This window comes from Zophobas morio, unplaced genomic scaffold (genome assembly GCF_036711695.1).
Source record: "Zophobas morio isolate AGI-343-1 ecotype UQ-CSIRO unplaced genomic scaffold, CSIRO_AGI_Zmor_V1 ptg000031l, whole genome shotgun sequence".
Taxonomy (NCBI): domain Eukaryota; kingdom Metazoa; phylum Arthropoda; class Insecta; order Coleoptera; family Tenebrionidae; genus Zophobas; species Zophobas morio.
The window spans coordinates 5,253,489-5,325,413 of record NW_026972136.1 but is presented as its reverse complement, the minus strand read 5'-3'; the positions used below and the strand labels follow the sequence as shown (position 1 = coordinate 5,325,413).

At 33.5% G+C, this 71,925-nt stretch overlaps 5 protein-coding genes across 5 annotated transcripts; all 5 read right to left on the bottom strand.

Annotated features, from left to right (window-relative positions):
• Window positions 1–3,670: 3,670 nt before the first annotated feature.
• LOC135139424 (odorant receptor Or1-like) lies at window positions 3,671–5,020 on the bottom strand. Its single transcript, XM_064069649.1, has 5 exons — window positions 4,287–5,020; window positions 4,139–4,238; window positions 3,977–4,081; window positions 3,774–3,929; window positions 3,671–3,724 (listed from the first exon to the last, which is right to left on the bottom strand). The coding sequence occupies exons 1-5, from the start codon at window positions 5,018–5,020 to the stop codon at window positions 3,671–3,673; spliced, it is 1,149 nt and encodes a 382-aa protein (XP_063925719.1).
• A 9,355-nt stretch (window positions 5,021–14,375) lies between these two features.
• Window positions 14,376–15,667, bottom strand: LOC135139611 (odorant receptor Or1-like). The gene is made up of 5 exons (XM_064069911.1): window positions 14,988–15,667; window positions 14,843–14,942; window positions 14,691–14,795; window positions 14,489–14,641; window positions 14,376–14,435 (listed from the first exon to the last, which is right to left on the bottom strand). Exons 1-5 carry the CDS (start codon window positions 15,665–15,667, stop codon window positions 14,376–14,378), a joined length of 1,098 nt encoding a protein of 365 aa, XP_063925981.1.
• Window positions 15,668–18,263: 2,596 nt separating this feature from the next.
• LOC135139610 (odorant receptor Or1-like) lies at window positions 18,264–24,184 on the bottom strand. The gene is made up of 7 exons (XM_064069909.1): window positions 23,505–24,184; window positions 23,356–23,455; window positions 23,204–23,308; window positions 23,002–23,154; window positions 18,715–18,766; window positions 18,418–18,635; window positions 18,264–18,275 (listed from the first exon to the last, which is right to left on the bottom strand). The coding sequence occupies exons 1-7, from the start codon at window positions 24,182–24,184 to the stop codon at window positions 18,264–18,266; spliced, it is 1,320 nt and encodes a 439-aa protein (XP_063925979.1).
• Window positions 24,185–31,339: 7,155 nt separating this feature from the next.
• Window positions 31,340–40,787, bottom strand: LOC135139609 (odorant receptor Or1-like). The gene is made up of 5 exons (XM_064069908.1): window positions 40,108–40,787; window positions 39,959–40,058; window positions 39,807–39,911; window positions 39,605–39,757; window positions 31,340–31,642 (listed from the first exon to the last, which is right to left on the bottom strand). The coding sequence occupies exons 1-5, from the start codon at window positions 40,785–40,787 to the stop codon at window positions 31,340–31,342; spliced, it is 1,341 nt and encodes a 446-aa protein (XP_063925978.1).
• A 20,192-nt stretch (window positions 40,788–60,979) lies between these two features.
• Window positions 60,980–70,274, bottom strand: LOC135139608 (odorant receptor Or1-like). The gene is made up of 5 exons (XM_064069907.1): window positions 69,595–70,274; window positions 69,446–69,545; window positions 69,294–69,398; window positions 69,092–69,244; window positions 60,980–61,129 (listed from the first exon to the last, which is right to left on the bottom strand). Exons 1-5 carry the CDS (start codon window positions 70,272–70,274, stop codon window positions 60,980–60,982), a joined length of 1,188 nt encoding a protein of 395 aa, XP_063925977.1.
• Window positions 70,275–71,925: the final 1,651 nt, after the last annotated feature.

Genomic DNA, 71,925 nt, shown 5'->3' with positions numbered 1-71,925 from the left:
CGTTGAGTTTCCTTCAGAAAATAAGACTAGAAAGACTCCCAAAATTCTTTCAAATTCCTTGATAAACTAAGACTCCAGGGGCTCCAAGACTCGTTAAGATTCCTTCAGAAAACAAGACATCAGGGGCGCACAAGATGTTTAAAATTTCTTCAAAAAAGACACTAGAGATTGCCAAAATTCTTTCAAATTTTTCCCAAAAAAAAAGATACCAGATGCTCATCAAACTTTGTTTAAAATTCTTATAAAGGAGAAAGATACAAAAAGACATGAAGGTACCCAAGACACCTTCACATTCCTTCTAAAAATAGGAAACTAGGGGCCATCAATTTTCTCAAAATAAGACACCAGAAGCACCTAAGCTTCTTCCAAATTTTTATTAAAAAAGACACCATAGGCTGCCGAAAATTTCTGAAAGGCTCTTAAGAAGAGAGAGAGATACCAAATTCTTCAAAATTCTCCAAAAAATTACACCAGGGGCCTCCAAAAATCTGTTAAGATTTCTTCAAAAAAAAAGACACCAAGGGCTCCAAGATTCGTCCAGATTCCTTCAGAACATAAGACAACAAAGACTCCCGAGGTTCTTTCAAATTCTTTCAAAAACTAAGACTCCAGGAGCTCCAAGACATGTTAATATTTCTACAGAAAACGAGACACCAGGGACTTCCAAGATTCTTCAAATTTACCACAAAAAGACGACAGATGCTCTTCAAGTTTTGTTTAAATTTCTTACAAAGAAGAAAGATATAAAAATATATGAAGGGGCTCAAGAGTTTTTCAAATTCTTTCAAAAAATAAGAGACTAAGAGCCACCAAGATTTAATTTAAATTTCCTCAAAATAGTACACCAGAAGTTCTGAAGATTTTTCCAAATTTTTATTAAGAAAGGACACCACAGGCTCCCGAAAATTTCTAAAAGTTTCTTAAAAAGAGAGAGTACAAATTCTTCAAAATGTTTCCGAAAATTACACCACGGGCTTCCAAAAATCTGTTAAAATTTCTTTAAAAAAAGACACTAAGGGCTCCAAGATTCGTTGAGATTCCTTCAGAACATAAGACAACAAAGACTCCTGAAATTCTTTCAGATTCCTGCAAAAACTAAGACTACAGGCTCTTCAAGACTAGTTAAGATTCTTACAGAAAATACGACACCAGGACCTTCCAATGTTATTTAAAATTTCTTCAAAAACAGACACCAAATGCTTTTCAAAATTTGATTAAATTTCTTATAAAGAAAAAAGATATGAAAAGGCGTGAAGGGGCCCAAGACTATTTCAAATTCCTTCAAAAAATAAGAGACTAGCAGCCACCAAGTTTAACTTATAATCTATAAAAAGATAATTAAAAGGTATTAAAGGAAAAACGTTTTCTATAGCTTTGATGAATTTTTTGAATATTGCTCTGTGTATGAATCTCTATGGTTATATATTTAAATTCATTATTTTAGTATATTATTTTTTTGGACGAATGTAAATTTTTTTGTAAATTTAAGCATAATATAGCATATTATTATTATTGTTATTATAAATTAAATTTCCCCAAAATAAGACACCAGAAGCCCCCAAGATTCTTCCAAATTTTTATTGCAAAGGGACACCACACTCTCCCAAAATTTTCTTAAGTTTCTTAAAAAAATTAAGATAGACCAAATTCTTCAAAATTTTCCTAAAAAAAGACACTGTGGGCTTCCAAGTATTTCTTAAAATTTCTTCAAAAAAAATAGACACTAAGGGGTCCAAGATTCGTTATGATTTCTTTAGAAAATAACACTACAAAGACCATCAAAAGTCTTTCAAATTCCTTCAAAAACTCCAAGGGCTCCAAGACTCGTTAAGATTCCTTCAGAAAATAACACACCAGATGTTTAAAATTTCTTCAAAAACGACACCAGGGACTCCCAAGATTCTTTCAAATTTTTCCCAAAAAATGACACCAGAAGCTATTCAAACATTGTTTAAAATGCTTATAAAAAGAAAGATATAGAAAGACATGAAGGGGCCCAAGACTCTTTGAAATTCCTTAAAAATATAAGGGACTAGACGCCACCAAGTTCCTCAGCATAAGACACCAGAAGCACTTAAGATTCTTCCAAATTTTATTAAAAAAGGACACCACAGGCTTCAGTAAATTTCTAAAAGTTTCTTAAAAAGACAGAGAGGCCAAATTCTTCAAAATTAAAAAAAAATGCACCACGAGCATCCAAAAATTTGTTAAAATTCCTCCAAAAAAAAAAAAGACACCAAAAACTCCAAAATTCGTTGACATGCCTTCAAAAAATAAGACAACAAAAACTCCCAAAATTCTTAAAAAATCCTTCAAAAACTAATACTCGAGAGGCTTCAAGACTTGTTCTACAGGAAATAAGACACCAAAGGCTCCAAGATTGTTTAAAATTTCTTCAAAAAAGACACCAGGCACTCTCAAAGTTTTTTCAAATTTTCCCCCAAAAAGATCACCATATGCTCTTCAAAATTTGTTTAAATTTGTTATAAAGAAGAAAGATATAAAAAACATGAAGGGATCCAAGATTTTTTCAAAATCTTTCAAAAAGTGACCACCAAGATTAATTTAAAACACGCCTGAAGACCCCAAGATTGTTCAAATTTTTTATTAAAAATGGATACTATATCCCCAAAGTTTCTTAGAAAATAGAGAGAGACCAAATTCTTCAAAATTTTCCCAAAAAAGGACACCACGGGCTTCCAAAAATCCCTTCAAAAACTAACAGTCCAGGGGCTCCCAAAATTAAGAATAATATAAAAACACTTGAAGGAGCTGAAGACTTTCAAATCCTTCAAAAAATTAGGAGCCACCAAGATTAATTCAAATTTTCTCAAAATAAGACACCAGTGATCTCCAAAATTTTTCAAAGTTCTTCAAAAGGTGACACCAAGGTCCCTCAAAATTCTTTCAAAAAAAGGGCACCAGAAGTGTTCCAAAGTTTGTTTAAATTTATTCAAAAAAACAAGGGAAAAACATCAGAGGCTGGTTGCAATTGTCCACGAAACTACAAAAATCATGAAATTAAGTAAACAAATACTAAATTTTTTTTTACTTAAGTATCTCCTTGTGATGCTCGATGCATCTGGTCACATTATGGTCAACACGACAAGCTTTCGAATCATCACCAATTTTTATTAGACTGTCCTTCAACAAATCAAACTGACACCCAGTATATACATTGAAAGTTAATACGATAATTTGAGTAAATTTTATTTCAGTCTTGTAAAAACATTAAAATATTTTATTGAGTTTTGTGAAATTTTATTTATTTAGTACACTTATATTGTTTTCAGGAATGCTTGAAATTGCATACTATCTTTTTGTTAATTTTTTTCTGCAATATGGACTCAAATATTTTGTTATGCCGCAACACCAAAAAATTCCAACACACTCTCGAAATGTCGGCTACTTCATTGTACGAAAAGGAACGAAAGTTTAAATTAAATTCCTATAAAAGTATATGTTTTCTTTTCGAATAAATTTCTAGATAAGTCAATAAAGTAAAAATTCGTTTGAGTTTAGTTCACTACTATTTATTTACTACTTCAGTTATTATTTTTCGCACAAAATACTCACACATTCAGCTACAAAAAACACAGATTACAACATCAAAGTGCTTTAAAGTTTTACGCTTAAACTTTTGCTAAACCCAACCTAATTACTCCACTAGTTACGAATTCATTTGATGCAAAAGCGTAAAATAAGACCACGCCGTTTTGAGAATCTGAAATAAACCCACATTTTACGTACCACTGAACTCAATAAAACCCTACCTTCATAAAAGTGTCCAAGGAAAGATAAAACAAATTTAAAGCCGACGGTCGCACAGGTTGCAGTAAATTCATGGTGAAAAATAAAAGTTTCCGTTTTATGTCTTGGGGTAAATCTGTCCAGTCGCACTCAAAAGCGGCGTAAGATAAAGTGTCACTCTAGATAAGGCAAAACTAAATTACGTCTAAAACAATGTATTTTATACCTTGACTTGGACTTCGTTTCCGAACCAACAATACATAAATATTTCAACTATGATGGCCACTCCGTACGACAAAAGCGAGTAAAATTCGTTGGAAAAGGGCACAACCTGAACAAATCAAAATAAAATAAATAGCGAGCACGTTTGTAAGTTAAAAGTACTTACCAGAGTTAGTTGAAACATGGTAATTCCAATAGATACTCCGCTTATAAAAAATTGCAGAAATAAAATCCAGTTGAAAAACTGGTTACAATTGTCTACGAAACTACAAAAATCATGAAATTAAGTAAACAAACACTCACATTTTTTTTACTTAAGTATCTCCTTGTGATGCTCGATGCACCTAGTCACATTATTGTCAACACGACAAGTTTTCGAATCATCACCAATTTTTATTAGACTGTCCTTCAACAAATCAAACTGACACCCAGTATATACATTGAAAGCAGAAACCAAAGTATCAACATTCACATGAACCAGGGTCAGGTAGCTTATACTTATAATTTGATAAACGTAAGTGATTTCGTAGTACGGAGACATTTGGGCATTGTATGGATACCATGCCAAAAATGGCAGTCGTCTATGTCCTGGTATTCTGTCCAAAAATGGAAAAACTGCCCAAAAAGCGTTAGATCCGAAACACATGACCAAAAATACGTTGTAAATCGTTCTCCAAAATCGAATACTTGGTTCTATTAAAATCCGTTGATGTTCGTTTCTTGGTTGAAATAAGTCGCTGTTGAGAAGAGTTAAAAGTCGCTTTAATAACGTCATGTTTCTCAGCAATAAGTAAGCTTTACAGGCTCCTAAAAGCTCTACTAAAAGTATGTATGACGTTCCAGCCAGTGCCTCCAAATTATCACGAATGAAATAAATGTTGACAACTTGAAAAGATATGTGACCTATGATAAACAAACTCACTAGAATGAAAGTGTAAAATATGTAGAAGTCGAATTTGTTGGAGGTGCCACTCGATGGCCACAAGCCCATAATTCGTAGCAACAAAATGTTTATTTTAATGTTGATCTTCCAGTCATATTTTTCCATTTATTATAGGTATTTGTGTGTAGGGTGTCAAGTGGTACTGACTGGACTGAGAAAGTTATTCCTAAAATGTGGTTATATACGATTTTCTGTGTTCTTTTTTTGTGTATATATATGACAAGGTTTTTTGGTTTTGTTGGGGTTGAAATGAAAGCAAGGACTCCAACTGCAACAAAATATAGAACTGTGAAACGTGGTCAAGGATGTAAAATAATTAATAATGCAATGTTCGGTTTTCAATAAAAACTGCGATATAAAATATTGAAAAGCCGTTCCTTCTTTTTCTCGAAACTATCAATTATAAATTTCATTATTTATACTTTATCAGTCGCCGTTCCTAAAAGAGAAATATTTGTTGTATTTACTTTAACCCTTTAATTACACACCTACCAATTATGCTCGTTTTTTAATACATTTTGGCTGTCTATAATTATCTCTAGGAAAGCATTTTTTAATCGGAAGATGCTATTAATAATGAAAACGGCCTAAGTAGGGTAATTATCTACACTTTTTTAAATTTTGGTTTGACCCGTTTTCGTGGACACAAGTAGATTCATTTTCACAGTTTTAATATAAGTTAGCTCGTGATGTTGGACAAGTAAGTTAGCAAAGAGATGTTAAAATACTTACAATTTTGTTGCTATTTCTTTATATCAACTGTATTTTCTTTTAACACTAGTTCGTTTTGTTCCACTGAACACTGCACTACTGGCAATTATTCCTTCGATTTTGATAGTAAAAAATGCATATGTTCGCTCTATTAATTAATCACACATGTCGAGGAGTTTAGTCGGAGGCAATTTAATTGCCAGGTCTTGTTAGCAATTATCTCTAGAAGGGTAATGGATCTGATTATTCCTTGCATAATTCAGTTGGTAATTGATGCTTGCACTTCGAAGGATTGCACGATCACGTGAGAGTGCTTGAATATCGAGTAAAATTTTACATTGTACACATACAAAACGCAATAATTTTAATAATTCTGTCATACACAGGACATGCTTTTCGAAAAACTTCGGCAACAGTTTTTTTGGATTTTAGTAATTATTTATAGAAGATTATAGTTGTAGTGCACAGTTTTTTTTTAGTGAATATAATTGCAGACGCGGTCCGAAAACTTAGGGTTCATAACTCTAAACGTTTATATGTTTCTGGTCTCGTTGATAATAACTCGTACAAGAGAATAAAACAAAAAGTATTTAGTTTTATTTAAAATCTTGCACGTCTACGTTATCACATCAGTAACAAACTTACAAAAAAAACTGAGAATTACAAATAGCACAATAAAGAAATCAGCACAAACTTTTTATTCAAGGCTTAGAAATCCTTTCTACCATTTGAAACGTAGGGAAAATTAAAAATATATTCATTTCCTTAGAATTCTAAAATTCAATAACACAATTATATTTTTATTATCTATGCAACAAATTTTTAAATTTTTACTTCCTGAGTACAAGCTAAAAAAGTATTGTAATACAGTCCATTAGACCAATGACTACTTTTATGTTTCTTCGATGTTTCGTAACCCCTAGAGTATGAAAATTAGACCCCTCGTGTTCGTCTATTTGCTACTTATCTGTTGTCTGTCTATGGTCTGTCAATATTTTATTACACAGGAGTTTTATTAAAAAAAATGTTTGATAATCACCCTGTACATTAAAATTTGATTTAAAAAAGTTGTCTAAACATGCTCAAAACATTCTGGATTGTAGATCTCGACGTGCTGATTCCATAAATATAGCGTGTTCAGGCCGAAAGTGACTCCTGTATAATTAGTTAAATTTCGAAAATAATCCAGTTTGGGTAGAAATTTGCATAAGAAAATTAATTGAAAAATGGCAGAAAATATCAAAATTGCCAAAATCACTCTTATCTTATCAAATGCTAATGCAATGCCGCCCACCCTCCATTTTCTTAAGGAGTATGTCATTTGCCAAAATCAGTCTTATCTTAGCAAGTAATAGCCCCACCCACCCACCCCTCTTCACATTCTAACGACTAATTTTATTTCTGTTCAGTATGAGATGATTCATTTCATTCAGTTTAGATAAAATCACTGAAAAGGAGGCAGGGTTGGTGGGCGGGGCCACTTCAGTTCTTCTGTCGGGTGGGAGTGGAAACTATTATGTAATAGCTTATAGAATCTTAAAAAAATAAAAAAAGCACTAATTGTAACTTTTTTGATATACTGTCTGCTATAAAATTTATTTCTTATTTTATGCACGTAACGTGATCAGACCTGTCCAGATTTCTCTATTGTCTCAAATTTCCGATGAAACGAAGCTGAAAATGACTTCTGGATATCGAAATCTACAAGAAAATGTTTGCAAATAACTTTCGAAAATAGTTGAAAAATGGTAGAATATGTCAAAAATGCCAAAACCACTCTATCTTATCAAATACTAGCCCCGCCCACCCACCCTCTATTTTCTTCGGGAGTATGTAATTTGCCAAAATCGATCTCATCTTAGCAAGTACTAGCCGCGCCCACCCCCCTCTTCTCATTCTAACGACTAATTTTATTTCTGTTCAGTACAAGATTATTGAGTTCATTCAGTTTGAATAAAATCTAAGGAGGTAGGGTGGGTGGGCGAGGCAAATTGTGTTCTTCCGTCGAGTGGGAGTGGAAACTAATATGTAATAGAATCTGGAATCTGAAAAAAGTATAAAAAGCACTAGTTGTAATTTGTTTGATATACTATTTGCTATAAAATTTATTTTATATTTTTTGAACCTGACTTAACTTGACGTAATGTGACCTGACCTGTGCTGACTTCTCTATTGTCCCAAATTTCCGAAGAAATAAAGCTGAAAATGGCTTCTGGATATAGAAATCTCCAAGAAAATGTCCTCAAGTAATTTTCGAAAATAGTTGAAAAATGCTAGAATATGTCAAAAGTGCCAAAATCACTCTTATCTTATCAAATACTAGCCTCGCCCACCCACCCTCTATTTTCTTCGGGAGTATGTCATTTGCCAAAATCAGTCTTATCTTAGCAAGTAGTAGCCCCAGCCACCCCCGCCTCGTCACATTCTAACGACTAATTTTAGTTCTGTTCCGTATAAGATGATTAATTTCATTCAGTTTGGATGAAATCAATCACTGAACAGGAGACAGGGTGTAGAATTTAGAATCTGAAAAAGTACAAAAAAAGCGCTAATTGTAACTTTTTGATATGCTGTTTGGTATAAAATTTATTTTTTATTTTATGCATGTGACCTAACTTGACGTAACGTGACCTGACGTGTCCTGACTTTTCTAAGTATTACCTCAAATTTCCGAAGAAACGAATCTGAAAATGACTTCTGGATATCGAAATTTACAAGAAAATTTCTTCAATTAATTTTCGAAAATACGTAGTTGAAAAATGGTGGAAATTGTCAAACGTGCCAAAATCACCCTTGTGTGATCAAATACATAGTGTAAAATTTGTTTTTTATAAAAGTTACCTAAAATTTTCAAACAATTCTGGGATGTGTATGTTTATAATAACGTAGAAATATATTCGAAATATTCAGTGTGAAATTCTAATTTTTTGAAATTTCTAAAATTTGGGATATTTCAATGGGCGTGATGGAAGAAATGTGGCCGGAAGTGATTTCGGCGGTCTAAAATCTAGAAAAAAATCTATTTAGTTAAATTCCGAAAATGGTCGAGGTTGAGTCGAAATTTGCATAAGAAAATTAGTTGAAAATGGTAGAAAATGTTAAAAATCACTCTTATCTTGTCATTATCAAATACATAGTGTAAAATTTCTATGTTAAAAAAGTTGGCTAAAAATTCTCAAAAATTTGTGTGATGTAGATCTCGACGAGCTAATTCCAAAGATATAACGTGGTATTGATCACGGAGCAATATTTTCGAAAAATTCGGTGTGAAATTCGAATATTTTGAAAGTTTTAAAAATTGTGATATTTCAATGGATGATTCTGGAAAACGTGAGTGATCAAAGAAATGAGGAGAAATTATTTAGTTAAATTTCGAAAAGAGTCGAGATTGCGTCGAAATTTCCATAAGAAACATAGTTGAAAAATGGTAGCAAATGTCAAAAGTGCCAAAATCACTCTTATCTTATCAAATACTAGCCCCGCCCACCCACCCTCAATTTTTTCGGGAAATATATCATTTGCCAAAATCAGTCCTATCTTAGCAAGTACTAGTCCCGCCCACCCGTCCTCTTCTCATTCTAACGACTAATTTTATTTCTGTTCAGTATAAGCTCATTCATTGCATTCAGTTTGGATAAAATGAATCACTGCAAAGGAGGCAGGGTGGGTGGGCGGTTCTAATTGTGTTCGTTTGTCGAGTGGAAGTGGAAATTAATGTGTAATAGAATTTAGAATCTAAAAAAAGTAAAAAAAGAGCGCTAATCGTAATTTTTTGATATACCATTTGGTATAAAATTTATTTTTTATTTTATGCACCTGACCTAACTTGACGTAACGTGACCTGACCTGTCCTGACTTCTCTATTAGCTCAAATTTCCGAAGAAACGAAGCTGAAAATGATTTCTGGATATCGAAATATACAAGAAAATGTCTTCAACTAATTTTCGAAAATAGTTGAAAATGGTGGAAAACAGTGGCGGCTCGTGACTATTTTGGTTGGGTCGGCCAGCAGTGAGTAACCCAAAGTTTTAAGACATAGAATACAAGAACCAGGGACCTCAAGTCAGTCATTATCTATAATTTGCTTCCTGTATGGTGTTAATTCATATAGTCCTAACAACTTGGTAAAACAAAATAAAAAATATTCTTCAAATAGGTATAAAGTAAAGCATATACTTATACAATATAAGCCATCTATAATAATAAAATAACGACAATAAACTCAAATAAAAATGAAAATAACATTCAAGTTATAAAGTAACACATTCTAACAAAAAATATAACATGAAACGTCAACAACTATTTATTAGTAAAAAACAAAATTAAAAAAGTAAATTAGAAATTTTTATAAACCAATTCAATGCGTCTTTGTTTTGTATTGGCAAAGTGGTCAATTACTTGATTATAGAACTTTTGATCTTCCGTTAAGTTTGTAAGCACTTCTTTTTCTATTGCTAAAACGAATAATTTGGATAATCGATTTTGACTAATGGAGTTTCTAGTAAAATTTGTAATTCGCTTTAAAGCTGAAAAACTGCGTTCAACATATGCTGATGTGGATGGTAGGTATATGATTAAAATTAAAGACAGAAATAATTTCGGAGGCTTCTACATTTTCGTAAGTAGCATCATCAGGAGCAGGGTTGAGAAATTAGGAAGATGGCAAAAGAGCACGGTAACTCAATATGTCAATCGTACCAGACGACCAGAGGCAAAACTCTTTTTCTGAAGTTTTTTTGAATTTATTGTCAACATCATATTCAAAAATTAAACAATATCAACAAAATAGTTTGTTTTTTGACTTGCTCCCCGTCAGCCATTCATAATTTTCATACCATGCTGTATTAATTATTAATTATTAATATGCTATTGCACCGGAGCTGACGTTATTATTGCTCCGTGCTTCGATTAAATGTTGCATGCGCGGCTCCGAACGGGTCATTTCTTTTATTATCACGCTTTTATTAGCTTGGGTTGTATGTATGTATGTAACGGAATCTTTGAGCTTAATTTTCATCGGTTTCTAAAAGTCTGATCATCTTGAAACTTTGCACACGTCTCAAGGATCGATGACAATGCAATAATGTGATAACAGTTTCCCATTATCCTTATTAGGACCGCCAGGATTTATAAATTCTTTTATGGATCCTGTGTAGTGGAGTAAAAGAGATAAAGCTAGCGCGCGATCTGCGCATGCTAATTAATTCCCCAATTTATGAATTTGTCGCAGACTAAAAAATGAAAAATAAATAATAGTTTAAAAAACTAAAAAAACACGCTTTTATTGCTAATCGAACTAAAAACTAGAAAATAATTTTTAATGACAGAGTTTAATATTACAGTAGTAGAAGATCAAACAATCAATCATAATAAATCACCTCAAATTAAAATTATAATAAAATTTAAGTTATTAACAGAATAATTCAATTCAGAGTAAAAAGCGTGGGGTGCATTTTACTGCGGTTCATAACTATCCTCTCATAGATAGTTGCCAATAGAATGATTGTAATATTTAAAATATCAAGCACCCCACGCTTTTTACTCTGAATTGAATTATTCTGTTAATAACTTAAATTTTATTATAATTTTAAATTGAGGTGATTTATTATGATTGATTGTTTGATCTTCTACTACTGTAATATTAAACTCTGTCATTAAAAATTATTTTCTAGTTTTTAGTTCGATTAGCAATAAAAGCGTGTTTTTTTAGTTTTTTAAACTATTATTTATATCCCAGGAATTGATCATCGTATGTTAAAAGTCGAAAGTCATTATTTAATAGATGTGCAACAGCATCAAAATTTAAATCAGTTACTAATTCTCTTACTAACTGTTGTCATTGTTACTGAAATTAGAAACAAACCTAAACCAATTTCATCCACGTGAAGACTGCAGAAATTCACAATATACAGACAGCGGCCGGCCGGTGCTGGTAGTGGGGAACCGCATGGAAAAGTGCACGGCAGAAGTGGAGTGATGAAACGTAATATTGTACGGTTTCATCGCTATTGCCTTCTAACTTATACAAACAGAAGGTGATAGCGCTATAACAACTTGATGTACTGCCAAAAGGCCGGCCGATTTTAGCAGACATTTGACCAATCACTGCTGCAGGCGCGTTAATCAGAGGGTATCAGACACGTATCAGTCTTTATAGCTATTTCTCTTTAATTCCGCTAAACAGAGAGCGATAGCAGATATGACATTATTCGACGTTTATTCTTGTAGTCGGCCGGCCTCAGCTGCTGCTCCTCGCGGTAAAAATATTTAAACTTCCCGGCACGATTTCTGCTTCCGAACGAAAGTGAATAAATTAGATAACGCTTTTTGTAATTAAAAAAATAATAACAACAGTAAAATCAGGTGATTTCAAAATAGCTTTAAATTATATTCTTGCGTTTAAAATAAAAATGAATATCGCAAATTGACAAGTTCGGTGACAGACTCGGCCTGGCCTAACTGGCCCCCCCTGACGAGCCGCCACTGGTGGAAAATGTCAAACGTGCCAAACTCAACCTAGTGTTATGAAATACATAGTGTAAAATTTGTTTTTTATAAAAGTTGCCCAAAATTTTCAAACAATTCTGGTATATGCGTATGTTATAATCACGTAGAAATATTTTCGAAATATTCGGTGTGAAATTTTAATTTTTTGTAATTTCTAAAATTTGGGATATTTCAATGGGCGATTCTGGAAAAACGGTTACAGTGATGGAAGAAATGCGGGCGGAAGTGATTTCGGCGGTCTAAAATCTAGAAAAAAATCTATTTAGTTAAATTTCGAAAATGGTGGAGGTTGAGTCGAAATTTGCATAAGAAAATTAGTTGAAAATGGTATAAAATGTTAAAAGTGCCAAAATCACTCTTATCTTATCAAATACTAGCCCCGCCCACCCACCCTAAATTTTTTTGGAAAATATTTCATTTGCCAAATGCAGTCTTAACTTATCAAGTACTAGTCCCGCCCACCCGTCCTCTTCTCATTCTAACGACTAATTTTATTTTTGTTCAGTATAAGGAAAAAGGAGGCAGGGTGGGTGGGCGGGGATAATTGTGTTCGTTTGTCGAGTGGGAGTGGAAATTAATGTGTAATGGAATCTAGAATCTGAAAAAAGTACAACAAAAAACGCTAATCGCACCTTTTTAGATATACTATTTGCTACAAAATTTATTTCTTATTCCATGCACCTGACTTGGCTAAAAAAAGCACTAATTTGATCTGCCCTGAGTTCTCTATTGTCCCAAATTTTTAAAGAAACGAACCCGAAAGTGACTTCTGGATATCGAAATCTCCAAGAAAATGTCCGCAATCAATTTTTGAAAATAGTTGAAAAATGGTACAAAATGTCAAACGTGCCAAAATCTTATCAAATACATAATGTAAAATTTCTTTGTTAAAAAAGTCGACTAAAAATCCTCAAAAATTTGTAGATCTCGACGTGTTGATTCCATAACTGTAGCGTGTTGCTGGTCAGGGAAGAAAATTAATTGAAAAATGGTAAAAACTGTCAAAAGTGCCAAAATCACACTTATCTTATCAAATACAAACCCCGCCCACCCACCCTCTATTTTCTTCGGGAGTATGTCATTTGCCAAAATCAGCCTTATCTTAGCAAGTACTAATACCGCCCACCCCCCCCCCTTCTCATTCAGTATAAGATCGTTAATTTCATTCATTTTGGATAAAATCAGTCACTGAAAAAAAGCAGGGTGGGTGAGCTGGGCTAATTGTGTTCTTCTGTCAAAAGTGCCAAAATCACTCTTATATTATCAAACACAGTGTGATATTCTGTTTTATAAAAGTTGTTCAAAAATTCTCAAAAAATTCTGGGATGTATGTGTTTATGATCACGGAGCATTATTTTGGATATATTCGGTGTAAAAGTCGATTTTTTTAAATTTCCAAAAATTGCCATATTTCAATGGGTTATTTTAGAAAAACGGTTAGACCCATCGAAGAAATGGGGTCGGAAGTGACTTCTGCTGCCCGAAATTAACAAGCAAATGTATTTAATGAAATTTGGAAAATATACATATTATAAAATTTCTTTTTTCAAAAGCTTGTCTAAAAATTCCCAAAAAATTCTGGAATATAGATCTCGACATGCTGATTCCACCAATATAACGTGTTTATTGTTTTGAAATTTCTAAAAATTGCGATATTTCAATAATTGTTTTGAAGTTCGTCGAACATGCGAGTACAAAGTAAACAAGAGATTTTACCATACAGTTACAAATGGCTTTTATGTTGGAGGATTAAATAAAATAAATATGAAGCATGGTCATAAATCCTATTCCTATGGAGATAAAGGATTTGATTACATAGGGTGAACATTGAAAAAATATTCTCAAGTAAAACTTTATAATTCATAAATCTAGAGGGAGTCGTTTTCAGGGATAGCACTAATTTTAACTTGACTCCTTGGGCAAGTTAAAATGATTTGATTAAGTAATTAAAATATAATTTGGAAGACTTATCAGTGAAGGATAAAAATAAAGAATAACAGTAACGTGAAAATTTAATTATCTTGTACACGAAATTTGGGGTATTTTTTCTAATAACTTTTACATCTGTTATGTTCCAAATTACGATGTCAGACACCATTTTTTTTTCTTAATTATAGCACTATTAGTAGTGGACTTTTCTGTATTACCCATCCATACTAGAGATTTAATTCAGAATAATTTTAGGTTATAGATCTAAGTGAATTTCTCTAGTGTATTTTAAAACATTGTATGCTTTATTTGTTTAACTTTGCGACGACACTTGATACAAAAGAGCAAAATATGACCAAGCAGTTTTTAGAATCTACAAAAAAAAAGTATAATTTGATGAAATAATGCACCATTAATTACAATTACCCTCATATATGTATCCAATGAAAGATAAAACAAATTCAAGGCAGATATTTGAACAGGTTTTAAATGCATGGTGAAAAAAAGCAACTTCTTTTTAATATCTTCAGATAGCTCAGTCCAATCGGATTCGAATACAGCATATGAAAGATTGCTACTCTGAAATAATGTTATTAATTTTTACGCTTATAAATATCTACAAGATTACCTTAGCTTGTACCTCGTTTCCAAACCAACAATACATAAATATCTGGATAGTTATAGCAAGACCATACGAAAGGAGAGAGTAAAACTCGTTCGAAAGAGGGACAACCTGTAACTAATACGTGGAAAAACATTCATAACTAAGCACAAATTTACCGCTGTTAGCTGAAACATAGTTATGCCAATGGACACACCACTAATCAAAAGGTGCCAAAATAAAATCCAGTTGAAAAATTTCGTCGAGCTTTCAATAAACCTGAAAATACAGATAAAACCACCATCAAACCATTGTTAAACTCACCTTAAGATATTTTTATGGTGTTCTACACACCTTAACATATTGTGATACACATCATTAGTAGATCGTTGATCCACAGTTGCCAGATTTCTGATGTTGTCAGTCAACATGTCAAACTGACAAGAAGTATACACATTGAATGCTGATACCAGTGTGTCGACATTCACATGAACTGTAGTCAGATAGCAAATACCTATCACTTGATAGATGTAAGTGATTTCGTAATAAGGCGACTTTTTATAATCGTATGGGTACCACCCCAGAAACGGTAATCTTTTCTCTTCCGATTTATCCATCATAGGATAAATCGCCCAGAAGGTGTTACACCCAAAACACATGCTCAAAAACACTTTATAAACCGTCTTCCAGAGATAAATGGTGGGCTCGATGAGATTTCGCTGTTGGGTGTTCCTTGGCTGAAACCAGTCGCTCTTAAAAATGATCATTCGTTCTTTGAGTATTTTCATATTTTTTATTAAATAATAGGCCTTCACTGCTCCCAGAATTCCGATAAGCAAGAGGTAAGAAGTTGCCACTATTGACTTCAAATCGTGAGCAATGAAATAGACATTTACCACTTGAAAGAATATGTGCCCGAAGATGAAAAGTGATACTGTGATTGAAGAGTATAGCATGTAGAATCCGGGTTCGTAGGTTTTGTCACCTTCGGGCCACAGACCCATGATTCGTAGCAGAATTATGTTCATTTTGATTTTTGATTGCCACTTGTATTTTTCCATAGAAGAAGGTGGACTTAAAATGTGTAAAAAGATTGTAATTTATGTGTGTCAACAATATTCACATGTTTTCTAGTTAGAAAAATGTTCGTCGTGATGATTTTAATCTGTTTATAGAATTTTCTCAGGGTGAAAACAAAACACTGGTATTAAAAGGTTTTTATAAATCGCCTAATTATGTACATTCTACCGTTTAAGATGACCGTAATTTTTAGGTAAGTATTAATTATTTTTCGTTAAACCTATCAATTAGTGCGCCCAAAGTAAAGCTGAACCGTATTATTTTGGAGGGTAATTGTATCATCTGTACTAATAATTTCGGAGAAAGTAAGTAAGCTGATTAATTAGTAAAAGTCGTACACGATAATTATCTCTGTAATTATTGTTCTGGTTAACTCCCCAGTTACTTTTTTATTTGGCTCGGGAGTATTTGTTGTAAGACTTTTAAAGGTTGAACAATTAAATTTTTTTGAAGAGTGACTACGTTATTTTGTATTACGTCGGCAATTGTTGTTTTTGTTTGTCGGAGAAATGGAAGCCTGGAAATGTCATAATTAATTTACAAAAAATTGGTACGTAAAAGTTTATGTTATGTGACAATATTGTGTGATTTTACGCTAGTTTCATGTTTCATGTTTTTGTATATTTTATTATAACATTATTTTCCGTTATTATTATTGGTATTATTTAAATATTTTTCTTGAAAGTCTTTCAAAATTACCTCAGTTTGACAAGAGTAAAAGTTCTAAATTTTTTAGAATTTGTCAGTAATATGGACACATTATAACTTTTTGATTGTTAATACAATTTGATAGAAATTACTTTCCGAACAAGAGTTCACTAAAGTCTATCAGGTAACTCGTCTCTTTTTGGTTGGAATCAGATACCTTTATTGATAATACTAACAAATATTAAGACAAAAATGTATTTTTGAAGTTGCAATGCTTTCCGATTTTATAAATTTCACAAAATTTCTAAAATAATTTCCTTTCTATTAATTTCCCTACTTCTTGTTAATTTTCATCGATTTTATTGTAGTTCCTTATTCAAAATTGTGCTACCAACTGCAAATTTTTCTTTTTGTCTCTTCTGAAAAAACGTATTTCACCGACTGTTATTTTAGTTAACTTCACGGATAAATTCGGAAAAAAATTATAAGTTGTCCAAATAATGTTATTAACAATTGAAATAGGCCAAGAGGTGTAGTTTTTTGCACTTTTGGGATTTTGATTTGGTCTATTTTTATAGCTACAAGTAAATTATTTTTCTTGATTTTCATTTGTTACCTCAGAGGATGAAAAATATTTAAAAATATGTAGAAAATAAATTTGCTCAGTTTGATTTTATTTTTACACAGTTCCAGTTCGGATATTGCGAGATCGAACTTTTTTCTTATATTGTAAATGGTTTTTCTATTTTTTACTTCCCGAGCGTAAGCAAAGGAAGTATTGTAATCGAGTCCGTCGGCCGACTCTCTACTTTTACGTTTTCTCGATCTTTCATGACCCCTAGAAGACGAAGAAATAGGTCTCCCATTTCCGTCTGTCTGTCCGTCTGTCCGTCTGTCCGTCTGTCTGCCGTCTCGGATTTTTATTAGACAGATAATCTCCGAAAGTACTGGACCGATTGTTGTGAAACTTTGTACTTATATTAGGAATATCATCTAGATGGTAAAACGCTAACCAAAATTTGTCTAATCATCCCCACCACTAATGCGATGACGTCACTTCAAAATTGTACATAGTAAATGGGTTTTAAATTGTATAAAATAACATAGTCCTACACATGTAGTTTACGACTCCGAATTGAGTTTTTACCCGAAACCTCCAGATTTTTTGAAAAAAAAAAATCAAAATTATGAAACAACATTTTTCAAATTAATTTTGAATCTGCTAACCGGAATGTTTTGAAATGCTGTGGATGTTTTAAGGCTATAAAGAGCATCATAAATCTTTAGTCAAAATATATTTACTTATCCCCTCCAAAAAAGTGATGACGTCAGCTCAAAAGTTTGCCGAATAAATCCTATCTAAAATGTGCAAAATATGATGAGTCTGTACTTGTGATTTATCATTCCATTCAAATTTTTTCGATTTCCATATACAGGGTGGCTGAAAAAATTAATGAATGCGTGAATTTATTTAATTGAGTTAATCAGGAACCACACAACCGAATGCTTTGAAATCTTGCAGATGTTTTAAGGTTATAACGAGCATAATAAATGTGTAGTCAAAATATATTTGCTTATCCCCTCCAAAAAATTGATGACGTCAGCTTGAAAGTTTGCCGAATAAATCCTATCAAAACTGTACAAAATATGATGAGTCTATATTTGTGATTTATCACTCCATTCATATTTTTTGGATTTGCATATACAGGGTGACTCAAAAAAATTAACGAATGCGTAAATTTAATTTATTGATTTACTCAGGAACTACAAAACCGAATACTTTGAAATCTACTGCGAGAAAAAACATTTTTTAGACCAATTTTTTAACATATGGGTGATATATAAAAATTAATAAAATTTCACACTTCTCCCTTATTTGAGATCCTACAAATTCAACAATATTCCGAACCAATATTCGGTTCGGATAGAGCCTCTTGCTCGAAAATTTGATAAACTTTTCAATTTAGTGACAAAATGGTGGAGGCGCCACATTAAAATTGAATTTTTCTCTTATTTGGAGACCTACTGGCAAAGTAAGGGAAAATTTGTGATCTCTAGAAAATTTCAGTTCGGGCACAACCTTTTCCGGGAGAATTGGAACAACTTTCAATTTTGGTAAAAAAATGGTGGAGGCGTTAAAATAAAATCTAATTTCTCTCTTTTTTGACGACGTAGAGGAAAAATCAGGGCAGATTTGTGATCCGGAGAAAATTTCGGTTCGGATAGATTGTTTTCTAGTAGAATCTGAAAAAATTTCAAATTTCATGAAAAATGGTGGAGGCGCCACAATAAAATTTAATTTCTCCATTATTTGAGGACTGACAGGAAAAATTAAGCAGATCCGTAATCCCGCGAAACTCTCGGTTCGGATTGATCTGCTTACGAGACAATTTGAGGAACTTAGTGACAAAATGGTGGAGGTGCCACAATAAAATTCAATTTGTCCCTTATTGGAGGACTTATATAAAAATAAGGGAAGATTTGTGATCCGGAGCGAATTTTGGTTCGGGTAGAACCTCTTCCGGGAGAATTTGAGAAACCTTCAATTTTGGTGAAAAAATGGTGGAGGCGCCAGAATAAAATGTAATTTCGCCCTTACTTGAGGACCTACAGAATAAATAAGGACAGATTCGCGATTCCGAGAAAAATTCGGTTTGGATAAAGCCTCTTGCGCGAAAATTTGATTAATTTTTCAATTTAGTGACAAAATGGTGGAGGCGCCACATTAAAATTGAATTTTTCTCTTATTTGGAGACCTACTGGCAGATAAAAGAAAATTTGTGATTCTTGGAAAATTTCGGTTCGGATAGAACCTTTTCTGAGACCGTTGGAACAACTTTTAATTTTGGTGGAATAATGGTGGAGGCGCTAGAATAAAATTTAATTTCTCCCTTTTTTGTCGACCTAGAGAAAAAATAAGGGTAGATTTGTTGTGTCGAGAAAATTTCGGTGCGGATAGATTGTTTTGCTAGAGAATTTGAGCAACACTCAACTTTGATGAAAAAATGGTGGAGGCGCTAGAATAAAATTTAATTTCTCCATTATCTGAGAACCTATAGGAAAAATTAGGGCGGATTCGTGATCCTTAATATAGATAACCTGTGCTGACTCTATTATCCCAAATTTCAGAAGAAACGAAACTGAGAATGACTTCCTGGATATAGAAATCTCCAAGAAAATGTTCTCAAGTAGTTTTCTAAAATAATTGAAAAATGTTAGAATATGTCAAAAGTGCCAAAATCACGCTTATCTTATCAAATACTAGCCCCGCCCACCCACCCTCTATTTTCTTCGGGAGTATGTCGTTTGCTAAAATCGATCTCTTCTTAGGAAGTACTAGCCGTGCCCACAATTGGGTCGAAATTTCCGTAAGAAAATTAGTTGAAAAATGGTAGCAAATGTCAAAAGTGCCAAAATCACTCTTATCTTATCAAATACTAGCCCCGCCCACCCACCCTCAATTTTTTCGATAAATATATCATTTGCCAAAATCAGTCTTATCTTAGCAAGTACTAGTCCCGCCCACCCGTCCTCTTCTCATTCTAACAACTAATTTTATTTCTGTTCGGTATAAGGTCATTCATTTCATTCAGTTTGGATTGCCCAATTGTGTTCGTTTGTCGAATGAGACTGGAAATTAATGTGTAATAGAATTTAGAGTCTGAAAAAATTACAAAAAAGCGGTAATCGTAACTTTTTGATATGCTGTTTGGGTTAAAATTAATTTTTTATTTTATGCATCTGACCTTACTTGACGTAACGTGACCTGACCTGTCCTGACTTCTCTATTACTTCAAATTTCCGAAGAAACGAAGCTGAAAATGACTTCTGGATATCGAAACCTACAGGAAAATGCCTTCAACTAATTTTCGAAAATACATATTTGAAAAATGGTGGAAAATGTCAAACGTGCCAAAATCTCCCTTGTGTTATGAAATACATTGTGTAAAATTTGTTTTTTATAAAAGTTGCCAAAATTTTTCAAAAAATTCTGGATGTGTATGTTTGTAGTCACGTAGAAATATTTTCGAAATATTCGGCGTGAAATTCTAATTTTTTGAAATTTCTAAAATTTGGGATATTTCAATGGGCGATTCTGGAAAAACGGTTAGAGTGATGGAAGAAATCCGACCGGAAGTGCTTTCGGCGGTCTACAATCTAGAAAAAATCTATTTAGTTAAATTTCGAAAATGGTCGAAGTTGAGTCGAAATTTGTATAAGAAAATTAGTTGAAAATGGTAGGAAATGTCAAAAGTATCAAAATCACTCTTATCTGGTCATTATGAAAAGTTGGTAAAAATTCTCAAAAAATTTTGGGATGTAGATCTCGACGAGCTAATTCCAAAGATGTAACGTGGTATTGATCACCAAGCAATATTTTCGAAAAATTCGGTGTGAAATTAGAATATTTTGAAAGTTCAAAAAATTGTGATATTTCAATGAATGATTCTGGAAACACGTGAGTGATCAAAGAAATGAGAAACTATTTAGTTAAATTTCGAAAAGGCTCAAGATTGGGTCGAAATTTCCATAAGTAAATTAGTTGAAAAATGGTAGAAAATGTCAAAAGTGCCAAAATCACTTTTATCTTATCAAATACTAGCCCCGCCCACCTATCCCCCATTTTTTTGGAAAATATGTCATTTGCCAAAATCAGTCTTATCTTAGCAAGTACTAGTCCCACCTACCCGTCCTCTTCTCATTCTAACGATTAATTTTATTTCTGTTCAGTATAAGGAAAAAGGAGGCAGGGTGGGTGGGCGGGGCTAATTGTGTTCGTTTGTCGAGTGGGAGTGGAAATTAATGTGTAATAGAATCTAGAATCTGAAAAAAGTACGCTAATCACACCTTTTTTGATATACTATTTTACAAAATTTATTTCTCATTCCATGCACCTGACCTGACTTGACGTAATGTGATCTGCCCTGACTTCTCTATTGTCCCAAATTTTTAAAGAAACGACCCTGAAAATGACTTCTGGATATCGAAATCTATAAAAAAATATCTTCAACTAATTTTTGGATATAGTTGAATAATGGTACAAAATGCCAAAAGTACCAAAATCTTATCAAATACATAATGTAAAATTTCTTTGTTGAAAAAGTTGGCTAAAAATTCTCAAAAATTTGTAGATCTCGACGTACTGATTCTATAAATGTAGCGTGTTGATGGTCAGAGAAGCAAATTAGTTGAAAAATGGTAGAAAATGTCAAAAGTGCCAAAATCACTTTTATCTTATCAAATACAAGCCCCGCCCACCCACCCTCTATTTTCTTCGGGAGTATGTCATTTACCAAAATCAGTCTTATCTTAGCAAGTACTAACCTCGCCCACTCCCTCTTCTCATTCTAACGTCTAATTTTATTTCTGTTCAAAATCATTAATGCCATTCATTTTGGATAAAATCAGTCAGTGAAAAAAGGCAGGGTGGGTGGGCGGGGCTAATTGTGTTCTTCTGTCAAAAGTGCCAAAATCACTCTTAATTACGTAGTGTAAAATTTCTGGGATGTTATCACGGAGCAATATTTTGGAAATATTCGGTGTAAAATTCGATTTTTTGAAATTTCTAAAAATTGCCATATTTCAGTGGGTTATTTTTGAAAAACGGTTAGACCGATTGAGGAAATGGGGTCTGAAGTGACTTCTGCAGTCCGAAATCTAAAAGAAAATTTCGAAAATAATCGACAATGGGTCAAAATTTGCATAAGGGGGGTATACATAGTATTAAATTTCTTTTTTAAAAAACTTGTTAAAAATTCCCAAAAAATTCTGGGATGTAGATCTCGACGTGCTGATTCCACCGAAATAGCGTGTTTATATATAGCTGAGCAATATTTTCGAAAAGTTAGGTGTGAAATTCGAATTTTTTGCAATTTCTAAAAACTGCGATATTTCAATAATAGTTTTGAATGTCGTCGAACATGCGAGTACAAAGTAAACAAGAGATTTTACCATATAGGTACAAATGGCTTTTATGTTGGAGGATTAAATTAAATAAAGATGAATCATAGTCATAAATCTTATTCCTATGGAGATAAAGGATTTGATTATATAGGGTGAGCATTGAAAAAATATTCTGAAGTAAAACTTTATAATTAGTAAATCTAGAGGGTGTCGTTTTCAGGAATAGCACCAATTTTAACTTGACTCCTTACACAAGTTAAAAATGATTTGATTAAGTAACTAAAACATAATTTGGAAGACATATCAGTCAAGGATAAAAATAAAAAATAACAGTAATGTGAAAATTTAATTATCTTATACACGGAATTTGGAATAGTTTTCCTAATAACTTTTCCATGTGTTCCAAATTATGATGAATACAATTTTTGTGTAACATGTCAGACACCAATTTTTTTGTCTTGATTATAGCACTGTTAGTAGTGGACTTTTGTGTGTTACCTAACCATACTAGACATATAATTCAGAATCATTTTAAATCATAGATCTAAGTGAATTCCTCTAGTGTATTCTAAAACATTGTACGTTTTATTTGTTCAATTTTACGACGACACTTGATACAAAAGAGCAAAATATGACCAAGCAGTTTTCAGAATCTACAAAAAAAATGTATAATTTGAAGAAATAATTCGCTATGAATTATAGTTACCCTCATATATGTATCCAATGAAAGATAAAACAAATTCAACGCAGATATTTGAACAGGTTTTAAATGCATGGTGAAAAAAAGCAACTTCTTTTTAATTTCTTCAGATAGATCAGTCCAGTCGGATTCGAATACAGCATATGGAAGATTGCTACTCTGAAATAATGTTATTAATTTTTACGCTTATAAATATCTACAAAATTACCTTAGCTTGTACCTCGTTTCCAAACCAACAATACATAAATATCTGGATAGTTATAGCAAGACCATACGAAAGGAGAGAGTAAAACTCGTTCGAAAGAGGGACAACCTGTAACTAATACGTGGAAAAACATTCATAACTAAGCAGAAATTTACCGCTGTTAGCTGAAACATAGTTAAGCCAATGGAGACACCACTAATCAAAAGGTGCCAAAATAAAATCCAGTTGAAAAATTTCGTCGAACTTTCAATAAACCTGAAAATACAAATAAAAATACCGTCAAACGATTATTGAACTCACTCACCTTAAGATATTTTTATGGTGGTCTACACACCTTAACATATTGTGATACACATCATTAGTAGCTCGTTGAGCCACATTTGCCAGATTTCTGATGTTGTCTGTCAACATATCGAACTGACAAGAAGTATACACATTGAATGCTGATATCAGTGTGTCGACATTCACATGAACTGTAGTCAGATAGCAAATACCTATCACTTGATAGACGTAAGTGATTTCATAATACGGCGACTTTTTATAATCGTATGGGTACCACCCCAGAAAGGGTAATCTTTTCTCTTCGGATTTATCCATCATTGGATAAATCGCCCAGAAGGTGTTACCTCCAAAACACATGCTCAAATACACTTTATAAACCGTCTTCCAGAGGTAAATGGTGGGCTCGATGAGATTTCGCTGTTGAGTGTTCCTTGGCTGAAACCAGTCGCTCTTAAAAATGATCATTCTTTCTTTGAGTATTTTCAAATTTTTGATTAAATAATACGCTTTCACTCCTCCCAGAATTTCAATAAGCAAGAGGTAAGAAGTTGCCACTATTGACTTCAAATCGTGAGCAATGAAATAGACATTTACCACTTGAAAGAATATGTGTCCGAAGATGAAAAGTGATACTGTGATTGAAGAATATACCATATAGAATCCAGGTTCGTAGGTTTTGTCACCTTCGGGCCACAGACCCATGATTCGTAGCAGAATTATGTTCATTTTGATTTTCGATTGCCACTTGTATTTTTCCATAGTGGAGGGTGGACTGTGCTTGAAAGCTTGTAATTTGTGATACTGTAGTAGTAATATCAACAATAATCACACGGTAAATTTCAATCTTTTCTAGTCGGAGCTCAGACGAAAAATGTTCGTCGTGATGATTTTTATGTTTAGAGAATTTTCTCAGGGTGAAAATAAAACACTGGTATTAAAACGTTTTTATAAATCGTCTAATTATATACATTCTAACGTTTAAGATGACCGTAATTTCTAGGTAAGTACTATTTATTTTTCGTTAAACCTATCAATTAGTGCGCCCGAAGTAAAACTGAACCGTATTATTTTGGAGGGTAATTGTAGAAAAGAATTTCGGAGAAAGTAAGTAAGCTCATTAATTATTAAAAGTCGTACACTATAATTATCTCTGTAATTATTGTTCTGGTTAACTCCCCAGGTAATTTTTTATTTGGCTCGAGAGTATTTGTTGTAAGACTTTTAAAGGTTGAACAATTAAATTTTTTTGAAGGGTGACTACGTTAGATTGCATTACGTCGGCAACTGTTGTTTTTGTTTGTCGGAGAAATGGATACTTGGAAATGTCAAAATTAATTTACAAAAATTTGGTACGTAAAAATTTATGTTGTGAACAATATTGTGTGATTTTACATTAGTTTCATATAAGTTTATTTGTATATTTTATTATAACATATATAATAATTTTACTTGAAAGACTTTCAAAATTACTTCCGTTTGAGAAAAAAAAAAATTAAAAATTTGTTGCTTTAGATACATATTAATAATTACGAAACTCGGAGATTTTTCAAAATTAGTCAATAAAATGGACATATTATAACTTTTTCATTGTTAATAAAATTTGATAAAAAATTACTTTCCTAACAAGAGTTAGCTAAAGTCTATGAGGTAATTCATATCTTTTTAGTTGGAATCATTAGAATTATTGATAATACTAGCAAATATTTTTGTAATGAAAAATTAAGACATTATTAAGTATTTTTGAAATGGCAATGCTATCCGATTTTATTAATTTCAGAAAATTTCTAAAATAGTTTCCCTATTTCTTGTCGAATTTGATTATTGTAATGCTTTTTACAAAATTCTAAAAACGTATTTCACCGACTGTTATTTTAGTTAACTTCACCGATGAATTCAGAAAAAAATAATTAGTTTTCCAAATAATGTTATTAACAATGAAAATGGGCTAAGAGGTGTAATTTTTTAAACTTTTGGAATTTTCGTTTGGCCTATTTTTATAGCCACAAGTAAATTATTTTTCCTGATTTTAATTTGTTAACTCTGGCGATGAAAGATATTAAAAAATAAGTAGACAATAAATTTGCTTAGCTTGATTTTAATTTTACACAGTTCTCTCTCTCATTATTCCTGATTTTTATAAATATGTACTTACCATTTTTGCAAGTCGTTGCTTAGAGCTTAGCGTTGAAATTTAGTGGAAGTTGCATCGAACAAATAGCGCGGATATTGCGAGATCGAACCGTTTTCTTATTTTGTAAATGGTATTATCTATTTTTTTAACATATGTGTGATTTCTAAAAAATAATCAAATTTCACACTTCTCCCTTATTTGAGATCCTACAGGAAAAATAAAGGCTGATTCGGGATCCCGAGAAATATTCGGTTACGATAGAGCCTCTTGCGCAAAAATTTGACGAACTTTTCAATTTAGTGACAAAATGGTGGAGGCGCCAATTTAAAATTTCTCCCTTATTTGGAGACCTACTGGCAAAATAAGGGAAAACTTGTGATCCCTAGAAAAGTTCGGTTCGGACACAACCTTTTCTGGGAGAGTTGGAACAACTTTCAATTTTGGTAAAAAAATGGTGGAGCAGCTAAAATAAAATCTAATTTCTCAATTATTGGAGGACCTATAGGAAAACAAAGGAAGATTTGTAATCCCCAGAAAATTTTGGTTCGGGTAGAACCTCTTCGGGCAGAATTTGATAAATTTTCAATTTTGGTGGAAAAATGGTGGAGGCGCCAGAATAAAATATAATTTCTCCCTTATTTGAGGACCTACAGAAAAAATAAGGGCAGATTCGCGATCCCGAGGAAAATTCGGTTGGGATAAAGCCTCTTGCGCAAAAATTTGATGAACTTTTCAATTTAGTAACAAAATGGTGGAGGCGCCACAATAAAATTTAATTTGTCCCTTATTTGCAGACCTACTGGCAAAATAAAGGAAAATTTGTGATCCCTAGAAAATTTCGGTTCGGACACAATCTTTTCCGGGAGAATTGGAACAACTTTCAATTTCGGTAAAAAAATGGTGGAGGCGCTAAAATAAACTTTAATTTCTCTTTTTTTGACGACCTAAAGGAAAAATCAGGCCAGATTTGTGATCCGGACAAAATTTCAGTTCGGATAGATTGTTTTTTGGTAGAATTGGAGAAAATATCAAATTTCATGAAAAATGGTGGAGGCGCCAAAATAAAATTCAATTTCTCCATTATTTGAGGACTGACAGGAAAACAAGGGAAGATTTGTGATCCCGAGCGAATTTTGGTTCGGGTAGAACCTCTTCCGGGAGAATTTGAGAAACTTTCAATTTTGGTGAAAAAATGGTGGAGGCGCCAGAATAAAATGTAATTTCGCCCTTAATTGAGGACCTACAGAAAAGATAAGGACAGATTCGTGATTCCGAGAAAAATTCGGTTTGGATAAAGCCTCTTACGCGAAAATTTGATTAACTTTTCAATTTAGTGACAAAATGGTGGAGGCGCCACATTAAAATTGAATTTTTCTCTTATTTTGAGACCTACTGGCAAATAAGGGAAAATTTATGAATCTTGGAAAATTTCGGTTCGGATAGAACCTTTTCAGAGACCGTTGGAACAACTTTTAATTTTGGTGGAAAAATGGTGGAGGCGCTAAAATAAAATTTAATTTCTCCCTTTCTTGACGATCTAGAGAAATGATAAGGGCAGATTTGTTATGTCGTGGAAAATTTCGGTACGGATAGATTGTCTTGCTGGAGAATTTGAGCAACACTGAACTTTGATGAAAAATGGTGGAGGCGCTAGAATAAAATTTAATTTCTCCATTATTTCAGAACATATAGGACAAATTAGGGCAGATTCGTGATCCTAAAAAAATTTCAGTTCGGATAGAACCTTTTCCGGTAGAATTTCAGCAGCTTTCTAGTTTGATGAAAAAATGGTGGAGGCGCCACAATAAAAATTAATTTCTTCCTTATTTGGAGACCTACTGGCAAAATAAGGGAGAATTTGTGATCCCTGAAAAATTTCGGTTCGGATAGAACCTTTTCCGGGAGGGTTGAACAACTTTCAATTTTGGTGGAAAAATGGTGGAGGCGCTAAAATAAAATTTAATTTCTCTCTTTTTTGACGACCTAGAAAAAAATAAGGGCATATTTGTTATGTCGGGAAAATTTCGGTACGGATAGATTGTTTTGCTGGAGAATTTGAGCAACACTCAACTTTGATGAAAAATGGTGGAGGCGCTAGAATAAAATTTAATTTCTCCATTATCTGAGAACCTATAGGAAAAGTTAGGGCAGATTCGTGATCCTGAAAAAATTTCAGTTCGGATAGAACCTTTTCCGGTAGAATTTCAGCAGCTTTCAAGTTTGATGCAAAAATGGTGGGGGCGCCGCAATAAAGATTAATTTCTTCCTTATTCGGAGACCTATTGGCAAAATAAGGGAAAATTTGTGATCCCTAGAAAATTTCGGTTCGGATAGAACCTTTTCCGGGACCGTTATTGGAACAACTTTCAATTTTGGTGGGAAAATGGTGGAGGCGCTCGAATGAAATTTAATTTCTCCATTGTCTGAGAACCTATAGGAAAAATTGGGGCAGATTTGTGATCCTGAAAAAATTTCAGTTCGGATAGAACCTTTTCCGGTAGAATTTCAGCAGCTTTCAAGTTTGATGCAAAAATGGTGAAGCTGCCAAAATAAAAATTAATTTCTTCCTTATTTGGAGACCTACTGGCAAAATAAGGGAAAATTTGTGATCCCTGGAAAATTTCGGTTCGGATGGAAACTTTTCCGGGCGCGTTGGAACAACTTTCAATTTTGGTGGAAAAATGGTGGAGGCGCTAGAATAAAATTTAATTTCTCCATTATCTGAGAACCTATCGGAAAAATTGGGGCGGATTCCTGATCCTGAAAAGATTTCAGTTCGGATAGAACCTTTTCCGGTAGAATTTCAGCAGCTTTCAAGTTTGATGCAAAAATGGTGGGGGCGCCACAATAAAAATTAATTTCTACCTTATTTGGAGACCAACTGGCAAAATAAGAGAAAATATGTGATTCCTCGAAAGTTTCGGTTCGGATAGATCCTTTCCCGGGACCGTTGGAACAACTTTCAATTTTGGTGGAAAAATGGTGGAGGCGCTAGAATAAAATTTAATTTCTCCATTATCTGAGAACCTATCGGAAAAATTGGGGCGGATTCCTGATCCTGAAAAGATTTCAGTTCGAATAGAACCTTTTCCGGTAGAATTTCAGCAGCTTTCAAGTTTGATGCAAAAATGGTGGGGGCGCCACAATAAAAATTAATTTCTTCCTTATTTGGAGACCTACTGGCAAAATAAGAGAAAATTTGTGATTCCTCGAAAGTTTCGGTTCGGATAGATCCTTTCCCGGGACCGTTGGAACAACTTTCAATTTTGGTGGAAAAATGGTGGAGGCGCTCGAATGAAATTTAATTTCTCCATTGTCTGAGAACCTATAGGAAAAATTGGGGCAGATTTGTGATCCTGAAAAAATTTCAGTTCGGATAGAACCTTTTCCGGTAGAATTTCAGCAGCTTTCAAGTTTGATGCAAAAATGGTGAAGCTGCCAAAATAAAAATTAATTTCTTCCTTATTTGGAGACCTACTGGCAAAATAAGGGAAAATTTGTGATCCCTGGAAAATTTCGGTTCGGATGGAAACTTTTCCGGGCGCGTTGGAACAACTTTCAATTTTGGTGGAAAAATGGTGGAGGCGCTAGAATAAAATTTAATTTCTCCATTATCTGAGAACCTATCGGAAAAATTGGGGCGGATTCCTGATCCTGAAAAGATTTCAGTTCGGATAGAACCTTTTCCGGTAGAATTTCAGCAGCTTTCAAGTTTGATGCAAAAATGGTGGGGGCGCCACAATAAAAATTAATTTCTTCCTTATTTGGAGACCTACTGGCAAAATAAGAGAAAATTTGTGATTCCTCGAAAGTTTCGGTTCGGATAGATCCTTTCCCGGGACCGTTGGAACAACTTTCAATTTTGGTGGAAAAATGGTGGAGTCGCTAAAATAAAATTTAATTTCTCTCTTTTTTGACGACCTAGAGAACAAATAAGGGCAGATTTGTGATGTCGAGAAAATTTCGGTTCGGATAGATTGTTTTGCTGGAGAGTTTGAGCAACACTCAACTTTGATGATAAATGGTGGAGGCGCTAGTATAAAATTTAATATCCCTCTTTTTTGACGACCTAGAGGAAAAATCAGGGCAGATTTGTGATCCCGAGAAAATTGTGGTTCGGGTAGATTTTTTTTGGTAGAATTTGAAAAAATTTCAAATTGCATGAAAAATGGTGGAGGCGCCACAATAAAACTTAATTTCTTCCTTATTTGATGATCTACAGAACAAATAAGGGCAGATTCGCGATCCCGAGGAAAATTTGGTTCGGATAGAGCCTCTTGCACGAAAATTTGGTGAACTCTTCAATTTAGTGACAAAATGGTGGACGCGCCATATTAAAATTTAATTTCTCCCTTATTTGGGGACCTACTGGCAAAATAAGGGAAAATTTGTTATCCCTAGAAAATTTTGGTTCGGACACAACCTTTTCCGGGAGAGTTGGAACAACTTTCAAGTTTGGTAAAAAAATGGTGGAGACGCTAAAATGAAATTTAATTTCTCTCTTTTTTGGACCACCTAGAGGAAAATTCAGGACAGATTTGTGATCCCGAGAAAATTTCGGTTCGGATAGATAGTTTTCTGGTAGAATTTGAGAAAATTTTAAATTTCATGAAAAATGGTGGAAGCGCCTCAATAAAATTTAATTTCTCCATTATTTGAGGACTGACAGGAAAAATTAAGCAGATTCGTAATCCCGAGAAACTCTCGGTTTGGGTTGAATTTCTTACTAGAGAATTTGAAGAACTTTTAAATTTGGTGAAAAAATGGTGGAGGTGTAAAAATAAATTTTAATTTCTCTCTTATTGGAGGTCCTATAGCAAAACAAGGGAAGATTTGTGATCCCGAGAAAATTTTGGTTCGGGTAGAACCTCTTCCTGGAGAATTTGAGAAACTTACAATTTTGGCGAAAAAATTGTGGAGGCGCCAGAATACAATGTAATTTCTCCCTTATTTGAGGACCTAGAGAAAAAATAAGAGCAGATTCGCGATCCCGAGGAAAATTGGGTTCGGATAGGGCCTCTTGCGCGAGAATTTGATGAACTTTTCAATTTAGTGACAAAATGGTGGAGGCGGCACTTTAAAATTTAATTTCTCCCTTACTTGGAGATCTACTGGCAAAATAAGGGAAAATTTGTGATCTCTAGAAAATTTCGGTTCGGACACAACCTCTTCCGGAAGAGTTGGAAGAACTTGCAATTTTGGTAAAAACATGGTGGAGGCGCTAAAATAAAATTTAATTTCTCTCTTTTTTGACGACCTAGAAAAAAAATAAGGGCAGATATGTGATCCGGAGAAAATTTCGGTTCGGATAGATTGTTTTCTGGTAGAATTTGAGAAAATTTCAAATTTTATGAAAAATGGTGGAGGCGCCAAAATAAAATTTAATTTCTCCATTATTTGAGGAATTACAGGAAAAATTAAGCAGAGTCGTAATCCAGAGAAACTCTCGGTTCGGGTTGAACTTCTTACGAGAGAATTTGAGGAACTTTTAAATTTGGTGAAAAAATGGTGAAGGCGCTACAATAAAAATTAATTTCTCCCTTATAGGAGGACCTATAGGAAAACAGGGGAAGATTTTTGATCCCGAGCAAATTTTGGTTCGGATAGAACCTTTTCCGGGAGCGTTAGAACAACTTTAAATTTTAGTTGAAAAATGGTGGAGGCACTAAAACAAAATTTAATTTCTCCCTTTTTGACGACCTAGAGAAATAATAAGGGCAGATTTGTTATGTCGAGAAAATTTCGGTACGGATAGATTGTTTTGCTGGAGAATTTGTGCAACATTCAACTTTGATAAAAAATGGTGGAGGCGCTAGAATAAAATTTAATTTCGCTATTATTTGAGAACCTATAGGAAAAATTAGGGCAGATTCGTCATCCTGAAAAAATTTCAGTTCGGATAGAACCTTTTCCGGTCGAATTTTAGCAGCTTTCAAGTTTGATGCAAAAATGGTGGAGGCGCCCCAATAAAAATTAATTTCTTCCTTATTTGGAGACCTACTGGCAAAATAAGCGGAAATGTGTGATCCCTAGAAAATTTCGGTTCGGTTAGAACCTTTTCCGGGAGCGTTAGAACAACTATCAATTTTGGTGGTAAAATGGTGGAGGCGCTTAAATAAAATTTAATTTCTCCCTTTTTTGACGACCTAGAAAAAAAATAAGAGCAGTTTTGTTATGTCGAGAAAATTTCGGTACGGATAGATTGTTTTGCTGGAGAATTTGAGCAACACTCAACTTTGATGAAAAATGTTGGAGGCGCTAAAATAACATTTAATTTCTCCATTATTTGCGAATCTACAAGAAAAATTAGGGCAGATTCGTGATCCTGAAGAAATTTCAGTTCAGGTAGAAACTTTTCCGGTTGAATTTCAGCAGCTTTCAAGTTTGATGAAAAAATGGTGGAGGCGCCACAATAAAAATTAATTTCTTCCTTATTTGGAGACCTACTGGCAAAACAAGCGCAAATGTGTGATCCCTAGAAAATTTCGGTTCGGGGAGAACCTTTTCCGGGAGCGTTAGAACAACTATCAATTTTGGTGGAAAAATGGTGGAGGCGCTTAAATAAAATTTAATTTCTCCCTTTTTTGACGACCTAGAAAAAAAATAAGAGCAGATTTGTTATGTCGAGAAAATTTCGGTACGGATACATTGTTTTGCTGGAGAATTTGAGCAACACTCAACTTTGATGAAAAATGGTGGAGGCGCTAGAATAAAATTTAATTTCGCCATTATCTGAGAACCTATAGGAAAAGTTAAGGCAGATTCGTGATCCTAAAAAAATTTCAGTTCGGATAGAACCTTTTCCGGTAGAATTTCAGCAGCTTTCAAGTTTGATGCAAAAATGGTGAAGCCGCTAAAATAAAATTTAATTTCTTCCTTATTTGGAGACCTACTGGCAAAATAAGGGAAAATTTGTGATCCCTAGAAAATTTCGATTCGGATAGAACCAGAGCTGTTCAGTACTTCAAGTAAAAGTACTTGAAGTAATACTTCAAGTACTTTAAGTACTTCAAGTACTTTACTTGAAGTACTTTTATATTTAGGTACTTGGTACTTGGTACTTGGAGTATTTCTAAAATGTACTTGAGTTTAGTACTTGATTTTGCCAAGTACTTTGCTCCAAGTACTTCACTCAGTATTTTAAATACTCTTGAATTACTTGAAGTATGAAAGTGGAAATTTCAAATACTTTAGTCTCTATTTTACGAAGTTTTCACATCTCAAAATAGGGTCTGTTAAATACTTGAAGTTATTAATTCAATTATTTGATTAGATGTATTTTTATAGTAAAATCGTGTTTTTTTCCTGTGAGGTTATATTTTGATCTGTGATTGTGGATATCTTATCCACAATATGACGTACATTTCATAGGTACTTGCATAATGCCGATAGATAGGTAGGTAAGAAAATTAATGTCATAAATATGTCATTTGAGAGTGGATGACGACAGCAGAAGTGTCGGAGATCTGTGTAAAATTTTCAGCGATGTAAAGTTGTGAATATATGAATTTTGTCTTTTTTGTATTTTGGTCTGGAACTTAACTTTGCGGGTAGTTTTTCAGTACCTTCCCGGTACCCCAAAGGGAATCGGGTTTGTTGACGTACCTGCTAAAGTGCAAGGTCGGATTTGAAAATATTTGAGAAATGATTCAGTACTCGTTCAAAAAGATATTTATTCTTTCATTAGTTTCTTAACCCCGCCATGTATTTGTCAGTAAGAAGCCTGGTCAGGGCGGAGAACTCGGCAGGGGATTATCCCTTTTATTATAATAGCAATAGCTGATGGCAGGTACAGACTTTCATATTCGCCTCTTCCTCGTAGAATTTAAACACAATTTTATGTTAAATATTTTGCAGTTTAATTTTCTTTATCATGTTAGACACTCGTTTTTTACCAAATTTTCTTTTTTTGTTTATACATGGTTCAGCCATATAAACTTAGTTGGTTATTACTACTTATATTTTCTCACATTAAAGTTTCAAATAATCTTTTAAATTGTATGAATTATTTGAACACCAACAATTTAAAAAGACGTAATGCAGAAAAACAATGATTTTAAAAGTCACACTAATTAGTGTCATTTGTCTTTCCTGTGCGGATTTTATTTATTACCGTACAACAACTTTACGTATTACATTGCATCGCTTATTACATAAACCCAATATTGTTCAAAATGAAATATGTTTTGTGAAACTCGGCTCGTAGTACCAATGTTTTTTGTAATCCAGTTGATACGACCATGATTGTATGGTTTTGATGAGTACCGAATTGTATTTTGATATTGCTCGAAGGACCTTTGTTTTGTTGTGTACGAAATAATAGACAGCGTTCGGCTTCGATGTTTAAATACAGGACGGTTACAGAAGTACTGAATTTACATTTGTATTTACAATATCAGGTAAAGAGACCCAAAAGGGTCAGTGGCGCTTCCGGAAATGGAACAAAATACATATTCACATTATAAAAAAAATACAAAGTTAATGAAATTCGCGATTAGTTAGTATAATTGCCTAGATAAATACACCCCTACGAAATATTTTAACAATAATGAATTTAGTACATATTTACCTGAATTTTCGCAAAAGCCGTTGTTAGGCATTCCCTGAAGTCATTGTAGTATTCAGTTACTAATGTCATCTTCTTTGGGTTCTCAGGTACAAATAAAAAATAAGCCAATCGAAAATGTAAAGAAAAATTCGGGAAAATATTGTGGCATTAGAGGAACAAAATTTTGTATAAATGGACGAAACAGCCCTCCGAACCCATTATTTGTGATTTGTCAGTGTAAAGTTACATAGACAAATATTGTAGTGATTAGTGTTTACTATTTAGTCACTGTAGTATTTAGGTTAATTTAATAATTTTTAGAATAGTAAATACGTAAGTGGTAGACAGATATATTCAGGAATATGGGGCATTCATTCCAAGAAAATTCTCAGCATTTTTGGTAACCGCAAAAGTAAAAAACGACTAATTACTTTGATCACTTTGATATATGAGTTATAGTTTTCGCTGAAAATGGACTCTCGTTTTAGGCATTTTATTTTTTATTTAAAAAATTCATACGTTTTTTTTGAAAATGCAACATAGTGTCTTAAACATTTTTATGTCACGAGCATGTATATGTATCGCACTGCTCTTAAAATTTTTTTCTGAAAAATTTCAGTTTCACAAATCCGGCCCTGTGCACTTTCACAATGGGTAATGATTAAGGGTGCTATATATAAACTACCCACAAACTTAAACACGGAACCGGTTCATAAAATTCATATATTTTTAACACAACTTTATTAAAAAATCAGAACGTTTTGGTGGTGAACCAGAATTCAAAATATTAAAAAAAGGCAACAGAAGCCTGAGAAAATACCATACAGTGCCGATGTTTTTGTTATAAATTAATAGTAAACATACATAGACAACGCCGTCATGTATTTTATTTTAAATTTTAAATTAGAAATAGACGTTAATTTTGTCGAAGGCATTGTGTCAACAGAAAGATGTAAAAGTATTTCAAAAGAATATTGTTTATAAATAACATAGTATTATTAATAAGTGAGCTACCATTCTGCATTTAAGTTGATGCTTATGCAATTTTTTATGTGGCGAAATATGTATTATTGTATACTTAAATTCTGAGTATTAAAAAATTCAGTTCTAAAATATATTAAGCTTTTTTAAAAAAACAGGAAAAGTTATTTAATTCTACAATATTTCAAATAATTAGAAAGTACTTGAAGCATTTTCAGTACTTCAAGTATTTGTAAGTACTTGAAGTATACCTCCAGTACTTCAAGTACTCGTAAGTACTTGAAGTAATGTACTTGGCTTGTACTTCAAGTACATCTGAAAAGTACTTGATACTTGAAATACTCTTGCTGAAAGTAAGTACTTGGTACTTTACTTGAACACTATTTCAAGTAGTACTTTGTACTTGGTACTGCAAGTACTTTTTTTGAGTACTTTGAACAGCTCTGGATAGAACCTTTCCCGGCACCGTTGGAACAACTTTCAATTTTGGTGTAAAAATGGTGGAGGCGCTAAAATAAAATTTAATTTCTCCCTTTTTTGACGACCTAGAGAAAAAATAAGGGCAGATTTGTTACGTCGAGAAAATTTCGGTACGGATAGATTGTTGACCTATAGGAAAAGTTAGGGCGGATTCGTGATCTTTAAAATTTTCAGTTCGGATAGAACCTTTATTTTATATTTTATGAACCTGACCTAACTTGACGTAACGTGACCTGACCTGTGCTGACTTCTCTATTATCCCAAATTTCCGAAGAAACGAAGATGAAAATGACTTCCTGGATATAGAAATCTCCAAGAAAATGTTCTCAAGTAGTTTTCGAAAATAGTTGAAAAATGTTAGAATATGTCAAAAGTGCCAAAATCACGTTTATCTTATCAAATACTAGCCCCGCCCACCCACCCTCTAATTTCTTCGGGAGTATGTCATTTGCTAAAATCGATCTCTTCTTAGGAAGTACTAGCCTCGCCCACCCCCCTCTACTCATTCTAACGACTAATTTTATTTTTGTTCCGTATAAGATGAATCACTTCATTCAGTTTGGATGAAATTAATCCCTGAAAAGGAGAGGTCGGGTGGGTGGGCGGGGCTAATTGTGTTCTTCTGACGAGTGGGAGTGGAAACTATATGTAACAGAATAGAATCTGAAAAAAGTAAAAAAAGCGCTAATTTTAACTTTTTGATATACTATTTGGTATAAAATTTATTTTTTATTTTATGCATCTGACCTAACTTGACGTAACGTGACCTGACCTGTCTTAAATTCTCTATTACCTCAAATTTCCGAAGAAACGAAGCTGAAAATGACTTTTGGATATCGAAATCTACAAGAAAATGTTTTCAACTAATTTTCGAAAATAGTTGAAAATGGTGGAAAATGTCAAACGTGCCAAACTCACCCTAGTGTTATCAAATACATAGTGTAAAATAAGTTTTTTTTTAAAGTTGCCCCAAAGTTTTCTGGGATGTATATGTTTTTAATCACGTAGAAATATTTTCGAAATATTCGGTGTAAAATTCTAATTTTTTGAAATTTCTAAAATTTGGGATATTTCAATGAGCGATTCTTGAAAAACGGTTAGAGTGATCGAAGAAATGCGAGCAGAAGTGGTTTCGGCGGTCCAAAATCTAGAAAAAAATCTAAAAATGGTCGAGGTTGGATCGAAATTTGCATAAGAAAATTGGTTGAAAATGGTAGGAAATGTTAAAAGTGCCAAAATCACTCTTATCTTGTCAAATACTAGCCCCGCCCACCCACCCTCCATTTTCTTAGGGAGTATATCATTTGACAAAATCAATCTTATCTTAGCAAGCGCTAGCCTCGCCCACCTCATTCTAAGGATTAATTTTATTTCTGTTCAGTATAAGATCATTTATTTCATTCAGATTAGTCAATCACTGAAAAGGAGGCAGGGAGGGTGGGCGGAGCTAATTGTGTTCGATTGTCGAGTGGGTGTGGAAACTAATATGTAATAGAATCTAGAATATGAAAAAAGTAAAAAAAGCACTCTTCGTAACTTTCTGATATATTATTTGCTGTAAAATTTATTTTTTATTTCATGCACCTGACCTGACTTGTCCTGACTTCTCTATTGTCCCAAATTTTCAAAGAAACGTAGCCGAAAATGACTTCTGGGTTTCGAAATCTCCAAGAAAATGTCTTCAACTAATTTTCGAAAATAGTTGAAAAATGGTAGAAAATGGCAAAAGTGCCAAAATCACTCTTATCTTATGATCATCAAATACATAGGTAGTGTAAAATTTCTCTGTTAAAAAAGTTGGCTAAAAATTCTCAAAAAATTCTGGGATGTAGATCTCGACGAGCTAATTCCAAAGTTATAACGTGCTTATGATCACGGAGCAATATTTTCGAAAAATTGTGTGTGAAATTCGAATTTTTTTAAAGTTCTAAAAATTGTGATATTTCAATGGATGATTCTGGAAAACGTGAGTGGTCAATGAAATGAGGAGAAATTATTTAGTTAAATTTCGAAAAGGGTCGAGATTGGGTCGCAATTTTAATAAGAAAATTAGTTGAAAAATGGTAGAAAATGTCAAAAGTGCCAAAATCACTCTTATGTTATCAAATACTAGCACCACCCACCCACCCTCAATTTTTTTGGGAAATATGTCATTTGCCAAAATCAGTCTTATCTTAGCAAGTACTAGTCCCGCCTACCCGTCCTCTTCTCATTGTAACGACTAATTCTATTTCTGTTCAGTATAAGATCATTCATTTCATTCAGTTTGGATAAAATGAATCACTGAAAAGGAGGCAGGTTGGGTGGGCGGGGCTAATTGTGTTCCTTTGTCGAGTGGGAGTGGAAATTAATGTGTAATAGAATTTAGAATCTCAAAAAAGTACAAAAAAAGCGATAATCGTAGCTTTTTGATATGCTGTTTGGTATAAAATTTATTTTTTATTTTATGCATCTGACCGAACTTGACGTAACGTGACCTGACCTGTCCTGACTTTTCTATTACCTCAAATTTCCGAAGAAACGAAGCTGAAAATGACTTCTGGATATCGAAATCTACAAGAAAATGCCTTCAACTAATTTTCGAAAATACATAGATGAAAAATGGTGGAAAATGTCAAACGTGCCAAAATCACCCTTGTGTTTTCAAGTACATGGTGTAAAATTTGTTTTTTATAAAAGTTGCCCAAAATTTTCAAAAAATTCTGGGATGTGTATGTTTATAATTACATAGAAAGAAGATCATTAATTTCATTCATTTTGGATAAAATCAGTCACTGAAAAAAAGGCAGGGCTAATTGTATTATCAAATACATAGTGTGAAATTTCTGTGTTATAAAAGTTGTCCAAAAATTCTTAAAAAATTCTGGGATGTAGGTGTTTATGATCACGGAGCAATATTTTGGAAATATTCGGTGTAAAATTCGATTTTTTGAAATTTCTAAAAATTGCCATATTTCAATGGGTTATTTTTGAAAAACGGTTAGACCGATTGAAGAAATGGGACCTGAAGTGACTTCTGCAGCCCGAAATCTACAAGAAAATTTCGAAAATAATCGACAATGGGTCAAAATTTGCATAAGGTAGGTATACATAATATAAAATTTCTTTTTTAAAAAACTTGTTAAAAATTCCCAAAAAATTCTGGGATGTAGATCTCGACGTGCTGATTCCACCAAAATTGCGTGTTTATACATTGCTGAGCAATATTTTCGAAAAGTTAGGTGTGAAATTCGAATTTTTTGCAATTTCTAAAAACTACGATATTTACATAATAGTTTTGAATGTCGTCGAACATGCGAGTACAAAGTAAACAAGAGATTTTACCATATAGGTACAAATGGCTTTTATGTTGGAGAATTAAATTAAATAAAGATGAATCATAGTCATAAATCTTATTCCTATGGAGATAAAGGATTTGATTATATAGGGTGAACATTGAAAAAATATTCTGAAGTAAAACTTTATAATTAGTAAATCTAGAGGGTGTCGTTTTCAGGAATAGCACCAATTTTAACTTGACTCCTTACACAAGTTAAAAATGATTTGATTAAGTAACTAAAACATAATTTGGAAGACATATCAGTCAAGGATAAAAATAAAAAATAACAGTAATGTGAAAATTTAATTATCTTATACACGGAATTTGGAATAGTTTTCCTAATAACTTTTCCATGTGTTCCAAATTATGATGAATACAATTTTTGTGTAACATGTCAGACACCAATTTTTTTGTCTTGATTATAGCACTGTTAGTAGTGGACTTTTGTGTGTTACCTAACCATACTAGACATATAATTCAGAATAATTTTAAATCATAGATCTAAGTGAATTCCTCTAGTGTATTCTAAAACATTGTACGTTTTATTTGTTCAATTTTACGACGACACTTGATACAAAAGAGCAAAATATGACCAAGCAGTTTTCAGAATCTACAAAAAAAATGTATAATTTGAAGAAATAATTCGCTATGAATTATAGTTACCCTCATATATGTATCCAATGAAAGATAAAACAAATTCAACGCAGATATTTGAACAGGTTTTAAATGCATGGTGAAAAAAAGCAACTTCTTTTTAATTTCTTCAGATAGATCAGTCCAGTCGGATTCGAATACAGCATATGGAAGATTGCTACTCTGAAATAATGTTATTAATTTTTACGCTTATAAATATCTACAAAATTACCTTAGCTTGTACCTCGTTTCCAAACCAACAATACATAAATATCTGGATAGTTATAGCAAGACCATACGAAAGGAGAGAGTAAAACTCGTTCGAAAGAGGGACAACCTGTAACTAATACGTGGAAAAACATTCATAACTAAGCAGAAATTTACCGCTGTTAGCTGAAACATAGTTAAGCCAATGGAGACACCACTAATCAAAAGGTGCCAAAATAAAATCCAGTTGAAAAATTTCGTCGAACTTTCAATAAACCTGAAAATACAAATAAAAATACCGTCAAACGATTATTGAACTCACTCACCTTAAGATATTTTTATGGTGGTCTACACACCTTAACATATTGTGATACACATCATTAGTAGCTCGTTGAGCCACATTTGCCAGATTTCTGATGTTGTCTGTCAACATATCGAACTGACAAGAAGTATACACATTGAATGCTGATATCAGTGTGTCGACATTCACATGAACTGTAGTCAGATAGCAAATACCTATCACTTGATAGACGTAAGTGATTTCATAATACGGCGACTTTTTATAATCGTATGGGTACCACCCCAGAAAGGGTAATCTTTTCTCTTCGGATTTATCCATCATTGGATAAATCGCCCAGAAGGTGTTACCTCCAAAACACATGCTCAAATACACTTTATAAACCGTCTTCCAGAGGTAAATGGTGGGCTCGATGAGATTTCGCTGTTGAGTGTTCCTTGGCTGAAACCAGTCGCTCTTAAAAATGATCATTCTTTCTTTGAGTATTTTCAAATTTTTGATTAAATAATACGCTTTCACTCCTCCCAGAATTTCAATAAGCAAGAGGTAAGAAGTTGCCACTATTGACTTCAAATCGTGAGCAATGAAATAGACATTTACCACTTGAAAGAATATGTGTCCGAAGATGAAAAGTGATACTGTGATTGAAGAATATACCATATAGAATCCAGGTTCGTAGGTTTTGTCACCTTCGGGCCACAGACCCATGATTCGTAGCAGAATTATGTTCATTTTGATTTTCGATTGCCACTTGTATTTTTCCATAGTGGAGGGTGGACTGTGCTTAAAAGCTTGTAATTTGTGATACTGTAGTAGTAATATCAACAATAATCACACGGTAAATTTCAATCTTTTCTAGTCGGAGCTCAGACGAAAAATGTTCGTCGTGATGATTTTTATGTTTATAGAATTTTCTCAGGGTGAAAATAAAACACTGGTATTAAAACGTTTTTATAAATCGTCTAATTATATACATTCTAACGTTTAAGATGACCGTAATTTCTAGGTAAGTACTATTTATTTTTCGTTAAACCTATCAATTAGTGCGCCCGAAGTAAAACTGAACCGTATTATTTTGGAGGGTAATTGTAGAAAAGAATTTCGGAGAAAGTAAGTAAGCTCATTAATTATTAAAGGTCGTACACTATAATTGTCTCTGTAATTATTGTTCTGGTTAACTCCCCAGGTAATTTTTTATTTGGCTCGAGAGTATTTGTTGTAAGACTTTTAAAGGTTGAACAATTAAATTTTTTTGAAGGGTGACTACGTTAGATTGCATTACGTCGGCAACTGTTGTTTTTGTTTGTCGGAGAAATGGATACTTGGAAATGTCAAAATTAATTTACAAAAATTTGGTACGTAAAAATTTATGTTGTGAACAATATTGTGTGATTTTACATTAGTTTCATATAAGTTTATTTGTATATTTTATTATAACATATATAATAATTTTACTTGAAAGACTTTCAAAATTACTTCCGTTTGAGAAAAAAAAAAATAAAAAATTTGTTGCTTTAGATACATATTAATAATTACGAAACTCGGAGATTTTTCAAAATTAGTCAATAAAATGGACATATTATAACTTTTTCATTGTTAATAAAATTTGATAAAAAATTACTTTCCTAACAAGAGTTAGCTAAAGTCTATGAGGTAATTCATATCTTTTTAGTTGGAATCATTAGAATTATTGATAATACTAGCAAATATTTTTGTAATGAAAAATTAAGACATTATTAAGTATTTTTGAAATTGCAATGCTATCCGATTTTATTAATTTCAGAAAATTTCTAAAATAGTTTCCCTATTTCTTGTCGAATTTGATTATTGTAATGCTTTTTACAAAATTCTAAAAACGTATTTCACCGACTGTTATTTTAGTTAACTTCACCGATGAATTCAGAAAAAAATAATTAGTTTTCCAAATAATGTTATTAACAATGAAAATGGGCTAAGAGGCGGATATTACGAGATCGAACCGTTTTCTTATTTTGTAAATGGTATTATCTATTTTTTTAACATATGTGTGATATCTAAAAATTAATCAAATTTCACACTTCTCCCTTATTTGAGATCCTACAGGAAAAATAAAGGCTGATTCGCGATCCCGAAAAATATTCGGTTACGATAGAGCCTCTTGTGCAAAAATTTCACGAACTTTTCAATTTAGTGACAAAATGGTGGAGGCGCCAATTTAAAATTTCTCCCTTATTTGGAGACCTACTGGCAAAATAAGGGAAAACTTGTGATCCCTAGAAAAGTTCGGTTCGGACACAACCTTTTCTGGGATTCAATTTTGGTAAAAAAATGGTGGAGGCGCTAAAATAAAATTTAATTTCTCTCTTTTTTGACGACCAAGAGGCAAAATCAGGGCAGATTTGTGATCCGGAGAAAATTTTGGTTTGGATAGATTTTTTCTGGTAGAATTTGAGAAAATTTCAAATTTCATGAAAAATGGTGGAGGCACACAATAAAATCTAATTTCTCTATTGTTTTAAGACTCACAGAAAAAATTAAACAGATTCGTAATCCCGAGAAACTCTCAGTTCGGGTTGAACTTCTTACGAGATAATTTGAGGAACTTTTAAATTTGGTGACAAAATGGTGGAGCAGCTAAAATAAAATCTAATTTCTCAATTATTGGAGGACCTATAGGAAAACAAAGGAAGATTTGTAATCCCCAGAAAATTTTGGTTCGGGTAGAACCTCTTCCGGCAGAATTTGATAAACTTTCAATTTTGGTGGAAAAATGGTGGAGGCGCCAGAATAAAATATAATTTCTCCCTTATTTGAGGACCTACAGAAAAAATAAGGGCAGATTCGCGATCCCGAGGAAAATTCGGTTCGGATAAAGCCTCTTGCGCAAAAATTTGATGAACTTTTCAATTTAGTAACAAAATGGTGGAGGCGCCACAATAAAATTTAATTTGTCCCTTATTTGCAGACCTACTGGCAAAATAAAGGAAAATTTGTGATCCCTAGAAAATTTCGGTTCGGACACAACCTTTTCCGGGAGAATTGGAACAACTTTCAATTTCGGTAAAAAAATGGTGGAGGCGCTAAAATAACTTTAATTTCTGTTTTTTTGACGACCTAGAGGAAAAATCAGGCCAGATTTGTGATCCGGAGAAAATTTCAGTTCGGATAGATGGTTTTTTGGTAGAATTCAACGTTTCGTCCTCTTGCAAAATTTTAAAATTCTGGGCAACGAAGAAAAAACGGTCTACGTACCAGGCTCTACTGCAAGTAGATAAAAAATCTTACGACAGATTAATGGCAGCTGGCGGACTCTTTATCGGGTACGATTACTGTATAGTTTTTGACGGACTAGATGCTAACCGCTGTTTCAATTGCAACAATTTCGGCCATTCGTTCCGCGTGTGCAAGGAGAAACTTTCCTGTCCAAAATGCAGTTCTGAGCATGAATTAAGTGCCTGCGTAGCCGAAAACCTGAAATGTATAAACTGCATTCGAATGTCTATCAAAGAAGGCAAACAATTTGACACAAATCACGCGGTCTGGGATAATTCCTGTCCCGTTTACAAATCAGCTCTTGAGAAACTTAAAGCTGATATTTTTTCAACATAGCAACCAGTACGCAGGTCTTCTGGCCATGTCGAAACATCGTATCACGATCGAAACAAAATCGCGCAATATTCGGTGATGTACACAAACATTGCATCTTTATTAGCCAAACTTGACCCTCTTACTCTATATATACAAGAAAAAAATCCTGCCTGTATTCTGCTAACTGAAACATGGCTGTCTCCCGTTGTCCCAGACTCTTTGATTGGTTTAAACGACTACATCTTCTATCGTACGGATCGTTCCTCACGTGGAGGAGGAGTCTGTATCTTGTTAAATAGAACACTTTTCAAACAGTTTTCAGTTACGAGCTGCAGTAAAAACTACGGCAAAATAGAACTGATACGCGTCACCTGTGTATCCAGCTGCCAAAGCTTTTCATTGGTATGTATCTACCGACCACCTGGATCCTCTGTAGTCGAAGATGAACTCCTCTTCGAGGACATTAAATTGTTTTGCAGCCATTACTCTAACCTGTTAATATTCGGTGATTTTAATTTTCCCAAGATCTCCTGGCCGCACCTACAGCTGCTCGACAACGATAATTCCGCCATCTTATTTGCTGACCTTCTTTTGGAAACTAACCTAATGCAACTGGTATCATTCCCTACTCGCTCCCGTTTTGGCCAAACTCCTTCCTTAATAGACTTAATTCTTACGAACGATCCCAATCTTTTATGCGAAATCAGTCAACAGCCTCCAATTGGTATTTCTGACCACTGCGTCATTGAAACTTTCTTACAGTATCACATTCCACCAACAGAAAGATACGAACGACGTGAATACAACAGGATCGACTTTGACGGTCTAAATTCTGACCTGGCCAAAATAAACTGGGATTCTCTTTACCACACTGCCAACTCCATCGAAGCCTGGGATATTTTTACTAATATCTTATCTGATCTCACCTCTCAAAACGCTACTACCTTCCATATTAAGTATATTCGTACCAAGCCCTGGATATCTTCTCATTTTCTAAAACAAGCTAAAATAAAAAAAATGTTGTGGAACAAATTTAAGGTTTCTGGCTCTCAATATGACTACGATCAACATCGAGTTTTTTCTAATAAGTTAAAAAGTGATATACGGTCTGCAAAATATAGGTATGAACTAAACGTTACAAAAAGAGGTCCTAAAGCGGTATACAAATATGTTCGTGGAAAGATGTTATCCAAAGTCTCAGTTCCAATTATGTGCAAAAACGACAACACACTTGCGGCTAATGAACATCAATCGGCCAATCTCTTGGCTGACTTCTTCCAAAGTGTGTTCACCTCCGAACCTCATACCAATCTACCTCCTTGTTTATCACCCCATAAAGAACTGTTTCTTTCTAATATTGATTTTACTGAAGAACTGGTTCTTGCAGAGTTAATCAAAATTTCTGAAAAAAGTTCGCCAGGACCTGATGGTTTATCTCCTCTTATACTCAAAAAATGTGCTAGTTGGATTGCTGGTCGTTTATCCCACATTATGACTCTTTCGTTTCAGAACTCAGTTCTTCCCCCTATATGGCTCCAAGCACTAATCACACCCATATATAAGAAAGGCGATAAAACGAAAGCTGAAAATTATAGACCTATCAGCCTTACTTCCATATGCAGCAAAGTTATGGAGAGAATCATATGGAATCAAATGTTTCGATTTTTAAACGATCAAAGCATACTTTCTGCTAACCAACATGGGTTCCTACCTGGAAGATCTACCGTTACTTGCTTGCTTCAGTGCCTTAACACGTGGACGATATCTTTGGATCAAAATAAACCGGTCGATATTATTTACTTAGATTTTGAAAAGGCTTTTGATCGCGTTCCTCATCGTCGGCTGTTACGAAAGTTAGATAATGTCGGAATCAGAGGTCTCTTACTCCAGTGGATTCAAGCTTTTCTGAGAGGACGTAGCTTTAGAGTAAGAGTGCGTTCTTGTTATTCATCCAACCGGGAAGTGCTTTCAGGTGTCCCTCAAGGATCGGTGTTGGGCCCGATACTGTTTCTTGTGTACATATCCGACCTTCTGTCTTTGTAAAAATCACCTCATGCTTTTTACGCCGATGACGGCAGACTGTTTAACAACCCATTAACATCCTCCCAAATAATTCAAAGCGATTTGCTTACAGCTCAGAACTGGACGTCCACTTGGTTAATGCCCTTGAACAACAAAAAATGTGTCGTTTTCCGTCTGGGCAAAGATAACCCAAACATACCGTACACTCTTGATAACCATGTCTTACAACCCGTTAATCAGATCAAGGACCTAGGCGTACTATTAGACAACAATTTATCCTTCTCCGAACATGTCAACCTTGTAGTTAAAAAAGCCAATACAGTCAAGTATCTAATACAAAAAGCATTTGTAAGTCCAACGGAAGAATTATCCAAAACTTTACTTGTCTCCTACATACGTCCCATTTTAGAGTATGCAAGTGTAGTCTGGTCACCGAGCTTAATTGGAAACAAAGAATTACTAGAAAAAGTGCAACGTCGTTATTTAAAAACTGTGCAAACTTTAAAGGATAAACCTTACGATGTTAGACTTTCTTTACTTAAACTTCCTTCTTTGGAAAAGCGTCGTATCATTAATGATCTTGTGTGCACCTACAACATTCTTACGCACCAATTTGGTATTGATCTTTCAAATATTTTTGAATTATCTGCTGCCTCTCATCTTCGCGGCCACTCAATGAAGTTGCATCACCAAAAATACAAGACCAGGTGGCGTCAAAATTTCTTATCGAACAGAGTTTTCAACGTATGGAACAGTTTGGATTCAGATCTCATCGAATCAAGTAGAACTGCCTCCTTTAAAAATAAACTTTATAACCACCTGACTGATCTTTAAAAAAAAAAAAAGTATATATAAATATATTGATGTTCCAGTTGTCGTTCGAGCACCCCCTTAATAGAGATGGTAGTGAATTTCAGCTCCCAGTACAGGGTTCCTCGAGTCGAGCATAATAGGCTCTTGCCTCTGCTCTATGACATCAATAATAATAATAATAATAATAATAATAATTTGAGAAAATTTCAAATTTCATGAAAAATGGTGGAGGCGCCAAAATAAAATTCAATTTCTCCATTATTTGAGGACTGACAGGAAAACAAGGGAAGATTTGTGATCCCGAGCGAATTTTGGTTCGGGTAGAACCTCTTCCGGGAGAATTTGAGAAACATTCAATTTTGGTGAAAAAATGGTGGAGGCGCCAGAATAAAATGTTATTTCGCCCTTAATTGAGGACCTACAGAAAAGATAAGGACAGATTCGCGATTCCGAGAAAAATTCGGTTTGGATAAAGCCTCTTGCGCGAAAATTTGATTAACTTTTCAATTTAGTGACAAAATGGTGGAGGCGCCACATTAAAATTGAATTTTTCTCTTATTTTGAGACCTACTGGCAAATAAGGGAAAATTTGTGATTTTTGGAAAATTTCGGTTCGGATAGAACCTTTTCTGAGACCGTTGGAACAACTTTTAATTTTGGTGGAAAAATGGTGGAGGCGCTAAAATAAAATTTAATTTCTCCCTTTCTTGACGATCTAGAGAAATGATAAGGGCAGATTTGTTATGTCGTGGAAAATTTCGGTACGGATAGATTGTCTTGCTGGAGAATTTGAGCAACACTGAACTTTGATGAAAAATGGTGGAGGCGCTAGAATAAAATTTAATTTCTCCATTATTTCAGAACATATAGGACAAATTAGAGCAGATTCGTGATCCTAAAAAATTTTCAGATCGGATAGAACCTTTTCCGGTAGAATTTCAGCAGCTTTCAAGTTTGATGAAAAAATGGTGGTGGCGCCACAATAAAAATTAATTTCTTCCTTATTTCGAGACCTACTGGCAAAATAAGGGAGAATTTGTGATCCCTGGAAAATTTCGGTTCGGATAGAACCTTTTCCGGGAGGGTTGAACAACTTTCAATTTTGGTGGAAAAATGGTGGAGGCGCTAAAATAAAATTTAATTTCTCTCTTTTTTGACGACCTAGAGAAAAAATAGGGGCATATTTGTTATGTCGGGAAAATTTCGGTACGGATAGATTGTTTTGCTGGAGAATTTGAGCAACACTCAACTTTGATGAAAAATGGTGGAGGAGCTAGAATAAAATTTAATTTCTCCATTATCTGAGAACTTATAGGAAAAATTGGAGTAGTCTCGTGATCCTGAAAAAACTTCAGTTCGGATAGAACCTTTTCCGGTTGAATTTCAGCAGCTTTCAAGTTTGATGCAAAAATGGTGGGGGCGCCACAATAAAAATTAATTTCTTCCTTATTTGCAGACCTACTGGCAAAATAAGGAAAAATTTGTGATCCCTAGAAAATTTCGGTTCGGATAGAACCTTTTCCGGGACCGTTATTGGAACAACTTTCAATTTTGGTGGGAAAATGGTGGAGGCGCTAAAATAAAATTTAATTTCTCCCTTTTTTAACGACCTAGAGAAAAAATAAGGGCAGATTTGTTATGTCGAGAAAATTTCGGTACGGAGAGATTGTTTTGCTGGAAAATTTGAGCAACACTCAACTTTGATGAAAAATATAATAATATAATATATAATATGTATTTAATGTCGAAAAAGATACAAAATCCATAAGACGACATATCGAAAATAGAACTAAACATGTGCAAACTAATTACAAAAAAAAGAAATACATAAAAACTAAAAATAATTAATCCATACAACTTAAAGATTTTTCAGGTAGCTGTTTAAAGAAGATAAAGTTATATTAAAAAAGTCCAGATTATTTGAAATTTTGTTTATAGATCTAACTATATTATCCATAGGTGCATGAAACGTAAAATTAGTACGATGAAATCTAGGTATAAAAGTTTCAGAGCAACGAGAACCTAATCTAGGTACTCTAATATCAAACAACATAACTAGGCCAGGGCAGTCAATGCAATTCTGGAACAACTTATAACCCAAACGAATTTCAGCTTTTTGTTTTCTACTCTCCAGTAGTTCCAGGTTTACAAGTACAAGCCTTTGGTCATAGCTATAATTATCCTTATTTATTCCCATTTTAAAAAGTAGGTAATTGACAAACTTACGTTGTACTCTTTCAAGACGATCAACGTGGGTTTTATAAAATGGGAACCAAATAACAAAACAGTATTCAAGAATCGGTCTAACTAGAGTTACAAACAATTTGTGTAGACAACTAATATCCCAAAAATCAATAGACTGACGTTTGATAAAGCCACAAGTTCGAAATGACTTATTCAGAACAAAATCAAAATGACTAGCAAATCGTAGCTCTGAATCTAAGATTACACCCAAGTCGTTGATTTCAGAAACGCGTTCGAGAGTAACATTATTCAAAGTATATGGAAACACAATACAGTTAGATCTACGGGTAAATGTTATAACCTTACATTTATCAGTGTTTACTCCCATAGAGTTGTTAACGCACCAAGAACTAATGATTTCAAGTTTATTTTGAAGTAAATGACAGTCGTTAATACTAGAAATTCTACCAAAAATTTTTAAGTCATCTGCAAACAATAAGCAATCATCGAGTAGACAAGCCAAATCGTTAACAAATAAGGAAAACAAAACAGGTCCAAGATGGCTGCCCTGTGGAACACCTGACGTCACAATAATTGGATCAGAATAATGGTTCCCTAACTGAACTATTTGAGACCTCTGTTTTAAGTAAGATTCGATCCACTGGTAAAGATTACCGGCCAAGCCGTATTGTTTTAATTTGTAAAGTAGAATATCATGGTCAACTCGATCGAAAGCCTTGCTAAAATCAGTGTATATTGTATCGACTTGGTAACTCTCCTCTAATGCTGTGTAAGTAAAGTTAGTAAAAGAACTTAAATTAGTTACAGTACTACGTCCAGGATAGAAACCGTGTTGCTGAGATGAAATAATTGTTTTAAATGAAACGAAAATGTTCTCAGTTATTATAGTTTCAAGTAGCTTACATAGGGCTGGTATAACACAAATTGGGCGGTAATTAGTTACGTCCGATCTAGAACCCTTTTTATGTAAAGGGATGACGTACGATAGCTTCCAGATTTCAGGACAAAGACCAGATTTTAAGCACTTGGAGTAAACTATACTTAGTGGCCATGATAGACTATAGCTGCAGTGCTTTAAGATATGAGCAGGAATCCCATCTGGTCCTGGGTTGAAGCTGTCCTTTAAGCGTGTCAGTTTAGTAGCAACAATTTCAGAAGTAATTTCAATATTACACATTGTTCCAGAATTATTAATAAACTGTTGTGAATCAAAGTTGACGGGAGAAAACGGTGCATTACTTGTATTATAGACGGAGCTAAAAAACTGCGCAAACATATTACATATAGAAGTCATATCATTGGAAGAATTTTCATTATAATACATAGATGTCGGAATGCCAGAATTACGATTTTTCGAGTTAATAAATTTAAAAAAGGATTTAGAGTTGAAATTGATATTGGACTGAATGTGAGACACATGATTCTTATAGTCTTGTTGGATAGAAGATTTCGTTTGTGCGCGGAGATTTTTATATTTAACATAACATTGCAAATTATCTGATCTCTTGAGTTTATTGTAAACTGCACGTTTATGTTTTATTAGTTTCTTTGTTTTTAACGAATACCAATAGGGATTGTTATTATGAGTCCTAACACGTTTGGGAATATACAAATCGAAAGTGCAGAATAAGATGTTATAAAATGTGGTCAAGAAATCATCATTATCCAGAATCATATGCCAATTTAAGCTAGATAGATAATCATTTATTAAGTGGTAAGGAGCATTTCGGAAGTCGTAATACCAAGTATGATCATTTCTTATATCGAGAAAATTCGGCGCATCTTCAGTATAAGTGATTTCAATACAGAGTGGCGGATGATGCAAATCGATTGGAACTAAGCTATAATCAGATCTAGTAACACAAGTATTATCAGGAACAGTCGATAGAACTAAGTCTAATATAACATTGTTGTTGTTTGTTACAGTATTTAGCTGAAAAAGTTCTAAATAATTAAACGAGTCACATATTATTTTCCCTGAAGTAGAATTACATGAAATACTATGTTCAACAAAGTTATGTAATAAATGAGGCAAATTATAATCTCCCACGACACAGACCTGAGAATAAGGATGTAAATCACGAATAATTTCAATCGTTTTTATATTATCTAAATAAGATGTAATGTACGACTTTGGCGGAATATAAACGGTACCGAAAATAATGGTTTTATTCGACAACTTGACAGAAACAAACAATTCTTCGTGTGTTGATGGAGATTGTAATTTACATCTGAAAGAATTAAGATTAGAAGAAACCGCAATAAGCACACCACCACCCCGGCATTTATTGGTGGCTTCATTATTTCGATCTTGACGATACACAACATAGTTAGGTCCAAAAATTTCATTAGAAGAAATATCAGTACTGAGCCATGTCTCAGTGAGGACGATAACATCGTAATCCAAAGCAAGTGATTCCATTAAGACAGTAGGTATTTTGGTGCGGAGTCCACGAGCATTTTGGTAAAATAGGGACAACGAGTGACGAACTAGTTTTTTTTCTTAGTGGAGGCGCAAGAATAAAATTTAATTTCTCCATTATCTGAGAACCTATAGGAAAAGTTAGGGCAGATTCGTGATCCTGAAAAAATTTCAGTTCGGATAGAACCTTTTCCGGTAGAATTTCAGCAGCTTTCAAGTTTGATGCAAAAATGGTGAAGCTGCCAAAATAAAAATTAATTTCTTCCTTATTTGGAGACCTACTGGCAAAATAAGGGAAAATTTGTGATCCCTGGAAAATTTCGGTTCGGATGGAAACTTTTCCGGGCGCGTTGGAACAACTTTCAATTTTGGTGGAAAAATGGTGGAGGCGCTAGAATAAAATTTAATTTCTCCATTATCTGAGAACCTATCGGAAAAATTGGGGCGGATTGATGATCCTGAAAAGATTTCAGTTCGGATAGAACCTTTTCCGGTAGAATTTCAGCAGCTTTCAAGTTTGATGCAAAAATGGTGGGGGCGCCACAATAAAAATTAATTTCTTCCTTATTTGGAGACCAACTGGCAAAATAAGAGAAAATTTGTGATTCCTCGAAAGTTTCGGTTCGGATAGATCCTTTCCCGGGACCGTTGGAACAACTTTCAATTTTGGTGGAAAAATGGTGGAGGCGCTAGAATAAAATTTAATTTCTCCATTATCTGAGAACCTATCGGAAAAATTGGGGCGGATTCCTGATCCTGAAAAGATTTCAGTTCGGATAGAACCTTTTCCGGTAGAATTTCAGCAGCTTTCAAGTTTGATGCAAAAATGGTGGGGGCGCCACAATAAAAGTTAATTTCTTCCTTATTTGGAGACCTACTGGCAAAATAAGAGAAAATTTGTGATTCCTCGAAAGTTTCGGTTCGGATAGATCCTTTCCCGGGACCGTTGGAACAACTTTCAATTTTGGTGGAAAAATGGTGGAGTCGCTAAAATAAAATTTAATTTCTCTCTTTTTTGACGACCTAGAGAACAAATAAGGGCAGATTTGTGATGTCGAGAAAATTTCGGTTCGGATAGATTGTTTTGCTGGAGAGTTTGAGCAACACTCAACTTTGATGATAAATGGTGGAGGCGCTAGTATAAAATTTAATATCTCCATTATTTGCGAATCTACAGGAAAAAATTTCAGTTCGGGTAGAACCTTTCCCGGTTGAATTTCAGCAGCTTTCAAGCTTGATGAAAAAATGGTGGAGGCGCCACAATAAAATTTAATTTCTCCCTAATTTGGAGCTTTACTGGAAATATAACGACAGATTTGTGATTCCGAGAAAACTTCGGTTCCTCTTCCAGGTGAATTTGAAAACTTTCAAATTTGGTGAAGAAATGGTGGAGGCGGCAGATTAAAATTTTATTACTCCCTTATTTGATGACCTATAGAAAAAATGAAGGCAGATTTGTGATAACGAGAAGAATTCGGTTCGGATAGAGACTATTGCAGGAGAATTTGAGCAACTTTTAAATTTGATGAAAAAATGGTGGAGGCGCCAAAGAAAAATTTAATTTCTCCCTTAATTGAGGTCCTACAGAAAAAATCAAGTCAGATTCGCAATCCCGAAAAAATTTCGGTTCGGACAGATACTTTTCTGGAGAATTTGAGCAATTTTCAAATTTGACGGAACAATGGTGGTTGCGCCAGATTAAAATTTAATTTCTCTATTATTTGACGACCTACAAGAAAAATAAGGCCCGTGATCTTGACAAAATTTCTGTTCGGATAGAACTTTTTACGGGAGGATTGAAGAAAATTTCAAATGTAGTGAAAAATGGTGGAGGTGCCACAATTGAATTAAATTTTTCCCTTATTTGAGGTCCCACAGGAAAAATGAAAAAAATTCATAATGGAAAGACCCTTTTCCGGCACAATTTCAGGAAGTTTCAAATTTAATAAAGAAATGGTGGATGCGCCACAATAAAATTTAATTTCTTTATTACTTGGGAACTTACAGGAGAAATAAGGGCAGATTTGTGATCCCGACAACATTTCGGTTCGGATAACACCTCTTCCTGGAGAATTTTAACCATTTTCAACTTTGGTGAAAAAATGGTGGAGGCGCCATAATAACCTTACACAATTTTTTTGTATCGACTTTTTGGATTATAAATTACATTTTTAACAACTACATGAAAAATGAAAAAAACCTATAGGGTACAAAAATATAACATAGGTGTTTAGTAGAAATTAATACAAATTTACATCCTTATGAAATAAAATAAACTCACAGAACATATATTAGGATCATACATAATGTTGAGAACGTGATATTTATAGCTTATGAACCAATAACAAAATTTATTCAAAACGTTGAAATGTCAAAGTTGCTGTGGTCGGTAATTACAAGTACTTACCCCATATATAATAAATAAAGACACGCACAAAATAAGAGAAAAATATCAGTAAGTAAATTTGAAGTGGAAATTCTTGGTTTTTAAGAGTGAGTAATGCCACTGAAGTTTGCACAGGTTTGTAATTTTTATTTTTTCAGAATACTTTTTTCATTAGTATGCAGATTTTTATAAACTAAACAAAAGTTTAAAACAAAGTTTATTGAAAAATTATATATCTGATCAAAGTCTAGATCTAACAAAAAAATCTATACATATGAAAGTGTTTGTCCTGAATGACTGATTCTGCAATGCAGAGCCTAAACTACTGAAGTTATAAACATAAAATTTCGACAGGGCGTTCCTTTTGTAATGCAGGTAGATAGTAAGAAAGAATAATAAAAAAAAACATAATGTGTCCTGACTGCGAAATTCAAATAATAAATAAATTCAAATAACAGATTGAAATAGCTTTTAGTGTGGAAAGTTAATCAGTGTAAAGATATAATAAGTAAGTAAATAAGAACATGAATTTGCATTTTTATATGAATGTGCAACTACAAGGGGATCTGTAGTAATAACTGAATCACTCTGTTTTTTATTGACTTAAGCTAGAGACGACACTTGATAGAAAAGGGCAAAATAAGACCAAGCAGTTCTCATAATCTACAAAAAAAAATATACAGTTAATTGAAATAAAATTAGTAAAATCTACCCTCATATATGTATCCAGTGAATGATAAAACACATTCAGAGCAGATATTCGAACAGGCTTCAAATGCATTCCAAAAAACAGCAAGTTCTTTTTAGTCTCTTCAGGAGGTCCGTCCAGTCAGATTCAAAAACAGCATACGAAAGATTTTCGCTCTGAAATAATGTCATCGATACCAATTTATAAACGTTTCAAAATTACCTTAGTCTGCACCTCCTCACCAAACCAACAGTACATAAATATTTGCAGGGTTATGGCATTAATAAACGAAACCAATGAATAAAATTCGCTGGACAGAGGGACAACCTATGGTCAAACCAGTAAAACATATTACTAATTAATTAGTTAACCGTTGTTAGTTGAAACAATGATATTCCAATGGAAACACCACTAACTAGAAGATGCCATAACAAAATCCAACTAAAAAATTTCGTCGAACCTTCGATAAAACTAAAAAAAAATTGACAACAATTTATTGTTACGATTAGAGATTTACCTTAGACTATTTTTATGGTGTTCTACACACTTTAGCATATTGTGGTGCACACTATCAGTGAAACTATCATCCACATTTGCTAGATTTCTGATATTATCTGCCAACATATCAAACTGACAAGAGGTATACACACAGAATGCATATATTAGCGTGTCAACATTCAAATGAATTGTGGTCAGATACCCAATACAAATCACTTGATAGATGTACGTGATTTCATAATATGCAGATTTGTTATATTCATATGGATACCAGGCCAGAAATGGCAACCGTTTTTCTTCTGATTTTTCTATCGACGGATAAATCGCCCAGAAGGCGTTACATCTAAAAGCCATGCACACACATACTTTAAAAACCATCGGCCAAAAATAAATCGTGGGTTCGATGAGCTTTCGTTGATGAGGACTTCCTGGCTGGAACCAGTTGCTCTTAAAAGTGATAATTCGGTCGTTCAGTATTGATATGTTTTTCATTATGTAGTAGGCCTTCACTGCTGCCAGAAACTCTCTCTCTAATAATTTTTCCATGTGTTCCAAATTATAACATGGTAACATGTCAGACACCAATTTTTTTTTCTTGATTATAGCACTGTTAGTGGTGGACTTTTGTGTGTTACCCAGCCATACTAGACATATAATTCAGAATTTTAAATCATAGATCTAAGTGAACTTCTTTAGTGTATTCTAAAACACTGTATGCTTTATTTGTTTAACTTTGCGACGACACTTGATACAAAAGAGCAAAATATGACCAAGCAGTTTTCAGAATCTACAAAAAAAAATGTATAATTTGAAGAAATAATTCGCTATTAATTATAATTACCCTCATGTATGTATCCAATGAAAGATAAAACAAATTCAACGCAGATATTTGAACAGGTTTTAAATGCATGGTGAAAAAAAGCAACTTCTTTTTAATATCTTCAGGTAGATCAGTCCAGTCGGATTCGAATACAGCATATGAAAGATTACTGCTCTGAAATAAAATTATCAATTTTTACAGGTATAAATATCCAGAGGACTACCTTAGCTTGTACCTCGTTTCCAAACCAACAATACATAAATATCTGAATAGTAATAGCTAGACCATACGAAAGGAGAGAGTAAAATTCGTTGGAGAGATAGACAACCTGTAACTACCACACTAAGAAACATTCATAACTAAGCACAAATTTACCGCTGTTAGCTGAAACATAGTTATGCCAATGGAAACACCACTAATCAAAAGATGCCAAAATAAAATCCAGTTGAAAATATTTGTCGAGCTTTCAATAAAACTGAAAATACAGATAAAACTACCATTAAACCATTGTTAAACTCACCTTAAGATATTTTTATGGTGTTCTACACACCTTAACATATTGTGATACACATAATTAGTAGCGCGTTGATCCACATTTGCCAGATTTCTGATGTTGTCTGTCAACATGTCGAACTGACAAGAAGTATACACATTGAATGCTGATATCAGTGTGTCGACATTCACATGAACCGTAGTCAGATAGCAAATGCCTATCACTTGATAGATATAAGTGATTTCGTAATACGGTGACTTTTTATAATCGTATGGGTACCACCCCAGAAACGGTAATCTTTTGTCTTCGGATTTATCCATCATAGGATAAATTGCCCAGAAGGTATTACACCCAAAACACATGCTCAAAAACACTTTATAAACCGTCTTCCAGAGGTAAATGGTGGGCTCGATGAGATTTCGTTGTCGAGTGTTCCTTGGCTGAAACCAGTCGCTCTTAAAAATGATCATTCGTTCTTTGAGTATTTTCATATTTTTGATTAAATAGTAAGCTTTCACTGCTCCCAGAATTTCGATAAGCAAGAGGTAAGAAGTCGCCACTATTGACTTCAAATCGTGAGCAATAAAATAGACATTTACCACTTGAAAGAATATGTGTCCGAATATGAAAAGCGATACTGTGATTGAAGAATATACCATGTAGAATCTCTTCTCTTTTTGGTTGGAATCACATACCTGCATTGATAATACTAACAAATATTAAGACAAAAATGTATTTTTGAAGTTGCAATGCTTTCCGATTTTATGAATTTCACAAAATTTCTAAAATAATTTCCTTTCTATTAATTTCCCTACTTCTTGTTAATTTTCATCGATTATTGTAGTTCCTTATACAAAATTGTGCTACCAACTGCAAATATTTCTTTTTGTCTCTTCTGAAAAAACGTATTTCACCGACTGTTATTTTAGTTAACTTCACGGATAAAATCGGAAAAAAATTATAAGTTGTCCAAATAATGTTATTAACAATTGAAATAGGCCAAGAGGTGTAGTTTTTTGCACTTTTGGGATTTTGATTTGGTCTATTTTAATAGCTACAAGTAAATTATTTTTCTTGATTTTCATTTGTTACCTCAGACAATGAAAGATATTTAAAAATATGTAGAAAATAAATTTGCTTAGCTTGATTTTATTTTTACACAGTTCCAGTTCGGATATTGTGAGATCGAACTTTTTTCTTATATTGTAAATGGTATTATCTATTTTTTTAACATATGGGTGATATCTAAAAATTTATAAAATTTCACACTTCTCCCTTATTTGAGATCCTACAGGAAAAATAAAGGCTGATTCGGGATCCCGAGAAATATTCGGTTCGGATAGAGCCTCTTGCTCGAAAATTTGATAAACTTTTCAATTTAGTGACAAAATGGTGGAGGCGCCAAATTAAAAATTAAATTTCTCCCTTATGTGGAGACCTACTGGCAAAACAAAGGAAAATTTGTGATCCCCAGAAAATTTCAGTTTGGACACAACCTTTTCAGGGAGAGTTGGAACAACTTTCAATTTTGGTAAAAAAATGGTGGAGGCGCTAAAATAAAATGTAATTTCTCTCTCTTTTGGACGACCTAGAGGAAAAATCAGGGCAGATTTGGGATACGGAGAAAATTTCTCTGCGGATACATTGTTTTCTGCTAGAATTTGGGAAAATTTCAAATTTCATGAAAAATGCTGGAAGCGCCACACTAAAATTTAATTTCTCCATTTTTTGAGGACTTACAGGAAAAACTAAGCAGATTCGTAATCCCGAGAAACTCTCGGTTCGGGTTGAACTTCTTACGAGACAATTTGAAGAACTTTTAAATTTTGTGAAATAGTGGTGGAGGCGCCACAATAAAATTTAATTTCTCCCTTATTGGAAAATCTATAGGAAAATAAGGGAAGATTTGTGACCCCGAGAAAATCTTTGTTCGGGTAGAACATCTTCCGGGAGAATTTGAGAAACTTTCAATTTTGGTGAAAAGATAGTGGAGGCGCCAGAATAAAATGTAATTTCTCCCTTATTTGAGGACTTACAGAAAAAATAATGGCAGCTTAGCGATCCCGAGAAAAAATCGGTTCAGATAGAGCCTCTTGCGCGAAAATTTGATGAACTTTTCAATTTAGTGACAAAATGGTGGAGGCGCCGCATTAAAATTTAATTTCTCCCTTATTTGGAGACCTACTGGCAAAATAAGGAAAAATTTGTGATACCTCTAAAATTTCAGTTCGGACACAACCTTTTTCGGGAGAGTTGGAACAACTTTCAATTTTGGTAAAAAAATGGTGGAGGCGCTAAAATAAAATTTAATTTCCCTCTTTTTTGATGACTTAGAGGAAAAATCATTGCAAATTTGTGATTCTGAGAAAATTTCGGTTCGGATAGATTGTTTTCTGGCAGAATTTGGGAAAATTTCAAATTTTATGAAAAATGGTGGAGGCGCCACAATAAAATGTAATTTCTCCATTATTTGAGGACTTACAGGAAAAATTAAGCAGATTCGCAATCCCGAAGAACTCTCGGTTCGGGTTGAGCTTCTTACTAGACAATTTGAGGAAATTCTAAATTTGGTGAAAAAATGGTGGAGGCGCCAAAATAAAATTTAATTTTTCCCTTATTGAAGGACCTATAGGAAAATAATAAGGGAAGATTAGTGATCCCTAGAAAATTTTGGTTCAGGTAGAACTTCTTCCGGGAGAATTTGACAAACTTTTAATTTTGGTGAAAAATGGTGGAGGCGTCAGAATAAAATTTAATTGCTCTCTTTTTCGACCACCTAGAAGAAAAATCAGGGCAGATTTGTGATCCGGAGAAAATTTAGTTTTGGATACATTGTTTTCTGGTAGAATTTGAGAAAATTTAAAATTTCATGAAGAATGGCGGAGGCGCCACAATAAAATTTAATTTCTCCATTATTTGAGGACTTACAGGAAAAATTAAGCAGATTCGTAATCCCGAGAAACTATCGATTCGGGTTGAATTTGGAGGTGTAAAAATAAATTTTAATTTCTCTCTTATTGGAGGTCCTATAGCAAAACAAGGGAAGATTTGTGATCCCGAGAAAATTTTGGTTCGGGTAGAACCTCTTCCTGGAGAATTCGAGAAACTTACAATTTTGGCGAAAAAATTGTGGAGGCGCCAGAATACAATGTAATTTCTCCCTTATTTGAGGACCTAGAGAAAAAATAAGAGCAGATTCGCGATCCCGAGGAAAATTGGGTTCGGATAGGGCCTCTTGCGCGAGAATTTGATGAACTTTTCAATTTAGTGACAAAATGGTGGAGGCGGCACTTTAAAATTTAATTTCTCCCTTACTTGGAGATCTACTGGCAAAATAAGGGAAAATTTGTGATCTCTAGAAAATTTCGGTTCGGACACAACCTCTTCCGGAAGAGTTGGAAGAACTTGCAATTTTGGTAAAAACATGGTGGAGGCGCTAAAATAAAATTTAATTTCTCTCTTTTTTGACGACCTAGAAAAAAAATAAGGGCAGATATGTGATCCGGAGAAAATTTCGGTTCGGATAGATTGTTTTCTGGTAGAATTTGAGAAAATTTCAAATTTTATGAAAAATGGTGGAGGCGCCAAAATAAAATTTAATTTCTCCATTATTTGAGGAATTACAGGAAAAATTAAGCAGAGTCGTAATCCAGAGAAACTCTCGGTTCGGGTTGAACTTCTTACGAGAGAATTTGAGGAACTTTTAAATTTGGTGAAAAAATGGTGAAGGCGCTACAATAAAAATTAATTTCTCCCTTATAGGAGGACCTATAGGAAAACAGGGGAAGATTTTTGATCCCGAGCAAATTTTGGTTCGGATAGAACCTTTTCCGGGAGCGTTAGAACAACTTTAAATTTTAGTTGAAAAATGGTGGAGGCACTAAAACAAAATTTAATTTCTCCCTTTTTGACGACCTAGAGAAATAATAAGGGCAGATTTGTTATGTCGAGAAAATTTCGGTACGGATAGATTGTTTTGCTGGAGAATTTGTGCAACATTCAACTTTGATAAAAAATGGTGGAGGCGCTAGAATAAAATTTAATTTCTCTATTATTTGAGAACCTATAGGAAAAATTAGGGCAGATTCGTCATCCTGAAAAAATTTCAGTTCGGATAGAACCTTTTCCGGTCGAATTTTAGCAGCTTTCAAGTTTGATGCAAAAATGGTGGAGGCGCCCCAATAAAAATTAATTTCTTCCTTATTTGGAGACCTACTGGCAAAATAAGCGGAAATGTGTGATCCCTAGAAAATTTCGGTTCGGTTAGAACCTTTTCCGGGAGCGTTAGAACAACTATCAATTTTGGTGGTAAAATGGTGGAGGCGCTTAAATAAAATTTAATTTCTCCCTTTTTTGACGACCTAGAAAAAAAATAAGAGCAGTTTTGTTATGTCGAGAAAATTTCGGTACGGATAGATTGTTTTGCTGGAGAATTTGAGCAACACTCAACTTTGATGAAAAATGTTGGAGGCGCTAAAATAACATTTAATTTCTCCATTATTTGCGAATCTACAAGAAAAATTAGGGCAGATTCGTGATCCTGAAGAAATTTCAGTTCAGGTAGAAACTTTTCCGGTTGACTTTCAGCAGCTTTCAAGTTTGATGAAAAAATGGTGGAGGCGCCACAATAAAAATTAATTTCTTCCTTATTTGGAGACCTACTGGCAAAACAAGCGGAAATGTGTGATCCCTAGAAAATTTCGGTTCGGGGAGAACCTTTTCCGGGAGCGTTAGAACAACTATCAATTTTGGTGGAAAAATGGTGGAGGCGCTTAAATAAAATTTAATTTCTCCCTTTTTTGACGACCTAGAAAAAAAATAAGAGCAGATTTGTTATGTCGAGAAAATTTCGGTACGGATACATTGTTTTGCTGGAGAATTTGAGCAACACTCAACTTTGATGAAAAATGGTGGAGGCGCTAGAATAAAATTTAATTTCGCCATTATCTGAGAACCTATAGGAAAAGTTAAGGCAGATTCGTGATCCTAAAAAAATTTCAGTTCGGATTGAACCTTTTCCGGTAGAATTTCAGCAGCTTTCAAGTTTGATGCAAAAATGGTGAAGCCGCTACAATAAAATTTAATTTCTTCCTTATTTGGAGACCTACTGGCAAAATAAGCGGAAATGTGTGATCCCTAGAAAATTTCGGTTCGGTTAGAACCTTTTCCGGGAGCGTTAGAACAACTATCAATTTTGGTGGTAAAATGGTGGAGGCGCTTAAATAAAATTTAATTTCTCCCTTTTTTGACGACCTAGAAAAAAAATAAGAGCAGATTTGTTATGTCGAGAAAATTTCGGTACGGATAGATTGTTTTGCTGGAGAATTTGAGCAACACTCAACTTTGATGAAAAATGTTGGAGGCGCTAAAATAACATTTAATTTCTCCATTATTTGCGAATCTACAAGAAAAATTAGGGCAGATTCGTGATCCTGAAGAAATTTCAGTTCAGGTAGAAACTTTTCCGGTTGAATTTCAGCAGCTTTCAAGTTTGATGAAAAAATGGTGGAGGCGCCACAATAAAAATTAATTTCTTCCTTATTTGGAGACCTACTGGCAAAACAAGCGCAAATGTGTGATCCCTAGAAAATTTCGGTTCGGGGAGAACCTTTTCCGGGAGCGTTAGAACAACTATCAATTTTGGTGGAAAAATGGTGGAGGCGCTTAAATAAAATTTAATTTCTCCCTTTTTTGACGACCTAGAAAAAAAATAAGAGCAGATTTGTTATGTCGAGAAAATTTCGGTACGGATACATTGTTTTGCTGGAGAATTTGAGCAACACTCAACTTTGATGAAAAATGGTGGAGGCGCTAGAATAAAATTTAATTTCGCCATTATCTGAGAACCTATAGGAAAAGTTAAGGCAGATTCGTGATCCTAAAAAAATTTCAGTTCGGATAGAACCTTTTCCGGTAGAATTTCAGCAGCTTTCAAGTTTGATGCAAAAATGGTGAAGCCGCTAAAATAAAATTTAATTTCTTCCTTATTTGGAGACCTACTGGCAAAATAAGGGAAAATTTGTGATCCCTAGAAAATTTCGATTCGGATAGAACCAGAGCTGTTCAGTACTTCAAGTAAAAGTACTTGAAGTAATACTTCAAGTACTTTAAGTACTTCAAGTACTTTACTTGAAGTACTTTTATATTTAGGTACTTGGTACTTGGTACTTGGAGTATTTCTAAAATGTACTTGAGTTTAGTACTTGATTTTGCCAAGTACTTTGCTCCAAGTACTTCACTCAGTATTTTAAATACTCTTGAATTACTTGAAGTATGAAAGTGGAAATTTCAAATACTTTAGTCTCTATTTTACGAAGTTTTCACATCTCAAAATAGGGTCTGTTAAATACTTGAAGTTATTAATTCAATTATTTGATTAGATGTATTTTTATAGTAAAATCGTGTTTTTTTCCTGTGAGGTTATATTTTGATCTGTGATTGTGGATATCTTATCCACAATATGACGTACATTTCATAGGTACTTGCATAATGCCGATAGATAGGTAGGTAAGAAAATTAATGTCATAAATATGTCATTTGAGAGTGGATGACGACAGCAGAAGTGTCGGAGATCTGTGTAAAATTTTCAGCGATGTAAAGTTGTGAATATATGAATTTTGTCTTTTTTGTATTTTGGTCTGGAACTTAACTTTGCGGGTAGTTTTTCAGTACCTTCCCGGTACCCCAAAGGGAATCGGGTTTGTTGACGTACCTGCTAAAGTGCAAGGTCGGATTTGAAAATATTTGAGAAATGATTCAGTACTCGTTCAAAAAGATATTTATTCTTTCATTAGTTTCTTAACCCCGCCATGTATTTGTCAGTAAGAAGCCTGGTCAGGGCGGAGAACTCGGCAGGGGATTATCCCTTTTATTATAATAGCAATAGCTGATGGCAGGTACAGACTTTCATATTCGCCTCTTCCTCGTAGAATTTAAACACAATTTTATGTTAAATATTTTGCAGTTTAATTTTCTTTATCATGTTAGACACTCGTTTTTTACCAAATTTTCTTTTTTTGTTTATACATGGTTCAGCCATATAAACTTAGTTGGTTATTACTACTTATATTTTCTCACATTAAAGTTTCAAATAATCTTTTAAATTGTATGAATTATTTGAACACCAACAATTTAAAAAGACGTAATGCAGAAAAACAATGATTTTAAAAGTCACACTAATTAGTGTCATTTGTCTTTCCTGTGCGGATTTTATTTATTACCGTACAACAACTTTACGTATTACATTGCATCGCTTATTACATAAACCCAATATTGTTCAAAATGAAATATGTTTTGTGAAACTCGGCTCGTAGTACCAATGTTTTTTGTAATCCAGTTGATACGACCATGATTGTATGGTTTTGATGAGTACCGAATTGTATTTTGATATTGCTCGAAGGACCTTTGTTTTGTTGTGTACGAAATAATAGACAGCGTTCGGCTTCGATGTTTAAATACAGGACGGTTACAGAAGTACTGAATTTACATTTGTATTTACAATATCAGGTAAAGAGACCCAAAAGGGTCAGTGGCGCTTCCGGAAATGGAACAAAATACATATTCACATTATAAAAAAAATACAAAGTTAATGAAATTCGCGATTAGTTAGTATAATTGCCTAGATAAATACACCCCTACGAAATATTTTAACAATAATGAATTTAGTACATATTTACCTGAATTTTCGCAAAAGCCGTTGTTAGGCATTCCCTGAAGTCATTGTAGTATTCAGTTACTAATGTCATCTTCTTTGGGTTCTCAGGTACAAATAAAAAATAAGCCAATCGAAAATGTAAAGAAAAATTCGGGAAAATATTGTGGCATTAGAGGAACAAAATTTTGTATAAATGGACGAAACAGCCCTCCGAACCCATTATTTGTGATTTGTCAGTGTAAAGTTACATAGACAAATATTGTAGTGATTAGTGTTTACTATTTAGTCACTGTAGTATTTAGGTTAATTTAATAATTTTTAGAATAGTAAATACGTAAGTGGTAGACAGATATATTCAGGAATATGGGGCATTCATTCCAAGAAAATTCTCAGCATTTTTGGTAACCGCAAAAGTAAAAAACGACTAATTACTTTGATCACTTTGATATATGAGTTATAGTTTTCGCTGAAAATGGACTCTCGTTTTAGGCATTTTATTTTTTATTTAAAAAATTCATACGTTTTTTTTGAAAATGCAACATAGTGTCTTAAACATTTTTATGTCACGAGCATGTATATGTATCGCACTGCTCTTAAAATTTTTTTCTGAAAAATTTCAGTTTCACAAATCCGGCCCTGTGCACTTTCACAATGGGTAATGATTAAGGGTGCTATATATAAACTACCCACAAACTTAAACACGGAACCGGTTCATAAAATTCATATATTTTTAACACAACTTTATTAAAAAATCAGAACGTTTTGGTGGTGAACCAGAATTCAAAATATTAAAAAAAGGCAACAGAAGCCTGAGAAAATACCATACAGTGCCGATGTTTTTGTTATAAATTAATAGTAAACATACATAGACAACGCCGTCATGTATTTTATTTTAAATTTTAAATTAGAAATAGACGTTAATTTTGTCGAAGGCATTGTGTCAACAGAAAGATGTAAAAGTATTTCAAAAGAATATTGTTTATAAATAACATAGTATTATTAATAAGTGAGCTACCATTCTGCATTTAAGTTGATGCTTATGCAATTTTTTATGTGGCGAAATATGTATTATTGTATACTTAAATTCTGAGTATTAAAAAATTCAGTTCTAAAATATATTAAGCTTTTTTAAAAAAACAGGAAAAGTTATTTAATTCTACAATATTTCAAATAATTAGAAAGTACTTGAAGCATTTTCAGTACTTCAAGTATTTGTAAGTACTTGAAGTATACCTCCAGTACTTCAAGTACTCGTAAGTACTTGAAGTAATGTACTTGGCTTGTACTTCAAGTACATCTGAAAAGTACTTGATACTTGAAATACTCTTGCTGAAAGTAAGTACTTGGTACTTTACTTGAACACTATTTCAAGTAGTACTTTGTACTTGGTACTGCAAGTACTTTTTTTGAGTACTTTGAACAGCTCTGGATAGAACCTTTCCCGGCACCGTTGGAACAACTTTCAATTTTGGTGTAAAAATGGTGGAGGCGCTAAAATAAAATTTAATTTCTCCCTTTTTTGACGACCTAGAGAAAAAATAAGGGCAGATTTGTTACGTCGAGAAAATTTCGGTACGGATAGATTGTTGACCTATAGGAAAAGTTAGGGCGGATTCGTGATCTTTAAAATTTTCAGTTCGGATAGAACCTTTATTTTATATTTTATGAACCTGACCTAACTTGACGTAACGTGACCTGACCTGTGCTGACTTCTCTATTATCCCAAATTTCCGAAGAAACGAAGATGAAAATGACTTCCTGGATATAGAAATCTCCAAGAAAATGTTCTCAAGTAGTTTTCGAAAATAGTTGAAAAATGTTAGAATATGTCAAAAGTGCCAAAATCACGTTTATCTTATCAAATACTAGCCCCGCCCACCCACCCTCTAATTTCTTCGGGAGTATGTCATTTGCTAAAATCGATCTCTTCTTAGGAAGTACTAGCCTCGCCCACCCCCCTCTACTCATTCTAACGACTAATTTTATTTTTGTTCCGTATAAGATGAATCACTTCATTCAGTTTGGATGAAATTAATCCCTGAAAAGGAGAGGTCGGGTGGGTGGGCGGGGCTAATTGTGTTCTTCTGACGAGTGGGAGTGGAAACTATATGTAACAGAATAGAATCTGAAAAAAGTAAAAAAAGCGCTAATTTTAACTTTTTGATATACTATTTGGTATAAAATTTATTTTTTATTTTATGCATCTGACCTAACTTGACGTAACGTGACCTGACCTGTCTTAAATTCTCTATTACCTCAAATTTCCGAAGAAACGAAGCTGAAAATGACTTTTGGATATCGAAATCTACAAGAAAATGTTTTCAACTAATTTTCGAAAATAGTTGAAAATGGTGGAAAATGTCAAACGTGCCAAACTCACCCTAGTGTTATCAAATACATAGTGTAAAATAAGTTTTTTTTTAAAGTTGCCCCAAAGTTTTCTGGGATGTATATGTTTTTAATCACGTAGAAATATTTTCGAAATATTCGGTGTAAAATTCTAATTTTTTGAAATTTCTAAAATTTGGGATATTTCAATGAGCGATTCTTGAAAAACGGTTAGAGTGATCGAAGAAATGCGAGCAGAAGTGGTTTCGGCGGTCCAAAATCTAGAAAAAAATCTAAAAATGGTCGAGGTTGGATCGAAATTTGCATAAGAAAATTGGTTGAAAATGGTAGGAAATGTTAAAAGTGCCAAAATCACTCTTATCTTGTCAAATACTAGCCCCGCCCACCCACCCTCCATTTTCTTAGGGAGTATATCATTTGACAAAATCAATCTTATCTTAGCAAGCGCTAGCCTCGCCCACCTCATTCTAAGGATTAATTTTATTTCTGTTCAGTATAAGATCATTTATTTCATTCAGATTAGTCAATCACTGAAAAGGAGGCAGGGAGGGTGGGCGGAGCTAATTGTGTTCGATTGTCGAGTGGGTGTGGAAACTAATATGTAATAGAATCTAGAATATGAAAAAAGTAAAAAAAGCACTCTTCGTAACTTTCTGATATATTATTTGCTGTAAAATTTATTTTTTATTTCATGCACCTGACCTGACTTGTCCTGACTTCTCTATTGTCCCAAATTTTCAAAGAAACGTAGCCGAAAATGACTTCTGGGTTTCGAAATCTCCAAGAAAATGTCTTCAACTAATTTTCGAAAATAGTTGAAAAATGGTAGAAAATGGCAAAAGTGCCAAAATCACTCTTATCTTATGATCATCAAATACATAGGTAGTGTAAAATTTCTCTGTTAAAAAAGTTGGCTAAAAATTCTCAAAAAATTCTGGGATGTAGATCTCGACGAGCTAATTCCAAAGTTATAACGTGCTTATGATCACGGAGCAATATTTTCGAAAAATTGTGTGTGAAATTCGAATTTTTTTAAAGTTCTAAAAATTGTGATATTTCAATGGATGATTCTGGAAAACGTGAGTGGTCAATGAAATGAGGAGAAATTATTTAGTTAAATTTCGAAAAGGGTCGAGATTGGGTCGCAATTTTAATAAGAAAATTAGTTGAAAAATGGTAGAAAATGTCAAAAGTGCCAAAATCACTCTTATGTTATCAAATACTAGCACCACCCACCCACCCTCAATTTTTTTGGGAAATATGTCATTTGCCAAAATCAGTCTTATCTTAGCAAGTACTAGTCCCGCCTACCCGTCCTCTTCTCATTGTAACGACTAATTCTATTTCTGTTCAGTATAAGATCATTCATTTCATTCAGTTTGGATAAAATGAATCACTGAAAAGGAGGCAGGTTGGGTGGGCGGGGCTAATTGTGTTCCTTTGTCGAGTGGGAGTGGAAATTAATGTGTAATAGAATTTAGAATCTCAAAAAAGTACAAAAAAAGCGATAATCGTAGCTTTTTGATATGCTGTTTGGTATAAAATTTATTTTTTATTTTATGCATCTGACCGAACTTGACGTAACGTGACCTGACCTGTCCTGACTTTTCTATTACCTCAAATTTCCGAAGAAACGAAGCTGAAAATGACTTCTGGATATCGAAATCTACAAGAAAATGCCTTCAACTAATTTTCGAAAATACATAGATGAAAAATGGTGGAAAATGTCAAACGTGCCAAAATCACCCTTGTGTTTTCAAGTACATGGTGTAAAATTTGTTTTTTATAAAAGTTGCCCAAAATTTTCAAAAAATTCTGGGATGTGTATGTTTATAATTACATAGAAAGAAGATCATTAATTTCATTCATTTTGGATAAAATCAGTCACTGAAAAAAAGGCAGGGCTAATTGTATTATCAAATACATAGTGTGAAATTTCTGTGTTATAAAAGTTGTCCAAAAATTCTTAAAAAATTCTGGGATGTAGGTGTTTATGATCACGGAGCAATATTTTGGAAATATTCGGTGTAAAATTCGATTTTTTGAAATTTCTAAAAATTGCCATATTTCAATGGGTTATTTTTGAAAAACGGTTAGACCGATTGAAGAAATGGGACCTGAAGTGACTTCTGCAGCCCGAAATCTACAAGAAAATTTCGAAAATAATCGACAATGGGTCAAAATTTGCATAAGGTAGGTATACATAATATAAAATTTCTTTTTTAAAAAACTTGTTAAAAATTCCCAAAAAATTCTGGGATGTAGATCTCGACGTGCTGATTCCACCAAAATTGCGTGTTTATACATTGCTGAGCAATATTTTCGAAAAGTTAGGTGTGAAATTCGAATTTTTTGCAATTTCTAAAAACTACGATATTTACATAATAGTTTTGAATGTCGTCGAACATGCGAGTACAAAGTAAACAAGAGATTTTACCATATAGGTACAAATGGCTTTTATGTTGGAGAATTAAATTAAATAAAGATGAATCATAGTCATAAATCTTATTCCTATGGAGATAAAGGATTTGATTATATAGGGTGAACATTGAAAAAATATTCTGAAGTAAAACTTTATAATTAGTAAATCTAGAGGGTGTCGTTTTCAGGAATAGCACCAATTTTAACTTGACTCCTTACACAAGTTAAAAATGATTTGATTAAGTAACTAAAACATAATTTGGAAGACATATCAGTCAAGGATAAAAATAAAAAATAACAGTAATGTGAAAATTTAATTATCTTATACACGGAATTTGGAATAGTTTTCCTAATAACTTTTCCATGTGTTCCAAATTATGATGAATACAATTTTTGTGTAACATGTCAGACACCAATTTTTTTGTCTTGATTATAGCACTGTTAGTAGTGGACTTTTGTGTGTTACCTAACCATACTAGACATATAATTCAGAATAATTTTAAATCATAGATCTAAGTGAATTCCTCTAGTGTATTCTAAAACATTGTACGTTTTATTTGTTCAATTTTACGACGACACTTGATACAAAAGAGCAAAATATGACCAAGCAGTTTTCAGAATCTACAAAAAAAATGTATAATTTGAAGAAATAATTCGCTATGAATTATAGTTACCCTCATATATGTATCCAATGAAAGATAAAACAAATTCAACGCAGATATTTGAACAGGTTTTAAATGCATGGTGAAAAAAAGCAACTTCTTTTTAATTTCTTCAGATAGATCAGTCCAGTCGGATTCGAATACAGCATATGGAAGATTGCTACTCTGAAATAATGTTATTAATTTTTACGCTTATAAATATCTACAAAATTACCTTAGCTTGTACCTCGTTTCCAAACCAACAATACATAAATATCTGGATAGTTATAGCAAGACCATACGAAAGGAGAGAGTAAAACTCGTTCGAAAGAGGGACAACCTGTAACTAATACGTGGAAAAACATTCATAACTAAGCAGAAATTTACCGCTGTTAGCTGAAACATAGTTAAGCCAATGGAGACACCACTAATCAAAAGGTGCCAAAATAAAATCCAGTTGAAAAATTTCGTCGAACTTTCAATAAACCTGAAAATACAAATAAAAATACCGTCAAACGATTATTGAACTCACTCACCTTAAGATATTTTTATGGTGGTCTACACACCTTAACATATTGTGATACACATCATTAGTAGCTCGTTGAGCCACATTTGCCAGATTTCTGATGTTGTCTGTCAACATATCGAACTGACAAGAAGTATACACATTGAATGCTGATATCAGTGTGTCGACATTCACATGAACTGTAGTCAGATAGCAAATACCTATCACTTGATAGACGTAAGTGATTTCATAATACGGCGACTTTTTATAATCGTATGGGTACCACCCCAGAAAGGGTAATCTTTTCTCTTCGGATTTATCCATCATTGGATAAATCGCCCAGAAGGTGTTACCTCCAAAACACATGCTCAAATACACTTTATAAACCGTCTTCCAGAGGTAAATGGTGGGCTCGATGAGATTTCGCTGTTGAGTGTTCCTTGGCTGAAACCAGTCGCTCTTAAAAATGATCATTCTTTCTTTGAGTATTTTCAAATTTTTGATTAAATAATACGCTTTCACTCCTCCCAGAATTTCAATAAGCAAGAGGTAAGAAGTTGCCACTACTGACTTCAAATCGTGAGCAATGAAATAGACATTTACCACTTGAAAGAATATGTGTCCGAAGATGAAAAGTGATACTGTGATTGAAGAATATACCATATAGAATCCAGGTTCGTAGGTTTTGTCACCTTCGGGCCACAGACCCATGATTCGTAGCAGAATTATGTTCATTTTGATTTTCGATTGCCACTTGTATTTTTCCATAGTGGAGGGTGGACTGTGCTTAAAAGCTTGTAATTTGTGATACTGTAGTAGTAATATCAACAATAATCACACGGTAAATTTCAATCTTTTCTAGTCGGAGCTCAGACGAAAAATGTTCGTCGTGATGATTTTTATGTTTATAGAATTTTCTCAGGGTGAAAATAAAACACTGGTATTAAAACGTTTTTATAAATCGTCTAATTATATACATTCTAACGTTTAAGATGACCGTAATTTCTAGGTAAGTACTATTTATTTTTCGTTAAACCTATCAATTAGTGCGCCCGAAGTAAAACTGAACCGTATTATTTTGGAGGGTAATTGTAGAAAAGAATTTCGGAGAAAGTAAGTAAGCTCATTAATTATTAAAGGTCGTACACTATAATTGTCTCTGTAATTATTGTTCTGGTTAACTCCCCAGGTAATTTTTTATTTGGCTCGAGAGTATTTGTTGTAAGACTTTTAAAGGTTGAACAATTAAATTTTTTTGAAGGGTGACTACGTTAGATTGCATTACGTCGGCAACTGTTGTTTTTGTTTGTCGGAGAAATGGATACTTGGAAATGTCAAAATTAATTTACAAAAATTTGGTACGTAAAAATTTATGTTGTGAACAATATTGTGTGATTTTACATTAGTTTCATATAAGTTTATTTGTATATTTTATTATAACATATATAATAATTTTACTTGAAAGACTTTCAAAATTACTTCCGTTTGAGAAAAAAAAAAATAAAAAATTTGTTGCTTTAGATACATATTAATAATTACGAAACTCGGAGATTTTTCAAAATTAGTCAATAAAATGGACATATTATAACTTTTTCATTGTTAATAAAATTTGATAAAAAATTACTTTCCTAACAAGAGTTAGCTAAAGTCTATGAGGTAATTCATATCTTTTTAGTTGGAATCATTAGAATTATTGATAATACTAGCAAATATTTTTGTAATGAAAAATTAAGACATTATTAAGTATTTTTGAAATTGCAATGCTATCCGATTTTATTAATTTCAGAAAATTTCTAAAATAGTTTCCCTATTTCTTGTCGAATTTGATTATTGTAATGCTTTTTACAAAATTCTAAAAACGTATTTCACCGACTGTTATTTTAGTTAACTTCACCGATGAATTCAGAAAAAAATAATTAGTTTTCCAAATAATGTTATTAACAATGAAAATGGGCTAAGAGGCGGATATTACGAGATCGAACCGTTTTCTTATTTTGTAAATGGTATTATCTATTTTTTTAACATATGTGTGATATCTAAAAATTAATCAAATTTCACACTTCTCCCTTATTTGAGATCCTACAGGAAAAATAAAGGCTGATTCGCGATCCCGAAAAATATTCGGTTACGATAGAGCCTCTTGTGCAAAAATTTCACGAACTTTTCAATTTAGTGACAAAATGGTGGAGGCGCCAATTTAAAATTTCTCCCTTATTTGGAGACCTACTGGCAAAATAAGGGAAAACTTGTGATCCCTAGAAAAGTTCGGTTCGGACACAACCTTTTCTGGGATTCAATTTTGGTAAAAAAATGGTGGAGGCGCTAAAATAAAATTTAATTTCTCTCTTTTTTGACGACCAAG

Excerpts from the sequence above, each read along its gene's own strand:
- LOC135139611 (XM_064069911.1), bottom strand. The coding sequence starts at position 15,667 with ATGGGTCTGTGGCCCGAAGGTGACAAAACCTACGAACCCGGATTCTAC. Across the intron at positions 14,796-14,842 it reads CTATGTTTCAGCTAACAGCG|GTTGTCCCTCTTTCGAACGA; the intron begins GTAAATTTGTGC and ends TATTAGTTACAG. Across the intron at positions 14,436-14,488 it reads CATTGGATACATATATGAGG|ATTCTAAAAACTGCTTGGTC; the intron begins GTAATTGTAATT and ends TTTTTTTTGTAG.
- LOC135139610 (XM_064069909.1), bottom strand. The coding sequence starts at position 24,184 with ATGGGTCTGTGGCCCGAAGGTGACAAAACCTACGAACCTGGATTCTAT. Across the intron at positions 23,309-23,355 it reads CTATGTTTCAGCTAACAGCG|GTTGTCCCTCTTTCGAACGA; the intron begins GTAAATTTCTGC and ends TATTAGTTACAG. Across the intron at positions 18,767-23,001 it reads CATTGGATACATATATGAGG|ATCAATCCGAACCGAGAGTT; the intron begins GTAACTATAATT and ends TCTCGTAAGCAG.
- LOC135139424 (XM_064069649.1), bottom strand. The coding sequence starts at position 5,020 with ATGGAAAAATATGACTGGAAGATCAACATTAAAATAAACATTTTGTTG. Across the intron at positions 4,239-4,286 it reads CATCACAAGGAGATACTTAA|TTTCGTAGACAATTGTAACC; the intron begins GTAAAAAAAATG and ends TGATTTTTGTAG. Across the intron at positions 3,725-3,773 it reads CCTTGGACACTTTTATGAAG|ATTCTCAAAACGGCGTGGTC; the intron begins GTAGGGTTTTAT and ends GGTTTATTTCAG.
- LOC135139609 (XM_064069908.1), bottom strand. The coding sequence starts at position 40,787 with ATGGGTCTGTGGCCCGAAGGTGACAAAACCTACGAACCTGGATTCTAT. Across the intron at positions 40,059-40,107 it reads CACCATAAAAATATCTTAAG|GTTTATTGAAAGTTCGACGA; the intron begins GTGAGTGAGTTC and ends TTGTATTTTCAG. Across the intron at positions 39,912-39,958 it reads CTATGTTTCAGCTAACAGCG|GTTGTCCCTCTTTCGAACGA; the intron begins GTAAATTTCTGC and ends TATTAGTTACAG.
- LOC135139608 (XM_064069907.1), bottom strand. The coding sequence starts at position 70,274 with ATGGGTCTGTGGCCCGAAGGTGACAAAACCTACGAACCTGGATTCTAT. Across the intron at positions 69,245-69,293 it reads GAAACGAGGTACAAGCTAAG|AGTAGCAATCTTCCATATGC; the intron begins GTAATTTTGTAG and ends ACATTATTTCAG. Across the intron at positions 61,130-69,091 it reads CATTGGATACATATATGAGG|GGATCACACATTTCCGCTTA; the intron begins GTAACTATAATT and ends GAAATTTTCTAG.